At 35.9% G+C, this 72,089-nt stretch overlaps 1 protein-coding gene and 1 long non-coding RNA gene across 2 annotated transcripts; one reads left to right on the forward strand and one right to left on the reverse strand.

Annotated features, from left to right (window-relative positions):
* The first annotated feature begins 11,897 nt into the window (after positions 1-11,897).
* LOC114077217 (heavy metal-associated isoprenylated plant protein 2-like) lies at positions 11,898-12,608 on the forward strand. Its single transcript, XM_027916930.1, has 3 exons — positions 11,898-11,971; positions 12,051-12,129; positions 12,211-12,608. The coding sequence occupies exons 1-3, from the start codon at positions 11,960-11,962 to the stop codon at positions 12,390-12,392; spliced, it is 273 nt and encodes a 90-aa protein (XP_027772731.1). The 5' UTR covers positions 11,898-11,959; the 3' UTR covers positions 12,393-12,608.
* Positions 12,609-13,685: 1,077 nt separating this feature from the next.
* LOC114077304 lies at positions 13,686-22,665 on the reverse strand. The gene is made up of 3 exons (XR_003578476.1): positions 22,483-22,665; positions 15,752-15,907; positions 13,686-13,907 (listed from the first exon to the last, which is right to left on the reverse strand). It is a non-coding gene; the product is annotated as an uncharacterized LOC114077304 (long non-coding RNA).
* Between the last annotated feature and the right edge of the window lie 49,424 nt (positions 22,666-72,089).

The following is a 72,089-nucleotide window of genomic DNA, read 5'->3' on the forward strand; positions in this document are numbered from 1 at the left end:
GTTTATTCAGATACAAAGCCTTAGTTAAGAATATTGCATTATTAGTATATTAATGTTACATTTTCCATTAGTATATCAGTATTTTTAGTTATTTTGTATTACATAAATTCTGTCATAAAGTGTTATTAATGTAATCAGTTGGAAGTAGGCTTAATATCAGGTGGACTAAGGGTAAGTCACCCTTATAGTCCCAAAACTACGTACCCCCGTAGGATTAGTCCCCTCTGTGGGAACATATTTAGTAATCACGTTAGGCATGCCTTTATACCCTTGCCAAGGTATATTGGGTCCTTTTGATGTGGCGATACATCGGACTCCACAAATAACTCTCGTGGTTTATGTTGGTTAACAGTAGCTCCTACATTTAGATTCTAGTGCATTGACCAGGTTACTAGTTATATGTTAAGTATTAAATCAGTATGTTATAAACTTGGTCATTGCATTCAGTTTAGTTCATGTTCAGTATATTCAGTATATTCTTCATGTTAATCTGACACAAAAACTACTCTACATCTCATCATGATGAAGGTTTAGGTCCTCATATTCAAATCACGCATAGATCGGTTCCCAATCTCTAATTCAACCGCATCAGTGGTGAGTCCTCATTCTTCGAGGACGATTGACATGTCTTTTATGCAGTCGTTTTGTTTTTGCTTTAATTTTGCTAGAGTTAGTTGGGGCATGTCCGAGTCTCTCTAATAAGTAGAGACTTTTATTCAGATAGTTTTACAGTTAGTTTTTAGTTTGAGCTTGATCTTTCAGTTTTCATTTAACTTAGTTTTATATATATAGACTTAGAATGGATATCCCCCATCATTTCATTTTATGGTATGTTATAAGCTTTCGCCAGTATGTCTATTATTTAGAAAATCTATACGTATGCTTATGTTCCAGCAAAGTTAGCTTGGGGTCACTTGTGATCCTACGTCCCATGTTAACGTTCAGGGGGTAACCTCGAGGAGTGAGACTTCTGGTAATGTTGTGAAAGACAAGTTCAAAGGAAAATAGAAGAAAGTCCTACCTAAAAAGGAAAAAAAATCAAAATTTAACAACCGGAGAGCCAAGCTAAAAAATTTAAGGGTCCTTGTTTTGTTTTAGGAAAACATGGTCACGAGGCTTCCAAGTTCTATCAATAAAAAGGGTAGGACTCAAAGCAGGTTGGACAAAGAGATGTTCCGGCTCATCTTGATGAGGGTAATGAAGTGATTGTTGTTATAGTCATTGAGGCAAATGTGGTGGCTAACCAAATTTACTGGGTGCTAAACACAGGAGTTTCAAGGAATTTTTGTACCAATAAAGAGTTATTCCATGACTTTGAGGAGTCCACTTATGGAGAGTGATTTTACATGGGTAACTCCACTCATGTCGGATTTATGGGTAAAGGAATATTTTTAATTAAATGAACTTCTTGTTTATCCTTGAACAATGTTTTGTACGTCCCTTTCTCTCTAGAAACTTAGTTTCTGAAGCACTTCAATTGGCCTTACACTTCTTTGTGAAGTTGATAAAATAATTATTTCTCAAGGAGGAGACTTTGTTGGGAAGATATATGTTAGTGGAGGCTTATTTGTACTAAGCATTGTTCAAGAGATTGTCAATAATGCAAATATTTTAAATTCTGCTTCTATTATTGAGTCTATTAAATTATGACAAGATAGACTAGGTCATGTTAATATTACTTCTATTAAGACTCAGGAAAAATGGAATTAATTCCTATGATAAAAACTGATGAGTTTTCTTAATGTTCTTGGTGTACAACAAAAGTATTTCAAGAAACCTTCAAGTCTATTATTAGTAGAAAGATCGAATTACTTGAACTACTACACACCAATTCAACAGATTTCAAGAACACTATTAGCAAAGGCGGAAAAAAGTATAACATTACCTTTGTTGATACTTTTCTATAACACTAAGGTATGTCTTCTTAAGTATAACGATTAACCTTAAAGCATATTTTTGAAATTCACAGCAAAAGTGAAAAATCAATTAGAAGGAAAAATCAAGAGATTTAGATCTGATAGGGATGATGAATATAGTAATAAAACTCCAGAAGATTTTTGGGATAAAAATGGTATGATACATGAGGTTAGAGTTCCATATACTCTCCAAAAAAATAGTGTAGCTGAAGAAAAATATAGAACCCTTAAAGAAATGATAAATTATATTCTTTTAAGCTTTGGTCTATCTGACTATATGTGGGGAGAAGCAGTCTCTTCTGCAAGCTATATTCGTAATAGAGTCTCTCATAAGATGTTAGACAAGAACTCATATAAGTTGTGGAAATGGTTTCCTCCTAATTTGAAGTTTCTAAAAGCATGGGTTGTTCGGCTAGGGTTGTCTACCTAATTTTAAACGAGTAAATATTGGTTCTAAGACTTCTAATGCTATTTTTATTGGTTATGCTCAAACTAGTGTTGTATACATACTTATGTCTGTAAGTGATCATTCTATTTGTGAATCTAGAGAAGTAGAATTTTTTGAGCATATTTTTCCTTTGATAAATAATGTGTTGAGTGATGTGAAAAATAATGTTTCTAAATCTATGTATTTTAATTCTTATGTTGTACCTTCTTCTATGTTATTTCTAATGAGCATGAAAATTAATTTTGAAGGAGTAATCGACATAGAGTTGAGACTAGTTTTGATCCTTATTTTATCACTATTGTCTTGACTGAAAATTTTGATATTACTGTTTTAAATGACGAATTAGTATCTAGCTATTTAATAGAAGAAGGTCCTAATTATTATGATGAAGTAATGGGATCGGTAAATGTTATATTTTTTTAAAGAGGCTATAATCAAATTAAACTCTATAGTTTCTAATAACACTTTGGACTTGTACAATTTGCCTATAGGTTATAAGCCCATAAGTAGCAAGTGAATATTCAAGAAGTAATTGAGATCTAATGGTATAATTGATAATTATGAGGCTAAACTTATGATAATGGGTTTTTACCAAACGAAATGTGTTGATTACTTTGGTACATATTATCCAATGACTAAAATAGGGACCATTAGGACTCTTATTGCTTTAGTCGCTATTCATGATTTAGTTGTCCATCAAATGGATGTGAAAACAAAATTTCTAAATATTGATTTAAAGGAAGAGGTCTATATGACTCAACTTGAAGATTTTGTGATTCCACGAGAAGAAGATAAAATATTTATATTGAGAAAGTCTTTGTATGACTAAAAAAGGCACCTAGGGAGTGATATGAAAAATCATTATCAAATTAATGGATGATAACTTTGTTGTAAATTCATCTGGTACATGTGTTTATATGTAGATGACAGTTAATATTTAAAACTAATGCAAATATTATTAATGAGACCAAGAAATTTTTGTCTTTTAAATTTTAAATGAAAAGCCTTGGTGAAGGAAATGTAATTTTGGAAGTTAAAATCATACGAACTGCTAATGATTTATCTTTGTTTCAGTCTCTTTATGTTGAAAATATATTGAAAAAGTTTGATTTCCTTGATGTATTTGTATTGAGAACTCCTTATAATCCTATAATACACTTGACGAAGAATAAATAATCTAGTGTTTCTCAAACTAAATATTGTAAAATAATTGAAAGTGTACTATTTCATTATGTTTTAGTAGAGTAAGTGGATATACTCATAATTAATTAGTGAACCTGAAATTCTCTTCATCACTTGCTAATGTGTAACAACCCTAAAATGGATAAGATAAGAAATGCTTAATGTGTCAAGAATGCCTATGATTAGACCAGGGTTCACACGAATTGATGCGCGTAGAACCAGAACTCGGAACCCTAGCTACAGCCAAGACAACTAACTTTGGGAGTTATTTGAGCTTGGAAAGGTTGGGTCCAACTATGTAGGGCTCTCGAATACAAAGATTTACTTGAAGGAGTCTTTACCGGACTTAAAAAAGGAAAATCTTAGGTTTGGAGGGTCTAGGGGTAAAATGGTCTTTTTCCATGCTAAGGTCCATATCGTAATTACCCTAAATATATAATTAATTATTTAACTAATAAGGCGGAGGGGTATTTTGGGGAGAGAGGGCTGAAATTGGGCTCTTGAAGTGAAGTCTTGCTCCACCCAGTTCGAACCTAGGTGGAAGCATGAATTAAAGTGACTTTTTATTTAAGCTATTGAATTAATGTAATTAATTAATAATTATTATTCATTAGCTGATTCAAAATAAAATAAAAATCTTATTTTTTATTAAATAAACAAAACTTTATTGACTAAGTCCTAAAACTAGACTCATAATCCTCCTACAACTCCCACTCTCTCATGTTTATCTCTCCACTCTCACGCTCAATCTCTCATATTCTTTCTCACATTTTCTCTGCCAAAATAAGATACAAAAGCAGAAAAATAAACCAAGTTCTTCACACTTGAAGAACTCACATGAAATCACAAGAAAACAAACGTTAATCGCACACTACGCTAAGGGAGGTTGTCATTTGAGTGGAGTTGATATTGAGGAGGCTTAGACATGTTCTTGGGTGAAGTTTTTGGGCAGAAAGTCATGAGTTTAACGTCAAAAAGGTATGGGTTCCCTTCTCTCTTGGTCACTTTTCCAAGAGACCACTTAAGGTTCAGAATAATCATTCTGAAAACTAGGATTGTTCCCCGTTGCATGTCCGTGTCACTAGCTCCCGTTGAATTATAGGTTGGTTATGTTTGCTGGTAGAAAACTAGTGTTGAAACGAGTTTTCGTGATGATTATGTATTTATATGTACGTTTGGAATTATGTGACTTATGTTGATGTTTCCGAAAATGTAACTACATGTGTATATGTGTGTTGTCGTGGCTATTGTTCATGGTTTAGGACTTGAAATGGCATGATAGTTCCTTATATTTCATGTACACATTTGATGTAAATGTGATGTTCATATAAGTTGAAATGTGGGTGATTTGAGGGACAATGTCTTGGCTAAACGAATACATGAAGGCGCACCTAAAATGTACTAAATGCACTATGAAATTCCCTTAAGAATTAAGGTGTAACTTGATGAAAGGATGCTGAAAAATTAAAAGAAAATTTCCAGCTTCTGTTTATTAATTTGGGTTAGCAAAGAGGGTTCAAAATGTTGAAATAAATGAATTAAAACAAGTGAGGTCATGGAGGATTGAACCCGTGACTTCACCTTTTTAAAAACCATGAAAATAAAGAAGTAAAAAGAAATGTGGTGAAGGGGATTCGAACCATGGTATTGGCTGGAAAATGTAACTTAAAAGAAAAAATAAGAAATGAGAGGAGTAGGATTCGAACCCACCACCTCTCAATCAAATTTAAGGAAGAGTAAAAGAAAAAAAAATGTGAGGCGTGGGAATCGAACCCACGACCTCTAGGCAGTGAAGGAGAGTCAAAGGAAATGAAAGAAAAGAGATGTGAGGCATAGGAATCGAACCCACGACCTCCTAGGCAGATTTAAGGAGAAAATTAAAAGAAATTAAAGAGGGGTTGTGGGGGTTCGAACCCACAACCTCTCGGCAAAAGAAGAGAAATTTAAAGGCAATGAAAATAAAAAGTAAATGAGTTTGTGGGGTTTGATCCCACATCCTCTTAGTTCCATTAAGCGAAAAATGAAGAGAGAAATTAAGGGAAAAATAAATTGAAGGCATTGGGGCTCGAACTTGGGTCCCCAAGCTGTATGGATCAAACCAAAATGAATAAAAAATATAATTGTTGTTCAAGGAATTTGAAAATCGGATTCCCTTGATCAAATTCCGTATTGATAGATAAGTCATACGTGAATTAAATGTTCAAGAATAAGGTTGCCTACTGAAATCGAAATCAAGATCTTGGCATACATACCACATGCATAAGTCTTGTACCACATAATCTTAGGAAGATATAAATCATTTAAATTAACTATGAATGAAGCCTCACTGCTTGTATGTATAGACCCATAAGTCTAGCATACGTCTAAAAATAAGTGAACCTAAGATGTACGCAATGAAATGATGAAACCCTAGAAGACTTAAGAAAGAGTGTAAACATCCTAAATATCCAAGTGCATTGGCAAATGATGAAATGAACAATGAAATGATGAAATGAACAAAGAAATGATGAAATTAACAATGAAATGATGAAACCCTAGAAGGGTTAACTAAGAGTGTGAAACACACTAAATGGCCAAATGCATTGGCATATGATGAATTGAACATTCACGTAAAAAAGAGTGAGTAATTATGAAGAAAAAATGTGTTAATGTTAATGAATGTCGTGACAACCTTATATGAGGCTAATGTAAAAGACGAGAGCAATCTCAAATGAGCCTAGGTAAATGTTACCAAAACCCACTCACCTATGAGAGTGTAAAGTTAATGAAGAGACCAGTCTCTATGAACACTCTAATGAAAGTATTGAGATTAACACACTTAATACTAATGATGAGATGAGAAATCATCTATTGATCTATGATGGCCTCATACTAGAAGCCAGCTTTCATGACGTATGAGTTGAATGTAATGGAAATTTACCGGTAGACTAGCTATGAGAAGTGATGCCTTCTTTTGGGAAGGGTGGAGGTTCATGTAACTCTCATGAGATGAGACTGTCCAGCATGTCGGGTATGGGTCTTCTTATATCTCCTGATCTTTAAACCTATACTGCCAATATAGGGATTTGGCGGGGTTCAATTCCCATGTACGCTAGCATGTTTTGCGTCACTTTGGCCGGTGATTCCACCTCTTTTTGGTGTGGGGTTTCCTGACACTATATTTCATGATGCTCACATGATCTATGTCGGTTGAAGTTAAAGTTTCCAATGAATGAATGAATGAGGTCAGCCTCAAATGATGCACATAATGAAATGAATTTTACTAAAGGTGTTAGGGAAGGATGATCAAGAGGTGAGTTAGACTCAAGCAATGACATTAGGTCATTCTTGGTCATTGCACAACGAACCCGATGGAAGTCTTAAACTACATCCTAGGTATAGTTGGTTTTCACACTAGCCTATGAACGAAATGAAATGAAGTAGGTACGAATGAATGAAGCAGACTCCGTGTTTGCTAATGAAGACTCCCTAGTTGAGGTCCCATATGTTGAGCCCTCATTTTTGGAAAGTCTTAATGTCATGTCCATGATTCCAAGATCTCATGGCATATGAATAAATGATATGAACAACGTTATGTGTGATATGAATTATGATATGTGCTATGTGTACGCTGTTGTGAACTGTGTGCAAAATTTTAAGTATGATGGTGCATGTTACTCTCATGGAATAACTTTCCTAATCCAAATTTGGAAAGCTCATACACTTTCCTAATACAAATTTGGAAAGTTCACTCACTTTCCTAATCTCAATTTGGCAAGTCCACTGACTTGACCTGCTATAATCATGTTGCTAGGAAAGAGATATTCTTACTCATGCATGTCCTTGGTGTGTGCTTGAATATACCCATATTTAGTACAAGTGTGTACTAACCCTATACAACTCAACAACTTTATGTGCAGGCACAGGTGGACGCTAGAGCTGCAGTATCGACGCTGAGCTATCCGGACGTCGTGCATTCATCCGGAATTGGTAGGCCCTCATGCTTTCGAGGACGCTTGCCCATTTACATTCTAGCTTAGTTTTAGGATTGAGCTAGTAGAGTATGTTCCACTAGCGTTTTCTGTTCCATTTTGTTCAAACATTGTATTGGTGCCATTTTGGCAAGTACATCTTAATCGTTATAATAAACTGTTCCTTTCACTAGATGATATTAATGTTAGATGGTTGATGGTGAACAATTACGTATGTAGTAGAATGTTTAGTAAGCATTTTAAGAAACAAAAAGTTTCAAATTTTATGCTAAAATTAACCTAGATGAAGTAAGAATGACGTAAGTAGGCTTGTCTACGACCTCTGAGAGGTCAACGACGCTGATTTCGTCTTTGTGTCTAGATTCCGATTGTGACATAATGTATTTTGGGAGGTATAATGAATTGTTGTTTGCATTCTAATAAATTTCCTAATTTTTTAGATGATTTTTGTGATGCAAGCGGGGTAACATACAGTAATCAAGCTAGATCCACTAGCATGGATATGTGCTTAATTTTGTTGTAGGGATATTTTGTGGAAGTGTTCCAAACAAACCTGTATAGCACGTCCTACTATGGAATCTGAATTCATTCTTCTACAGTTGACAGGGCTAGAAGGTGACTGGCTAAGAAACCTTTTGGCGGATGTTCCTTTGTGGGGAAAACAAGATTCACCAATATTTGTTCATTGTGGCTCTCATGAAACAATTTGAAATTGCCAAAAATAGTGTCCAGGGTAGAATAAAAAGACATATTCGCATCAAATATGGCGCAGTTAATCAATTGTTGAAACTGGGTGTTATTTTCTTTAAATATGTAAGGTCTGAAACAAATTTGGTGGGTTCGGTGATCAAGCGCTTGGCAAGAAAAATAATCTTGGAAACCTCGAGGAGAATAGGGCTAAAACCCATTGATTGAGGTAGTGTGGCAGACCCATTGGGCCTCAATATACACAACATTTTCTATTCATATGGCATGTGGCAGAAATTTACAAGGTTGAGCTTATTTTTCTGTTAAGGATTATATACCCTTAAGGTGGTCTATTTGAGATACACCTGATGGTAGCACCTACGTAAGTTTAAGGGTGTGGTCGCCTTTTATGAAAGACTTGGGCCGTCGTTCGAGAGAACTCATAAGACCAGAGGTGTGTGTGCATGACCATAAAGCGCTTTATATCTAGGGGGTTGTTTAAATTTAAGGATATGGTATGTTTTATGGAGATCTAAATTTATATCCACTCAGTTTAAGAGTACTTCACTTTGTGGATATTGAGTTATTGCCTCATATTACTACGTGTCAATTCAAACCGATAGATATTGACACTTATGTACATGTTCCTTCCTTTGTCCAAAATTTGTCTTACCCTTCGTCTTTGCATTAGTGGAATGTGGTGATATTAATTCTCACTTATTCATTTATTGTAATGCAAAGAATACTAAGTAAAATATGTTACAAAGAGAACAAGTTTTTCGTCCCAAAACAAAACAAAAGTTTCTGTTCAATGTGATGTAATGACCTTTAATGTCATTAACATTCACATTGTTTTATCAAAATTAACTCTTGAGTCTACAATAACTTCTACAAAAGTTTCCTATATAAGTAGTGCCTTTTGTGAATACTAAGACAACCAACAAAAACCTCATTTCTTCCTATACTTAGAATATTTTTGGGCAACCTCCAAGTCACGAGTGCTCGTATTTGAGATTAACCATGAAATCTTGGGGGGAGACATGCTAAAATGGTTTGCATCGTAGTCTAGCCGAAATCACTTTCAAGGCAATGGTTCACTATGACACAGTTTTTGTGATAAGTTATTTACTAGTTTCTCTGTTTCAAAAAGAATGACCTCATTTCCTTTTTAGTCTGTTTAAAAAAGAATGACCTCTTTCATTTTTTTTGTAAGAACTTTCCACGAGTCATATTTAAGGCCATAAGGTTAAAGGACAATTTTGTACATTTGACATAACTTTTATTTAGGACCACATAATCAAAAGTCTTCTTTATTTTCTTAAACTTCATGTCAAGTCAAACTAGATTGTTCTTTGTAAAACAGAGTGAGTAATATAATATCAATATTGTAGTATTTTCTCCAACAGCTCCACCATCCGACCCCAATCCCTCACCCTCGATGGTTTAATTTATACTATATAATATTTTATGTATATTTTATCTAACACAAATAAATAGAAAAATTACTTCAATTTTTTTGAAAAATAATTTCCTTCATAACAAAAACCCCCGTAGTCTCCTTTTTTTTTTTTATTCCCCAAAGTCTTTAAAGACATCTATAATTTTTTAAATCGCTTTTACCTTAGCATCTATCCCGATTAAAAGCATTTGGAATCAATCAAATAATGGATAGTTTCTGGCCTATCTATGAAGTAGATCATTTGCTAAACGGAAAAGGACCTAAAATACCCTCGAAGTATTGAAAATGGTACACAATTACCCCACATCCACCTATTGGCCCCCAAATATCCTTCACATCCACCTTTGGGTCCAAATTTACCCCTTCATTAACGGACCAAAATTAAAATTAATTATATAATAATTTTTAATTACGTGACACTCATCCATTGGTTGTAATTTAATTATTTAAAATAATTTTAAACCCACCCATTTTAACTAAACCCGCCCCACTTGAACCAATTTTAAAAAAAACCATCTAATTAAAATACCCCAAAACCTTATTCCTCCAATTTTCACAACTTTCATCGACTCCATTGTCTTCTTCTTCTTCATGAAGAAAATGTCAGCTTCTTCTTCGATTTCTTCCCCTGAAAAACTTCAATCTCGTACATGTAATTGTGGATTTTTATCACAAAAAAATAGGCCCTTAGACTAAACTAGTTGTGTAAGCTGTATATCTTCATCGCTCTAGGGAATGACATCAAAAATTGAAATACGAAAAAGTACCAGCCAACGAGGGAGGAATTATTAATAATATAAACCTGCAGATATGACTGAGCCTTGAAGATTTTGAACTGCCTTGTTGCTCATCATGGCTTGCCAAACAGCTCTATCACAAGCTATGGAACAAACCAATCTCTACATGCAAATAAAAGAGACATGTATGTCTATGCAACTGACAAATGAAATGAAGCATGTATGTTCAATGTTCTTATTTAAAGTAGTAATAACTCAGTATGATGCGATTAGTAAAATTTTCATTGGAAATCACTAAAAGCTGAGCATCATACAAAGTAAGAGGAGTGCAATCTGATAACAACTGGTCAAATTACACACTTGAATTGAAGTTCTTCAATCAACTAAATGTACGAGATTGAAGTTCTTCAGGGGAAGAAATCAAAGAAGAAGCTGACATTTTCTTCGTGAAGAAGAAGAAGAAGACAATGGAGTCGATGAAAGTTGTGAAAATTGGAGGAATAAGGTTTTAGGGTATTTTAATTAGATGGTTTTTTTTAAATTGGGTCAAGTGGGGCGGTTTTAGTTAAAATGGGTGGGTTTAAAATTATTTTAAATAATTAAATTACAATCAATGGTTGAGTACCACGTAATTAAAAATTTTTATTTAATTATTTTTAATTTTGGTCCGTTAATGAAGGGGTAAATTTGGACCCAAAGGTGGATGTGACGGGTATTTGGGGGCCAATAGGTGGATGGAGGGTAATTGTGTACCATTTTCAATACTTCGAGGATATTTTAGGCTCTTTTCCGTTTGCTAAAAACAGAAAGCAGACCAAAAAAAAGGGGTAAGGATTGAAAATTAATTTGATTAAGGATTGACATTCCAAAAGCATTAATAAGTTTTAAGTGCTTTTTGAGTCAAATTCCAATTTCGAGCATTAAGCTCAAAATACGTTTATCAAGTCTCAAGCACACACAGAATCGGGATACTCTTTATGCTACGATTAAGGTTATATTTACCTTCTGAATGCCTATTGGGATTATTCCAATCATTCAAGTTACAGAAATGACTTATGAAGGTTAGTTTCATTTGTTTTGTTTTATTAAATTCATTTACATTTGATCCATATTCCGGAATATAGTTGTTATACATTAGCATTTGAAATCACATATATTTGAGATGGATGGGATTTAAAGTTGTCTTATAAATATATGTTTATACATTTCAAAACTAAATATTTTTAATTTAATACTGACGATAAATAGAAGTAAGAATTAGGTAAAATGAGCTTGTCACATTTCTTAATTGGTGTGGTTTGAGTTTAAGAAGCTCTCAAGAAAAGAATGGAATTTTGATGAATCTAATATTAGGTAACACCTACCCTAGTAAATTATAATAGTAGTATGATGTAACCTTCATTCCAAAGGCTTCTTAACGGGCCAACTAATTTATAGATTGATTCCTCTTGCTAGTATACATACTATAACTATTATTACAAAAGGCTTAAGGTTCATATATCTATCACTAAAAATTTCACAACATAACGTAATATAACATAACATTGTAGCTTTATTTCATGTCAGGACAGGTAACTACTACTCCAGTATCATAATTTTTGGAAGGTACGTACATATATAATTGTAATTGTAATTGATATATAATCGCAGAAGGTATGCATGGTGATGCGGGTTAATCTAGATTGCCCTTGTTGTAAGAAAATGAGAAGAATAATTCTGCGAATGAAAGGTAATTAAGTTAATAATAATAATAATTAATTAGGTTGATGGATCCAAATTAAATTAAACTGTATTATGTATATATGTGTAGAAATAGAGATGCACCTGATTGAGAAGCAAGAGAAGAGAATAAGCATAATGGGAAGGTTAGATCCGGCAGATACAGCCATAAGAATAAGGAAAAAAATGAACCGGAGAGTAGACATTTTGGACATTCAATTACCCCAACAACCTGACCCTGACCCTGACCAGATGCATCAGCAACCCACGTAAACTACCTTCGTTTCCCTAATATTCAAAAACTTTATGCTTTCTTTCTTTGTATATAATCAATTAATACCAAATTAATCTCATTTCTTTTAATTTCTCTTTTGATTACAAGCACCACAAACTTAATTCATGCTTAATTCTTTCTCTCGTCTTCCACAATTTAATCACTAATTTGAGTATTTCATATTAAAACAAATCTGGTCGCATATGACACCTGAAAAAGTTGGTCGCCTCGTCTCTATTCGCTAATAAAGACGAGTTCAAAAAACTGGTCGCTAAATTATTTTGTGATGAGAAAAGTAGGAATGGGCAAAAATCGAACCGAAAAAAATGTTATTGGGTTATTGGATTTTTAATGTGCTTATAAAAAAATTATTGGGTTATTGGTTCGGTATCGGTTTTTACTATTGGGTTATTAGGTAAACCGATAACTCAATAATACGGTAATAATTTTTTATTATATCTTTTCTAATTATTAAATATTAATAATTGAATATATAATTCGAGACTATAACTATATCAAATTATTAGTACTTTACCAACTTCACACTAAGCCGCTTTACTAGTTTTTACTCTTAATCAAAACCTAAACATTAAAGTGGAGGTTCACAATTGTAGCTATTTGATTTTAGTTTTAGTTATAGTCTTGGACTATTTTATTTTATTTTTAGTTTGTTATTGTAGGTTGTAGCACTTGTAAGTTTGTAAAGATCCGTAATTTTATTAACATAAAAAATTTCATACTAATTTTTGGTAGTAATATGTAATTATAGCCTCCACACTACATTTTATCTTATTGATATAATTTCTCATTATTTTTCTTGTTTCACTTTATCAAAACATTTAGAAAGAGAAAAGACATAATATTTTACGGACATTTTCTTATTGGGTACATCGAAAACTGAACCAATAATAATCAAAATTGATGAACAAAAAACTGAACCGACAACACATAAAACCGAACCGAACCGAAAGGTATAGTAGCTAAGTCCTTTTAAACACTACATTTCTGGTCACAAATAGACAATATATCAATGGCCTGGTCCTAGAAATAGCTTTTGAAGACGAACATCATTTCTAGTCCAAGATTATGCATTAGAGACGAGAAAGATATGTATTCCTAGATTGACCTTTAGAGACGAGCAATTATTTTTGTCTCTATTTTACCACCAATGCTCACACAACAATTAATATCAGAAGAATAAATTTTGTCAACAAATATCATATTATTGTATCTCGATAAAAAAAAATATATTTATACAGTATATACAGAGAGGGGAAGAGAGATAAAGAGTGTATGATCCAATAATTTTAGTTTCAGTGTTTGCTTAATAAAAGAGCATAACCAACACCTTAGATAAACTATCGTCTCAATTTTTTCATAACATTCGTAGGAAACTAATAATGAGCTCTTGCATCTTCCTCCAAACTTGTATCTTGACTGAAGGATGAACAAAAGCTTGGCACAAATTTAAAGTTTCATTATTCATCAAGTGTTCTCAGAAATATCAACAAAAGCTGCAAGAAAATAGAAAAATTCCATCAGAAATGAATTGGAAAGAAAATATAAAAAGCTGGAAGAAGATCTGGAATAAATAAAAATAGGGAAATATAAATAGAAAGAATAAGAACTGGCTAAATTTCTGTTGTGTGAAAACCTCTTCTAGAACTAATTGCCGAAGCATTCACAATGATTCAAATGAGAACAGATTATACTTTTAACATTCCACAACTTCATTTAGCAATAGATGTTATGGTTTCATCAATTTACAGTAGAAGAAAGAAGACCATTTATGATGTTTGATATTTCATTTTCCCCTTGTAACAGAGCAAGAACTACAAAATTTAACTTTATGGTGATAAAACTTGGCATTCTAAAGCCTGTAATCTTCTATAGCTCTGTTCCTAGATATATCTTCATCTGCCTCATTACTAGCTTCGTCTTAAGCAGTAAAGCCACTCATGGTGCGGAAAATAAAACAGAGGAAAAGTTGTGTCGTTGTTAATGTCAAAAAACTGTTAAAATGGAAATCATTAGTTAAAAAAATTAATGCATTATGTTCCAAATGTTGCATTATTATTTTTTTCAAAGGTGACGGCATCAGTCTCTCGACTCATTTTTTCATGTTGCCTCACCTCATAAGAATTTACAGTAGTAACGGAGCTACTAGTTGAGAGTCTAGTGCTCTTTGACGGAATCAGTGCAACTATAGAAACTATATACTACAACCAAAACTTGTACTATATGGACATGAGAAACAATAGACTTGTAAAGGCGATGAGAATATTCTAATAATTGTGTACACAAAGTAAGCTCCATGTATGCGCTTAAAGTTAATAACTTCAAACCAAAAGTAAGTCCAGATATTTCATCAACCAGTTTGGTGAAGTCTTGTCCGAATAATGGAGTAACACTCACCATATATTAGAAGAGACCAAAAAGAGTAAAGATGAACAAAAAAGTGAAGAAAGGGTAACGGTTTTCACTTTCAACATAAACATAAAATGACAAACACAGATCCTTGGTACTAACTGTGAGGAGAACATATTTAGTTCTAACTGTGATGAGAACGAGTTTCATGTCAGATATTCAATCTTATTGTGCTACAAAAACTCATCACGGATTATCCTTGATCAAATGAATTCACTTTATAAAATTGTGGTTGGAGGCTAACAGTTCCGGCAAATTGAGTCCTACTGATGGATTTTATAAAAATATTGTGCCTTAATTTTCATAATGATTCATCTACAAATAATGGCTTCTAATTCTTTGTAAAACTTAACTTATGTTGTTATAGTATTTGATTGATTTGACAGGTTGCTTGGCCTTGAAGGTCATTGTCTAAGATAAGCCGCACACTGAAAATAACATTAGTCTGATAGTTTTTTTTTGGATTGGTATACTGCAATTCATTTACTACCCACCATCCCAAGCTTATTGGGGTTACACTATATGAATGTTCACTAATCATGTTACCAATACTTAAGTCTTCAGCACAGTGTTTTGGAGAGTGGGAAGCTGAAGCTGGGAAAGAAATACAAAGTAAAGAAAAAAATGGTTTCAGTCATGTAATGAGAAGAACCTGTGAGGACTGCAAGGTTGGATACTGTTACTACTACTTCACCACTTCTCTTTTCCTTTTTAATTTATTGAAAACTATGAAAAACTATAAAGAGAGGACTGCAAAATTAGTTGGACTAAAAGATAACTAATTAGATTTTCTAATTGAGTCCTTTCTTTCTACCAACTAATTGTACCTTAGTTAAAATGTTTATTGTACCTAAGCTGGAAAGTTTAAGTAGAAAATGACTATATGCAATTAAAAAAAATAAATTAAAAGGTGAGGTATATTTTTACTTACTTGGTCAGCAGAAAAAATAGTCGTCATGCAGTAGAAATGGGCGATGTCTACATGTAATTGATCCAAATAACCAAATAAGTGATCTTAGAGGTACCCGCAAAATTTAAACCTTAAAATATATCCAGTGCATTGTAGACATTTCCATCCATAAGTGCACTGCAAGTAGATAAGCCCTTTTCAATGAGAAAATATGTATCATATGTTCTTGCTATATCATAAGAGGTGTCAACTTGTTGCCTCACAAGCCCTGATGAATGTTGTTTTGTCAATGAGAAAATATGTATGATACTTACTGGTATATCATAAGAGGTGTCAATTTGTCACCTGATAGTACTGAACTGAACAGGATCAATTCACCGCAAAAAGTTGAGGTACATTTCCATTATAGGCATTGTAATTCAAGAGAAAACATAAAATATTGTTCAATGTTTTCGTCCATCAAGAAGACTAGGAACATGATCAATTCACCTCAGAAAGTTGAGGTACATTTCCATTATAGGCATTGTAATTCAAGAGAAGACATAAAATATTGTTCAATGTTTTCGTCCATCACGAAGACTAGGACGCTGCGTAGGAAGTCCTAGTCGTTAGGAACTCTAATTTAGGAATCCTTTTGAGTTGTGTCATGGTGTATTACCAATTTTCTTTACCATCACATGAATATATTTAGATATGATAAATATTTATGTTATAGATTACTATTTACGACCTTTCTCTTCTTTTCATGGTAAAATCTAACCCTGCATCAAACTATGATTTTCACCGCTATATCATTCACTCGATGGACGATGAATTCCAAAGAATAGTTTGTATCAGATAAGAATAAATGTAGTCCTCTGCTCATCTTTCTGTCTCTTCTATAACAAGGACGAGATTTAAAAGTTGTTTGAAGAGAAATTGGCCTGAAGCGCCCGTTTTGCATTATCGAATTTTCAATGACTAGGTAGAGTTAAGAATTGAAGTCTACAAAGAAGTGTTTGCTCATCTCCATTACAGATGAGACAAGCAAACAGTTGTTTGTAGATTGTTATTATGCTGCAATGTTGAGAGCGGAACTTTTATACAAAGGTTCAACATCTCACAGCATACAAGATAATTTAAGACTACAGTGTAGATGATTAGAAGGAAAAACTAGAAGTAGTTGAATAAAGAAGTGGTGGCTTCTCTATGGGGGGTATGGTGTAGTATATTTCGAAAGCAAGAAAGTTGAAATAGTTCAAAGGTTCTACATAGAAACTCGCTTTTGTTTTTGTAAACGTAACGTATTTTCAGATACAACAGATTTCCAAAAAAAAAAAAAAAGATTTCTGCAAAAACATTGAAAACAGAACAGATTTGCAAAATATGACTTGTTTCAACTTATTGGGCCATTGCTTAACTTGATTAGTAGATGCAAGAGCTGAAGTGTTAATCTATATGTTCTCTTTCTCAATATCCATGGAGTTCCTTTGTGGTATTTTCATCCCTTGACTAGAAGACAAAATAGGCTTTTTTACGTCCTTGACCTCGACCTTTCCCAATAGAAACTGGGGAAAACAAATCCTATTTGCAATAATACATTAGCACAATGCTTTAGACAGCGAGAATAGGAAAGAAATGACAAGGGCTCGCAAAGAAGGTTAGATTGTGAAACATACAAAAATAGAGCGTAATACAAAATAAATTGCAAGTGCTCCTTTTTAACTATGGACTCGCTTTAAGGTAGAAAATCTACAGTGATGCAGCATAAAGCATACTGGTTCGATCTGTATAAATCTACTGTAGAACTCACATGGATGTAATGTATCCCTTTGCGAGCCTCACCTTCCCTCTTTTCATGTGGATGTGGAGACACTCAACATAAATATTGCAACTAGTTTTGCAACTTTTGCTCTTCTTTCTGCTCATTCCCCACAGTGAACATTTTTCTTAGAGATACAAATATATATTACTTTTAAAGTTATATGTATCAAAGACATCCTAACTGAATATGTTGAAGAATTTGATGAGGAGGAAGATAGCTATGATGATCTCGTCCACTTTTATCATCAAAAGTTGAGTTATGCAATCGAGCTAGCAATAGGAACTTGGTTCACAACAAGAAAACAACAATTAACATGACATAGCAAAAGAGTACATGTAGATAATAAAAGATTAAAATCTGGACTTTTGTTCAAAATGTAAATTTAACTCAAAGAAGTTACAAGAGGATAACAAACAATTTCTATCTTTTGTTGACACTGTGTTAAATTATTCTGTCTCTTCCAAACTTGAAGTGACATCGGATGAGAGTTTTAGTGGGAAAATGTACATTTTTATAAGTTATTCCTTTGTAAAAAATGTTGGATTTTATTTGCCCTAAATTTCTTACCATAAATAGGTTTTCTTTTAGGAAAAGGTTTTGGATTGACTAATCCTTTTCTTGTAGGAAAAGGTTTAGGACTCTATAAATAGAGGAATGTTTCTTCTAACTTAATCAACATTCACAATGTAGTCTTAATGACTTTGAGAGTTTTGGTTAGGGGGAGAATTTATGGGTCACAAGCTTGTTACGTTATCACTTGTGTGAACCTCCCATGTATTCCGAGTGATTTGGTTGAGGTTGTTTCTCTCTGTATTTTGTACTCTCCTATTTATAGTGGATTGCTCATCTGCTTTATGGACGTAGGTCGATTGACCGAATCACGTTAAATTTTGTGTCTTTTGGTATATTTCTCGTTGTCTTCTTGCTCGTGATCTTTCGAGGTTTGCTTTGCTAGCTTCCGCATTACACCTACTTATTTCCGGTCCTAACAAGTGGTATCAGAGCAAGATTCAATGACGGAGTCAAATTCAGTGGTTCGATAATCGATGATTGAACCGGAGTTAGAAAGAGGTGTTCATCTTGAAGGGTGTAGTTCTAGCCGCAACATTTTTTTTGACAGTAATGAAGAATTTTGTTGGAGAAATTGTATCAGAGAGGTTTTCTGTGTTGAGACATAAATTTTGCAAAGGAGATTATGGGGAGGAGAAGCAAGTTGTTGAAGATTAAGTGAAGAAGGTGAAAAAATTTATTTTGTCAGAAATTCAGGCCAAGGGGGAGATTTGTTAGGTTTTATTTGTCCTAAATTTCTAACCATATATAGGTTTTCTTTTTAGGAAAAGGTTTTGGATTGACTAATCCTTTGTCTAGTAGGAAAAGATTTAGGACTATATTAATAGAAACATGTTCCTTCAAACCTAATTAGCATTCACAATGTAGTCTTAAAGGGCTTTGAGAGTTTTGGTTAGGGGGAGAATTTGTGGGTCACAAGCTTGATACGTTATCACTTGTATGAACCTCCCATGTATTCCGAGTGAATTGGTTGAGGTTGTTTCTCTCTGTATTTTGTACTCTCATATTTACAGTGGATTGTTTATCTCCTTTGTGGACGTAGGTCGATTCACCAAACCACGTTAAATCTTTGTGTTTTTTGGTATATTTCTCGTTGTCTTCTTACTCGTGATCTTTTGAGGTTTATTTTGCTAGCTTCCGCATTTACACCTACTTATTTCCGGTCCTAACAAGTGGTATCAGAGCCAGATTCAATGATGGAGTCAGGTTTATTGGTTTGATAATCGATGATTGAACCAGGTAAGAAGGAGTGGTTCATCTTACGGGTGTACTTCTAGCCGCAACCTTTTTTGACAGTAATCAAGTTTTTGTTGGAGAAATTGTTTCAAAGAGGTTCTCTGTGTTGAGACATAAATTGTGTAAAGGAGATTATGGAGAGGAGAAGCAACTTGTTGAAGATTAAGTAAAGAAGGTGGACAAATTTATTTTGTCAGAAATTCAGGCCAAGGGGGAGATTTGGTGGGTTTTATTTGCCCTAAATTTCTTACCATAAATAGGGTGTAGTTCTAGCCGCAACCTTTTTTGACAGTAATCAAGTTTTTGTTGGAGAAATTGTTTCAGAGAGGTTCTCAGTGTTGAGACATAAATTGTGTAAAGGAGATTATGGAGAGGAGAAGCAAGTTGTTGAAGATTAAGTGAGAAGGTGGACAAATTTATTTTGTCAGAAATTCCGGCCAAGGGGGGGATTTGGTGGGTTTTATTTGCCCTAAATTTCTTACCATAAATAGGGTGTAGTTCTAGCCGCAACCTTTTTTGACAGTAATCAAGTTTTTGTTGGAGAAATTGTTTCAGAGAGGTTCTCAGTGTTGAGACATAAATTGTGTAAAGGAGATTATGGAGAGGAGAAGCAAGTTGTTGAAGATTAAGTGAGAAGGTGGACAAATTTATTTTGTCAGAAATTCCGGCCAAGGGGGGGATTTGGTGGGTTTTATTTGCCCTAAATTTCTTACCATAAATAGGGTGTAGTTCTAGCCGCAACCTTTTTTGACAGTAATCAAGTTTTTGTTGGAGAAATTGTTTCAGAGAGGTTCTCAGTGTTGAGACATAAATTGTGTAAAGGAGATTATGGAGAGGAGAAGCAAGTTGTTGAAGATTAAGTGAGAAGGTGGACAAATTTATTTTGTCAGAAATTCCGGCCAAGGGGGGGATTTGGTGGGTTTTATTTGCCCTAAATTTCTTACCATAAATAGGGTGTAGTTCTAGCCGCAACCTTTTTTGACAGTAATCAAGTTTTTGTTGGAGAAATTGTTTCAGAGAGGTTCTCAGTGTTGAGACATAAATTGTGTAAAGGAGATTATGGAGAGGAGAAGCAAGTTGTTGAAGATTAAGTGAGAAGGTGGACAAATTTATTTTGTCAGAAATTCCGGCCAAGGGGGGGATTTGGTGGGTTTTATTTGCCCTAAATTTCTTACCATAAATAGGGTGTAGTTCTAGCCGCAACCTTTTTTGACAGTAATCAAGTTTTTGTTGGAGAAATTGTTTCAGAGAGGTTCTCAGTGTTGAGACATAAATTGTGTAAAGGAGATTATGGAGAGGAGAAGCAAGTTGTTGAAGATTAAGTGAGAAGGTGGACAAATTTATTTTGTCAGAAATTCCGGCCAAGGGGGGGATTTGGTGGGTTTTATTTGCCCTAAATTTCTTACCATAAATAGGGTGTAGTTCTAGCCGCAACCTTTTTTGACAGTAATCAAGTTTTTGTTGGAGAAATTGTTTCAGAGAGGTTCTCAGTGTTGAGACATAAATTGTGTAAAGGAGATTATGGAGAGGAGAAGCAAGTTGTTGAAGATTAAGTGAGAAGGTGGACAAATTTATTTTGTCAGAAATTCCGGCCAAGGGGGGGATTTGGTGGGTTTTATTTGCCCTAAATTTCTTACCATAAATAGGGTGTAGTTCTAGCCGCAACCTTTTTTGACAGTAATCAAGTTTTTGTTGGAGAAATTGTTTCAGAGAGGTTCTCAGTGTTGAGACATAAATTGTGTAAAGGAGATTATGGAGAGGAGAAGCAAGTTGTTGAAGATTAAGTGAGAAGGTGGACAAATTTATTTTGTCAGAAATTCCGGCCAAGGGGGGGATTTGGTGGGTTTTATTTGCCCTAAATTTCTTACCATAAATAGGGTGTAGTTCTAGCCGCAACCTTTTTTGACAGTAATCAAGTTTTTGTTGGAGAAATTGTTTCAGAGAGGTTCTCAGTGTTGAGACATAAATTGTGTAAAGGAGATTATGGAGAGGAGAAGCAAGTTGTTGAAGATTAAGTGAGAAGGTGGACAAATTTATTTTGTCAGAAATTCAGGCCAAGGGGGAGATTTGTTGGGTTTTATTTGCCCTAAATTTCTTACCATAAATAGGGTGTAGTTCTAGCCGCAACCTTTTTTGACAGTAATCAAGTTTTTGTTGGAGAAATTGTTTCAAAGAGGTTCTCTGTGTTGAGACATAAATTTTGTAAAGGAGATTATGGAGAGGAGAAGCAACTTGTTGAAAATTAAGTAAAAAAGGTGGACAAATTTATTTTGTCAGAAATTCAAGCCAAGGGGGAGATTTGTTGGGTTTTATTTGCCCTAAATTTCTTACCATAAATAGGTTTCCTTTTAGGAAAAAGTTTTGGATTGACTAATCCTTTTCTTGTAGGAAAAGGTTTAGGACTCTATAAATAGAGGAATGTTCCTTCTAACTTAATCAGCATTCACAATGTAGTCTTAATGACTTTGAGAGTTTTTGTTAGGGGGAGAATTTATAGGTCACAAGCTTGATACGTTATCACTTGTGAGAACATCCCATGTATTCCGAGTGAATTGGTTGAGATTGTTTCTCTCTGTATTTTGTACTCTCATATTTATAGTGGATTGCTCATCTCCTTTGTGGACGTAGGTCGATTGACCGAACCACGTTAAATCTTTGTGTCTTTTGGTATATTTCTCATTGTCTTCTTACTCGTGATCTTTCAAGGTTTGCTTTGCTAGCTTCCGCGTTTACACCTACTTATTTTTTGTCCCAACATAAAACTCTACTAAGCCCTGTTACATAGACGGTCTCATATTCTGAAAAATTAGTGAACTTAATCAGACTAGTCTGCAAAATCTCCACATCTAAGACATAAAACTAGTATGTTAATCATGAAACAATAGTTTTTTGCAAATTCAATATGCACTCTAAAAAATTATGAATCTTCAAACACATAATGCACTCCAGAGAATCAATCAATTATTAGAAATCTCAACCCAACAATATTTTCATTGATTGTTCATAAGAATGAGACCAGATTATGAATCTTATAAACTATTAAATTATAGAAATTAGGAATAAGAAGAGGATTAACTTGAATAAAACAATAAAAGATGTCATCATTGGAATAAACAAAGCAACTACATAAGAGGATACCTACTCTGAGTTTAGGGTAGAGCTGCAATGGATATCCACAAAGCCAAACGTCTTGATGTCAGATATTTTCTCAATTAGATAAGTTGTTTTCAACCAAAAAAATACGCATAAATAAAAGAGAAAAAAGGAGCCAAGAAGACACCTGCGTTGAGATTATGGCAGAGATGAAGTGAAAGGAAGCAATCTCTCTCTCTCTCTCTCTCTCTCTCTATATATATATATATATATATATATATATATATATATATATATAAAGCTGAATCTCAGTTTGCTGATGTGACATACCTCAATGGCCAGTATTACTATTTATCTATTTTTCCATAATTTCAAATTTTATCATCTTTTTTCTATTAAAAATCTCTTAAAAAAATATTCTCCCCTCATTATGAGCATTTAAAGCATTTAAAACATTTAACCCTTCCTTCCAAATTAAGTTGTGTAATGGTTATAAAGGAATGTATCTACTCTTCTGTTTTTTCAATCAACCTTTACTTATTTTTATTTGTACATATAATGGCTTTTAATATGTATTAATATGTTAATTGATTTTGTGTCTTCCCATAGTCTATGTTTTTGTGCTATATATATAGATTGAGATTTCTTTTTTCTTTTTATGTTGTAACTTGCTTACTCTATTTTGCTTTTAATTAGATTGTTAATCTAGCATACTCTTTTTTTTCCGTATTAACCTGATATAGATGGTTTGATGATAAGAATTCTTTTTTTCATTTTTATGTTGTAGCTTGCTTACTCATTTTGCTCCTAATTAGATTGTTAATCTGACATATTCTTCTTCTTTTTCAGTGTTGATCATTACTGATATGAATGATTTGATGATACGGAATAAAATTTGAAGAGCGTGAAATGTAATATATTTCAAGAAAAGTTGCGAATTGATTAATCTGGCAATAATACTTATTGACTAAAAAAAATGTTATATACATTGGGATTTCTTTTTTCTTTTTATGTTGTAACTTTCTTACTCTATTTTGCTTTTAATTAGATTGTTTATCTAGCATATTCCTTTTTTTTACGGTATTGATCTTATATAGATCGTTGGATGATAAGGAATTTTTTTTCCTTTTTATGTTGTAGCTTGCTTACTCATTTGCTCCTAAATAGATTGTTAATCTGACATATTTTTTTTCTTTTTCAGTGTTGATCATTATTGATATGGATGAATTGATGATAAGTAATAAAATTCAAAGAATGTGAAATGCAATATATTTCAAGAAAAGTTGCGAATTGATTAATCTGGGTATAATTCTTATTGACTAAAAAATAGCTTATTACATATTTTTATAATAAAAAAATATGTAGACGTGTTGAAATCTATATATATAAAATAAAGTGAAACATAGACGAATTGATGTCATACTTTCTTGTAAGATTGCCATTATAATTTATCTTTATTTTTACTTTTTTTTTCAATTTTAAATAAATAATCAATCTATTAAATAAAAGGACTTATAAAGGCCTTGGATGTGTATATTAATATATGAGTAAATACATTTTAAATTAGTTTTTTGTCTTTTCGTAGTCTATTTTTTTGTGCTATACATAGATCATATGTGTATCCTTTCCTAATGTAGCTTTCTTAATCTATATACCTTGCTTTCAATTGGATTGTTAGCATGCCATATTTTTTTTCAGAGTTAGATTACACATAAAGACAATTTGATGATAAATGGTTAGGATTTACAAAATGTGGAATGTTATTACTTTCAAGAACATGACGAACTAATCAATTTGAATAAATTTTTTGTTGACAAAAAGGAATCTTGTTCCATGAATATTAGACTTTTCTACACATTCTTTTTAAAACTTTTTAAATTCTCAAATTACTTATGATTATAATTCGATGAATCATATAGTCAAAAGAAATTAAGTTAGCAGGTTCAAATCAGGTTGATTGAAGGTTCTTTATTGATTATCAAAAACTTTAAAATTGTTAAAGTATTGACAACTACCACATGTGAAAGGATTCAAAACTTTTCTTGAGAGGTAAAAAATTAAAGATGACAAAGTTTTATTTTACAACACATGCTAAGAAGAAAAAGACTCTACTGAAAATCATTCAAATTTTAGGTAATTATCCTTCATATATTATTAATTACGATATCTTTTACCGATTTCTCTTCGGATCCTACTAATTTAGTGTTACCAAATAATTACTTTCTTAGTGAAGCATAAATTAATTTCAGGTATTAACAATTTTATCTTTTTAAGCTACAAACATTTGTCATATAATATTTTTTTAAAAAAATAAATAATTATATAAAGCATAAGGTACAGTAATACTCATGGACAAAATAGTAGATGAACAGACACCCACAAAATAGCCATATGATAAAATTATTAATTTGTAATGTTGTAGTCAATAAAATATATTATTTTGTTGGAAATAGTTATTTATTTTGAAAAGAAGCAGAGAAGTAACGGTAAAAAGAAGGATGCGAAAAAGACAAGAATTAATGCGTTGTTTAGTGTGAAAATTGGGAATTTTATAAAGAATAATTATTTCAAAGTTATTAATCGTTTAAATTTTTTTTATGATCACAAATAAAAGTTGTTTTTTTAAATTATTATAAATAATTTAAAGTGAATAGGTGAAACATATTTTTATTGATTTTTAAAATTTTAAAATTCAACTTTAAAGTGAATTTACTAAAAGATAATTTTTTTACTGCCAACCTCATTTTCTTTCAGAATTTAACTCTCAAGAAAATAATATTTCATGAACAAAATGGTAACAGGGTGATGGATAAAAAAAGTCAACAAAAAAAGAGAGAAAAATAATTTTAAAATATGGAAAAAAGGAAGATAAAAACTATATAGCAAAACCCATTAAAGAGATACTGTGAAAAAAATCAAGTATTATTGTTTACTTTCACATGCTCAAGTAGAGTAAATATATTTTTATCCCATTGATGACATAAGATAATATAAGGGATCAATCTTTCTTCAAATTATATCACACTTTCAAATGATACAATTTAGTGGAAAGCAAATATTAACAATCGATTAGATTAAAATTTGAATTTTAATAAGTGATAACTATATAAAAAATTATCACCGCGCGAAGCGCGGTTAAGTTCACTAGTTTCAAGAGAAACCAGAGCAAGTTGCCAAGAGCTGACAGGAGTTTGTCTTGTTTTACTTCTGTATGAAACGTTTTGGCTCTTGGGTTATTGTTAAATAAAGTGTTAATTTTTTTTAATATCTAATGTTGAATTTGGCATAGGTATCTCCCGCTCAAGTTCTTCAAGTGCAATTTGGGACCCATTAGTAAATTCTTTGGGACCTGATCCTAATAAAATATATAATTAAGGATTCCTAATACATATACTTTTAGAGATCAGATTATTAGCTTTTCCCTAAATGACGGGCATAAATAAGGCTTTTTCATGTACTGAACCTACTAATAAGATAACATATAGTGTTGTGGCGCGGCGCATCGCGGCTAAAATATAGTATTGGACACTAGTCGCTTCTCAATAATGTATGGATCTAAAGTTTCATCCGTGGAATACTACAATGAGGAAAGCAAAATAAAAAGCAAACAAAAATATTTGTATTTGGATTTATGCGAATGCTTACAATCTTTATAGACTTCTTTGTGTGTGAAATACTTGCATATCACCACTGAAGATCAAGGATTCTCTATGTATTTGTCCGAATGTATGTGTGTATTCTGGTCTTATGAAGACCTCTTTATATAGACTTGAATTAGGATTTTAGGGGTATTTTAGTCCGAGCAATTTTAACCCCTGGCTTGAAGAACATGAGTTGGGCTCATCTTGTCAACTTAATAGACTAACCCAAATGTAATTTTGACTTGATTAAAATCATACAATTTTGACTTGATTTAAATCATATAATTTTGTCTTAAATCTTAATCTGACTTTATTAACCAGTAATTTGACTTGATTAACATATCATGAATTCAAGATTTAATCCAAATTTTGTATAGATTAATCAATAAAATTTAACTCTATACAAATGTTTCCTGCTTCGAGGCATGTTGCATTGTCCAACTTGTTGAACCTTTAAAGACAAGGATTGAAGGATTCATGAAATATATATATGTAATGACATGATTTCGTCGTTATGAAAGGAAATGAAGAAAGAATGGGGGCCAATTTTTTTTTTATAGTAACTTGGAATTCCCAATCTAGTCCAGATTTGGATGAAATCAGAGACATTAAGCTGTATGGAATTTAGTAATGAATGAGAGATCTAATTGTAATCATTATTACATTAGTGGATAGCTAAGACGATAAGGAACCCGTACCACCTTACGAAATCAAAGTCGATCTTTTCATGAATGGGTACGTTCTGCCTCCATCAAGGGCGCTAGATGTCACAACCAGAGTTAAGACCCCAAACGAGACCGGCGTCGTTGACCTCTTCGAAGTCGCAGACAAGCCTACATCCGTCATTGTTACTTCATCTAGGTTAATTTTAGAGAAAAATTTGAACTTTTTGTTACGTTACATTCATATAAGACATTCTACTTAAACTCATACACGTTCACAATCAACCATCTATTATTAAGATCATCAAATGAAAGAAATAGTTTAATACTGCATAAAGTGTATACTTGCCAAAATGACACCAATACAATGTCTGAAATAAAATGGGAAAGAAAAGCTAGTGGAACATACTCCACTAACTCAAACCTATATCAAAGCTAGAGTATAATGGGCAAGCGTCCTCGAAAGCATACTCGGTACACACTTGTACTATGTATGGGTATATACAAGCACACGCCAAGGACATGCGTGATTAAGAAGAGCTCTCTCCCAATGATATGAACTATGGAAAGTCAAGTTAGTGGACTTGCCAAATTTGGATTAGGAATGTCATGCCATGAGAGTAACATGCATTATCATACTTATCATTTTGCAAATAGCACACTTGTACTAAGTATGAGTATATGCAAGCACACACCAAGGACATGCATGATTAAGAAAATATCTGTCCTAATGATATGGACTATGGAAAGTCAAGTCAGTGGACTTGCCAAATTCGGATTAGGGAAGTCATGCTATGAGAGTAACATGCATCATCATACTTATCATTTTGCAAACAACACATAACGTATTACACATATCATATCACATAGTTCATATCATTCTTTCATATGCCACGAGACCTTGGAATCATGGCCTTGACATTATGCCTTTCCAAAATAAGGGCTCAATATATCGGACCTCAACTAGGGAGCCTTCTTTACCAAACAAAGAGTCTACTTCATTCATTCATAAGTACTTCATTCTTTCATATACTAGTGCAAACACCAGTCATACCTAGGATGTAGTTTAAGACTCTCATTGGGTTCACTGTGCAATGACAAAGAATAACCTAGTGTCATTAATTAAGTCTAGCTCACCTCTTGATTATCCTATCCTAACACCTTTGTTATCGTTCATTTCATTATGTGTACTCTTTGAGGCTGACCTCATTCTTTCTTTGGGAACTTTAACCTTAACCGACATAGATCATGTGAGCATCATGAAATCCAATGTGTAATCCCCACACCGAAAAGAGGTGAAATCACCGGCCAAAGTCAACCAAAACATGCTAGCGTATATAGGGAATTGAACCCTGCTAGATCCCTATATTGGCAGTATAGGTTCAAGGACTTGGAGATATAAGGATACTCATACCAGGCATGCCGGACAGTCTCATCTCATGAGAGTTACGTGAACCTCCGCCCTTCCCGAAGGAAGGCATCACCGCTCATAGATAGCCTATCAGTGCTCAGTATAAAGTTCAATTATATTCAACTCATACATCATGGAAGATGGCTTCTAGCATGAGGACATCATAGCTCATTATGGTTTCTCATCTCATAATTAGAATTAAGTATGCATTAACTTCAATACTTTCATTAGAGTGTTCATAGAGACTGATCTTTTCATTAGCTTTACACTCTCATAGGTGAGTATGTTGTGGTAGCATTTACTTAGGCTCATTTAAGATTGCTCTCATCTTTCCCATTAGCCTCTTATCATATTGTCACCTCATTCATTAACTTTAACACATTTGCTTTTCATAATTACTCACCCCTTCACGTGAATGTTCATATCATCATATGACAATGCACTTGGCCATTTAGCGTGTTTCACACTCTTACTTAACCCTTCTAGGGTTACATCACTTTATCACATACATCTTAGACTCACTTACTTTTAAACGTATGCTAGACCTATGAGTCCATACATACAAGCCATGAGGCTTCATTCATAGTTTGTCTAAGTGATTCATGTTTACCCAAGCTTTTGTGGTACAAGACTTATGCATCTTGTAGATATGCCAAGGTATTGATTCCGATCTTTAGAGGCAACATTCATTAAATATTTGTTTACGAATGACTTATGTGTCAATACGGAATCGGGCAAGGGAACCCAATTTCGAATCCCTACAACAACACTTAATCTTATTTTAAACTTGATAATTGCATTTTTCAGATTTGGGAGACCCTAGTATGATTCCCATCAACCCCATAATATTTCTTTCTTGTTCTCCTCTCCTTTTTTGTTATAAGGCAAGGAGGTTGTGGGTTCAATACCCCACAAGCTCATTGTTTTTCTTTTAATTTATATCTTAACTTTCTCATCTATCCAAGAGGTTGTGGGTTCAATCCCTACTCACCACATTTATTTTTCTTCTTTATTTTTTTCTCCTAACTCTCTCATCTATTCAAGCGGTTGTGGGTTCAATCCCCACTCATCACATTTATTTTTCTCCTTTATTTTAAGGCTTTATCTCTTAGTATTAGGACCTTAAGGTTTCGAGTTCTACCCTCAACGGCAGCATATACTTTTCTTCATTTTTACTAGAGAATAGCCGAAACTATACTCTATTAACATATCCCTTTAATTCACTTTCTTTGCATTTAGCTTAGGCGTTTTGGCTTAGAGTTTTACATAAACTTTTAACCAATTCGTTAAGGAATTTACTTTTATTTTCTTGTTCATGAACATCACGATTTCATCATCATATGTTAATAACACAACAAATGCATAGAACCTAATTCACCACTTTCTTGAAAACAATCTGTAATATGCTTCTCATGATAATTAGAATTATTGTGTCCATAAAACATACATACAGTCGGACACACATAAAATGATCCTACGCTTTCCGGAAACATCACATTCACACAATTAAAAACGTTCCTAAGATTGTCTACCAGCAATCATACCAACGCAAACATCACTTTTCTGAGGATCTAATGACAGGGGCATAGAACGGGGACAACCTTAGTTTTTTGATTGGAATACGTACTGAACCTTGGGGAACTTTTCCGAAAGGGACCAAGAGAGAAGAAAACATATACCTTTTCAGCCTTTACAACCAGCCACAACCACACGTTTCCACCTGCACACAAACCTTTCTTCCAAGCTTTGATTCTTGTTCCCAGGTGAAGTTCTTTACGTGATTTATTAAATAACTTAGGCGTACAATTTTTTTCTTTTGTTTTTGATGAATGCCGCCTAGAAATCTTAAGAATCAGTAAGCTTTTTTTTATTTTTTCTGTTTTTGAATTGTAAAATATAGCTGAAAAACGTTTTTAGAAGAGATAATGAATTAAGAGTGCACATTGAGTAAACTCCTAGTGGAGGTCGTGTACCTCTTTCCTTGGGAGTTTGTTGTTGACTTATTCAACACAATTTAAATGATAAAATCAGATTATAATCTATATATTAAGTTACTTAAATGCCCCTCCTTATTTTTATTCTTTAGTGAATGAACATTAATGTGCAAAGAACAGAATACTTCATCACTAATTATCGTTGCATAGGATTAGGTAAAGTAGTTTAGACTTAGTCAAATAGGACTCTTTCAAACTTTGAAAATATGATTTAATTAGTTTAATGAAATGACCATAATGCCCTCAGAAAATTAGATTATAAACCTCAATTTAATCCACTTAAATGTTGCTGCCGTCTGGGTTCGAACCTGTGACGTCCCCATCGCGAATATAGAGGTCCCTCCGGGTCGACTCGACCAAACCGCCCCATTAATTAATTAATTAATAATAATAACTTGATTTTACTTTTTCTTAAATCATCATTTAAATATTAATTAAATTAATTCACCAATATAAATAATCAAGTTAAATCATTGCTCCCACCTAGGTTCGTAAGGTTCGTACCCGGGTGGAGCAAGATTCTACTCAATGGGCAATTTTAGCCCTTTTTACCCAAAATGCCCCTCCACCTTATTAATTAAATAATTAATTACATATTTAGGGTAATTACGATACTAATCTTATCCTTAAAAAGGACCATTTTACCCCTACCAAACTTAAGATTTCCCCTTTTTAAGTCCGGTAAAGATTGACCCGAGTAAATCTTCATATTCGGGAGCCCTACATGGATGGACCCAACCTATACTAGATCAAATAACTCCCCAAGTTAGTTGGGTTGGATGTCGAAAGGGTTCAGAGGTTTGGTTCTACGTGCATTAATCCGTGTGAACCAGGTCTAATCGTAGGCATTTCTAGACACATTAAGCATTACTTAGCATATCCATTTCTAGGGTTGTTACAGTAGAGTAGGATTTTGACCATAGTAGCGGTGTCATTGTAGCGGGATGGGTTTGTTGTAGCAGGCCATACACAACTTCAAGTTTCTAATAAACCCCTAAATGACCATATTTGATACTTTTTGAATTATAGGGCGAAGGAGGCAACCCTAGACGTGTCCTTGACAGTTTTTCACCATTCTTGAGGCTAAAGGTAAGAATTGACACACCGAATTCATTTTTTGATCCGCAAAACCTATTTTCTTGTTATTATCGATGAGAAAGGGTTTTGATCTAAGAATTATGGTGGAAAAAGCGATAATTTGGGTATTAGGATCTTGGGTTGGTATAGGGTTATTGGTTTGGCTATAATTCGAATAATTAGACCTTTGATTGTTGATCCTTATACATAATTTTTGTTGACCAAGAACAAGAAAAAAAAATCCGGAAAGGGAAGGGAAAATTCAAGTGTATTAGGGGGTTCAAGATTGGAATCGAGGTAGGTGATTGTTGTGATTTCATGTTGGTGTAATATATATTTGTAATTGCTTCGTTATAATGCACGCATGTATGCGAATGTTTCATTATTGATTACCATAATCGTGATTGAGGATAATTGAATAATTGTATACCATAAATCACCTCTTGTATGATCTAGATGATGTAATTGTGATTGTTATTGTGGTACGTGAATGGGAATCAGATTGTCATGTTCGGACAAGCTAACTTGGATCGAATTACCACGTTCCAGCATAAATATTGGATTGGGTTGCAACCTTCCCACAAAAAAGTGTATTGGATTGCCACATTCTGGCAAGTTAACATTTTGGGTTTGGCTTTCATTAGAGGACCATTGAATTGGGTTCCATGGGAGGACTATTTAATTGTATTTGTATTGACATGTGATGATTACGTTCATATATAACGATGATTGATATTAAAAAACTATTTGTTGCTCTAAAATGAGTTTATTATATATTGTTGAGAATGGTGAAACAGTTTGTTGATATAAATTATAATGATATTGTACATGTTTGGTATATGCTTAATTTAATTATGTTATGGTTATACATGTTTCACTTAGTGGGATAGCCGCGTGATCCTACCATTACATGGTGGTTATGTGCTGATCCTGCACTTGCTCTTAATTTTGTTGAGTACATGGCATATTCTGGCATTATTGACAGACCCCATTTAAAAGCTTAGTGACCGTTCTGAATTTAAGGGTTAGCTAGTTCTTCCGGGGTTTCCTTGAGTTCTCTTGGGTTTAAGTCCACTCTTTTAAGACTCAGACTATTTGTTAAGGTGTTGTTTAGTTTTGGGGTTGTACCCTTTGTTTTTGGGCTTGTCGTTTGTAGAGTTTTGGTGCAATTAGTTTCAGGTTCTAGGGGTTGTATTTTCACATTTGTGTTACTTCATTTGTTTAGTTTCTTAATAAATAATTTAGTTATTTAAAACTGCTTTTGTATCTTTAATTGCTTTAGTTTTGGTTTCGTTGCTTAGTTTTGGTTGTAGTAGTGATTCTCCCACCAAAGAGTGTGCGTGGGTGTAATCACAATGATTTGGGTCATGACAAGTTGATATCATACTTAGGTTCTTTGATCTCATTGTGCCAAAATGAGTCTTGTGGAGTCTTGTGGAGTGGTACAATGACGTCTGTACTTTTCTTCTAGAGGCTGTAGGACTTTAGGAAAAACCAACTTCTTTCTACTCCTTCATTCTATTACTTGAATCCAATTGGTATCTGGGTGATACAAATAAGTATCTTTCTTTCTTTTGTCTATGGCACGAACTAGAGCAACAGAACTGGTAACACCATCACTAGAAAGAGAGGATATGCATAGACTACCAACAATTGAATAGGGTTACCATAAGAAACAAATAACCATTGCTTTGGATAGATGACATTTTTTACCAATTGCAAGGTGCATCTGTTTTCTCTAAGATTGAGTTAAGGTCTAGTTACCAACAGTTAAACATTGAGGTGATTATGAATTGGTTCAACCAAGTTCTATGATTGAAATTAGCAGTTTTGTGGGGCTCTCTAGCTACTATTTTTGATTGTGGTATAATCTGATTCCAATTGTTATCTCAACGAAGTGAACTAGATGGAACACAAGCAAGTTAATTTGAACTAAGAGGGTTCCAATTGAATCTGGCCTTAGGGACCGTATAAAGCATGACTGATGGTCGTTTATGGAACAAAATAATTAAATAAAAATTTTGACTTTATCTTGGAACGATGAATGTGTGATTCTAGTTGTCTGATATTAACTATGAATGTAAAGGGTGTATTACTTGAATGCTTTGATATGATTAGGTGCCCAATATTTCATGACTTAATGTGATATGTGGAATGTATTGGTCTAAATGTTGAAAGTGGTCCAGTTGTACCCGTTTAATTGTTGTGGGACTTATTGTAAAAGGGAAATCATCATGAAATTAGGCGCAATGGGATAGATAAATTACGATTTGGTATGTAAGAGAGAAATCTTGATATGTGTTGCAACCATAATATTGTGAACGTTTGGGTGTATCCTGGGAACAAGTGAGTTGTAACGGTTAATGTAATATAAGGGAAATTGTGGAACGTGTGTTGTTTAGATTGACTCGAGGTAACTAATGATTGTCCTAGATTTGGGGATTATTCTAAAAATTCTAAGTATATTTGGGACCATGGTGAAATTAGGGATGATTGGAAAACCCCAGGAATTTTTTTGGCCTGGGTTTTGAACCTGTCAGAGCCACTACAGTGGGATTTATTTTGCTAGAGCAGGACGAGGAGAGGCAGTTTCTTGCCCGTTTTCCCTATTTTCCTAGTCATAATTAACGACCCAAACTTTACCTTAGTGTTCAACAATCAAATATAATTTATGAGGTGTGTTAAAATTGTGGAAAATCTTGACATATGAGGGTTGGATGTAGTGATCATAAGTGCTAAAATTGTTGTGACTAGACGACTAATGTGTTGTTGATCCGAGGTTTACTTATTCGTACATTTCAGTTCAATTGCCTTGGGATTTGATGTATTCTGTGATATACTTGATGCCCTCATCCATGTTTCTACCATAGTTGCGGAGTTAGTCATAGTCACCCACATGTATCGTGTTATCCTGTTGTGTGGTGGGTTCTCAGATTTATGTTGATTTGGTTATGATGGATATGACTGACTCAATATAATCTTAAGCATGACTTGGTTGTTCCCCTATTATATGGGGCGTAATTGTGATGCCAAAATGGTAACTCTAGAGATCCTTCGTAGAGAAAGATCAGAGTGGGAAAGGGTGTACAAGCCTAAGCTAGCTAAGATCATATCCTTCATTCGGGGTAAGAAACTGTTAGGGCAGGATTGTTTGGCATAATTGGCTCATATTCAGGATGTTGATGTCAAATCCGCGTCTATTGAGTCTATTCTTGTGGTGTTAGAATTGATATAACTTAAAATCTCAAATCCCAGGGCTTCTTCATAAAGGTTTCATCCGCCCTAGTATTTTCTCGTGAAGTGCTCCTTTCTTGTTGTTATGAAGAATGAGGGTAGTATGAGGAATCATGATTTTATCTTAAGCCGTAAAGGAATGGATTAATACCTAAATGACAAGCTTATGGATAAAGAAAGTCCCATTGAGTATACTTAGGTGAATGCAATTAAATGTTTTAGAAAGTGCATACAAAAAATTGTGTTAGTCCATCGAATTTGACTGTATACCTGAGTTTGAGGGTTATGTCGATGAAAATGATGACTTGTAGCGATAGTCAGGGATGACGGTATATAATGGTAATAAGATTAATAGTAGATGGAGATGACATTCAACTATATAATAAGAGATGGCATAACTCAGTAAGAGATGGCAGAACCCCACTTGAATAGAATTTAAAAGAGCTAGAGTCATAATGAAGAAAAATAGTGGGATGAGTGTAGCCTTTAGAGAGAGGCGAGAGTAAGGATATCATATTAACTGCAAAGGCTAAAGATATATATTTAGATGCATAAATAATTGAGTTCAATGACATGTATTTTATTTCATGACAATGTGTCTATGGTAATAGGGTCACAAGTTTGTCAAATTGGTCAAAAATTGTTTAAAAAGAACTTTTAGAAAGAAGTGTACAAACATTAGCTTGAGTGTGATGATAAGTGCTTTTTTTGAGTTTAGTAATAAGTACGATTGAATCTTAGCAAAGTATATTGTGAGATTGATGGGTATGCGATCAATGATAAGCAAGGATCCATGAATTCATAAAAATCCTCCATGCATAAGCTAATGTTGATAGATATGGAGATTGTGTTAGACGGTTGAATTTACAATTCAGATTTTCCATTGGAAGTCTACATTCGTGGTGATATATTTTTTCAAGGTATGAATTTTCAAGGTGTGAAATGGTCACTTGTATCAAGTATTGAGCATTTGAAAAGATATACTTGGGTTGAGTTTTAGTTGATAAGTGTTGATTGAGATTAAGGATAGTCACTCCACTCCATAGATAGTGCACACAGATTCTTCTTTCATTTTCTAAGAGGTGGAATAGAATAACCCGGTTGAAGCGTAATGATCATACGTCTGTAATGCATTGTATATCCCACAATAGGTCCCATTCTTCTACTCTTTCCCGGAGTTAGGTTCTTTACGCAAAGAAGCCAGGCGAAAAGCGCACATGAAGATTCTAAATAATATGTGAAAATCGAATCATCGACAAGATGTTTATCAAAAGAGATTTTGAAGTATCTTAGAAAGGTTTTCATTTAAAAAGTATTGGTTTAAAAGTGAGGTCAACGGTCAGAGTGGTTATGATGGTTGTTATTGTAACGACTGAGGAGCACCCCCTAGAAGTTATGTGGCGTACTTGACCTCTCGGAGGTCTTGTACAAGCATTTAGCATTCATTCCCAACATATATGTGAAAGTAGTGCGTAGTCAAAACTTTTCACAATAATAGTCAAAAACTTTATAAAACATAAAAAGGAACTAAGTCTCAACATAATCCATCTTAGAAAACAGTCAATACATAGGGTCACGACCCTTACAACAATTTGAAAAGAAACTCATAGTCTATTACAAAGTATTTTAGAAAAGGAAATTAAAACATAATCCATGTCTTCGATTATATGAGGATATACCAATCTTGAGAGAAATCTACTTCCCAAGCTTCAACTTCTAGAAAATCCGTACTTGCCACCTACACTTGTGGACATAGAGAAACATATCAAATTAGTACATTGAATGCACTGTGTAAGGTGAACATTCAAGAAAACCATGCAAAAAGGGACATTTACTTTATACTTTAATTGTATTTTGATATAAACCTTCATCATGAAAGTTTAATAGACATAATACAAGTCAAAAATAACATATAAGACATATTCAATAATAAACAAGTAAGCCTTTTCATCAATTTAGATCCCCTAACTAAGGTTACTCTAAGACTCACTAGAGTAATATACCCATACACCCTCTTCAACAAAGCCTAAATCATCCTCAAAGCTACCCTAGATAAGACCTTTCTATTTATGTTCTTTAACTAATTTAACATTATTCAATTTAGCCATTAACAAACAGCATAATCAATTAGGGGACTTCACATAATTGTCTTGGAAGACGTAGGGAACTTATTCTAGCATCTTCAAAGTCTACTCGTGCAATGTGTGGATAGCATCCAATTCCACTGCCTACACATTTTAGAACCTATCTAATACTAGAGTGTACATCCCACATGATGAGAATAAGCATTAACCTACATAGACCACATTAGATAGGTATGGAATTTGGTGTCATAAAGACCGCGTACCGTGGAAGGTGTTCTACTTGCCAAGGGTAGAACTATGACACATCCCATGTTGGCACATGGTTAATGGATATCAAGGGCTTCTTTGTACTCAAGTAGAGCTACTACCACAAGCATATCCACTCGGTGCTTTGCCTTTGTTCTCATAATGTCATTTCATTCGCATATGTGTATTAGAGAAGGTACCATCACTAAGCTCTACCAACTCATAATTCCATTTCCAAGAATATGTCCCCTAGCTCTTCCAATCAAGGTATGTTAGGATAGCTATTATGACTTTCTTAAAGATGGTCACACGCCGTTCCGACCAACCTATCTCTAAGTCCATCATTCCACTCAAGAAGGAGGTACCATATAGGTAAATTCTTTTAAGGCTTCTTATTAACCTTCTTTTTCATATTCAAGTTTTCACATTCCTAACCTTCTTTTCTTATTAAGGATTCCACATTCTCTTATGGTTCTAGACTCATCAAGAAGGGGAACCATGCTTAGGTCTACCGGTTCAAGAAATACTCTAGAACACCTCATTTTATCATTCAAGGAAGGGAACAAATTTTAGGTATACGAATACTAGACTTTCATTCATACACTCATTCAATAAAACTTAAGTATCAAATAGGGAAAACTAGTCTACTAACACAAGAGACAACATCATTCTATAAAGGTTCTGCCTAGTCCTTCATCATCATATATCAACAACTAGAGAGTAAGTACATTCAATTATATCACTATAGCACCCATACAAGATCATATAGACATCACATAAGCACCTTCTGTTTGTACCTTCACATGTACCATATCATGATAATACCATAATTCACATAATGATGATGACAATGTCATGCTCACAACATTTATAACAACTAAACACCGCCCCCATAAGTAGACCATAACAATCAATCACAATTCAATATCAATTTTATACTAATCAAAGGAATTAGAACTCACCACCTTCCAATAGATACAATCACCATTCCTCAGCCTTTCCAACAAATTCACACAATAAGAGGTCTTACCAATAACAATGTAGATAAAACTAGGCCAACGGTTCAGGCATATCAATGATCCAACAAAACACAATATAGATATAAATACTACAAGGCAAGCTATGAATATTTTCAACAATGATCAACATATAATTCAATAGCCCCTAACAATCTAAACATGAATTCAACACAATTAGATCATGATCAATTCACCCACTTTAGAGTCAAAATTCAGAATACAAGATATAAATGAGTTCATGGAGTTATTTTTTATACTAATACCAATAATTAACATTTATCAGTTCATAAAAAGTCAATTTAAACCTTTTCATGCAAGAAGCCATGCTTAGAATTCAAAAATAGATTTTTAAGGTTTTTGAATATCTTTGAAAAGCCTTTGGAAGTGGATCCTAGAATGGAAGAAAAGACAATGATGAAATCACCATACCTTAATAGTATAAATCAAAGGAGATTGATGGAGAACCACTGAAAGTTCTTCAATCCTAGCTCCAACTTGAGTTCAAGCTTCAATGGAGTCTATAGAGAATTCTATTTGGACTTGGGGTTTTGATTTGGAAAAGTTAGGTCTAATTTAGGTCTAGGTGTTTAAACTAACTTAATATACATTATAAAACTTAAATTAACCGTCTATGTCTTAAGTAGGACATGGGGTCAATTTCCAAAATTACCCCTCACTTGGTCGAAACCCTGCAGAAAATTGCAGGTCTCAAACGATGGTTACAATGAGGGGGCATCACTTGACCTACCGACCATCCTGCTTGTCTGTGGTTTTGTTCAGAGACTCCTCACTTTGGTAATAGGCTCCAATAACTAAGTGTGGAATTATTCCCCCTTTTTAAGGGGCGTCGAATGACCTACTATTCGTCATTTAGGGTCGTGGATTGGACTTCTTTGGCCGCTTCATCGCCAAGTTTGGGTCCTTAAATAGGGTGGTCCTTTTGGCAGTCTTACCTGTACTTTTTGACCCCAAATAGGCTTATCTAGATGTTACATCCCCGTCCCATAATTTTAGACACAAAAAAACACATAAACATGCAAGGACACACACACAAGACTAGTTTCCGAACGTATTGGTCGTTCTTCAATGTTTGACTTCCAAACTCTTCAAACTACATTCTAATACTATTATTCATCATTTTAACACCTTATTAACTCATAAAACACATGATAGGCTCTATTTTATCCTATTTCATTTTGAGGGTTGCAAGAATCTCCCCCACTTGGACAAGATTTATCCTCAAATGACACTAAAACACTTTCAAGAGATAAAAACTCAAGACTAGAAGCTAATAACCATACCACAACATCCACAATATACATAGCTTTGAGGAAGTTCCACTCCACATAATCAAGAGACTCAAAACACAACAAGAAAGTAGGAACAACATTTACAACTTAACATGGAATAAGACTCTACATTTTTCATTTCACATAGGAGGAACTTCCTTCTCTACATGTTATCATGCTCATTACATTATTTCTAAGCACATTATGCCCATTTCCCATAAAACACAATTATGCAACACTTCCAAAAAGTTTTTTGTCAAACATGCTAATAAGTCACTCATGCAACAATTAGGCAATTCATGATAGATGCATAAAAACATGAGAGACAAAATCATTTAAGTTAATTTTACCATATAAACATACATTCATGGAAACATACCGAAAATAGTAAGGGAAACATGAAACTCATTTTTCATAAGAGAATCTCAATTCATGAACATGCTACCAGAAAGTTCTAACTCTCAAGCTTGAATAGAATATAGTAGAAGAGACAAAATCCATCAACCCAACTATTCACCATACTCTCCCCCACTTAGAAGGAACCCATCAACTCTATCATGAACAACACAAAAAGGGAAAACTATAACTTACCGACACCTTCAACCGGGTTCATTTTCTTATTAGCTTGGAGAAAATAAAAGAGAATATTCTTTTGTTCACTAACATCCAGACCATTAGGAGAAGCTTTCTTGGACTCTCTTCCTTTATCCCCCAAGGTAGGAAAATTTCTCACCTTGTGATCATTCTTTCCACAACGACAGCACCCACTAGTACCGGCTAGACACTTCCCAAAATGCTTCTTTCACAAGTAGACCAAGTAGACTTAAAATTGTGAGAATCACCACTCCTCTCAATGCTAACCTTAGGAGTATTAAGGACATATTGGTTTGGAGCTCTCTTCTTAAACCTAGGTTAATTTTTCCCATCGGTTCTTTTTCTCTTAAAACCTCTACCCCTCCTTTCAAGCTTAGATTCTTCAATGGATTGATCATACACCACAAGCCTAAATAGAGTCATGTCATTATGGAGCATCGCCGTATGACACTCTTCCTTCACAAGGTCGGCAACACCGGTCACAAACCTACTCATCTGATATCTAGGATTAGACACTAAATATGGGGCTTACTTATAAAATAGGGTAAATTTAAAGGAATACTCCTCTACACTCATGTTACCTTGACTATGATATATGAACTCCTCAACCTTAACTTCTTTCTTCTCACAGGAAAAGTACTTTCCTAAGAATTCTTCCTTAAACTCTTCCCATTTTATGGGACCCGATTCAACTGATATATTGTCTTTCCATTGTGTGTACCACACTTTAGCAACCTCCCTCAATTGGTTAGAAGATAACTCTGCCTTATCCTTAGAAGTAACCCCCATAGCACTAAACACCTTATAAATCCCATCAAGAAACTCTTTGGGATCCTCTCCAGCCTTAGATACAAGAAAAGTAGGAGGATTCATCCTTACAAAGTCTATCAACCTAGAGGTCATAGTAATCTCAAGATCATTCATCCTAGGCCCTACATATCGATTCGCTTGATCCGTCATGGCTCAGGCTAGAGTAAGAAAATCTTCTCTAAATTTATCATTAGTCATGTCCGGGGGAACCACCAGAACCTCTTTCCCTCAATTAGCTATAGGGACTTGTTCAAGTTGATGAACTTGACCACCTTGAGGAACTTGTCACCTTGGGGAGGAACTCCCTCATTCACCGCTACCTCATCCACTCATATTATGGGCGTCCTTCTTGTATTCGTATCCTATAAACACAATATAAGATATTAGGAAAAGATACTTCTAACCTCAACTCTTTGGCACGACACAAGAGTAACAAAGAAAATGAAAATTCTATCATCCTATTGCCTCTCACTCATAGATGTATCGCAACTCATCACTGATGAACAAGACTCTAATAGACGTGGTTTTATGAGACTTTGAATCCTAAAGATTACTTTACAACATTATGCTCTGATACAAAGTTTGGAACGACCGGAGAGAACCCCCTAGAAGTTACAAAGCGTACTCCACCTCTCGGAGGTGTTGTACGAGCCTCTTAGCATTTATTCATCACATAAATATGAAAAGTAATGCGGTATTAAAACTTTTCAAAATAATAGACAAACTTTTTTATAAAACATAAGAAAGAACTAAGTCTCAACATAAGTCATCTTAGACAAGTCAATATCATAGGGTAACGACCCTTACATCAATTTGAAAAAAAACTCATAATATATTACAAAAACTTTTAGAAAAGGAAATCAAACACAATCCATGTCCTCGAACATATGAGGACATACCAATCTTATGAGAAATCTACTTTCCAATCTTCAACTTCTAGAAAATCCTCACTTGCCACCTACACTTGTAGACCTAAACAAAAATATGAAATTAGCACATTGAATGTACTGAGTATGATGAACATGCAAGAAAACCATACAAAAAGGGACATTTATTTTAAGATATACTTTCATGCTATTTTGATAGAAACCTTCATCATGACAGTTTAATAGACATAATACAAGTCAACAATAACATATAAGACATATTCCATAATCAACAAGTAATCGTTTTCATCACTTAAGATCCCCTACCTAAGGTTACTCTAAGATTCACTTGAGTAAGACATGTAGAGACCACCCATACACCCACTTCAAGCAAATCTAAGTAATCCTCAAAGCTACCCCTAGATAAGAACCTTTATATTTAAGTTCTTTAACTAAGTTAACATTATTCAATTTGTACAGTAAGAGACAACTTAATCAATTAGGGGACTTCACATAATGGTCTTCGAAGACCTAGAGAACTCATTCTAGCATCTTTTAAGCCTACTCGTGCAATGTGAGATAGCGTCCCATTCCACTACCTACATGTTGTAGAACCTATCCAATACAAGAGCATGCATCCTACATGATGAGAATAGGCATTAACCGACATAGACCACACTAGCTAGGTACGAAATGTTGTGTCATAAAGACCCCACACTGTGGAAGGTGTTGAACTTGAAAAGGGTAGAACTCGGACATATCTCATGTTTTCACATAGTTAAGGGATATCCAGGGCTTCTTTGTACTCTAGTATCATCTCAAGTAGATCTACTACACAAGATACAACATCATTCTATAAAGTCTCTGCCTAGTCCTTCATCATCATATATCTATAATTAGAGAAGTACATTCAGTCATATAATTATAGAACCCATACAAGATCATTTAAGCATCACATAATCATCTTCACCTTATACATTCACATGTACCATATCATGATAATACCATCATTCGCATAAATGTCGACAAGGGCATGTTCATAATATTTATAACAACTAAACACCGCCACCGTAAGTGGACCATACCAATGAATCACATATCTTTTCTATACTGAACAAATAAATTAGCTAAACTCACCACATTCCAATATCAATAATCACCATTCTTTAGCCTTTCCAATAAATTCAAACAACAAGAGGTCTTACCAATAACAATGTACTTAAGACTAGTCCAACAATTCATTTGATTCAGTGATCCAACAAAACACAATATAGATGTAAATTCTATAACGCAAGCTATGAATAATTTTAACAATGATCACCATATAATTCAATAGACCATAACAACCTAAAAATGAATTCAACACCATTAGATCATGATCAATTCACCCACTTTAGAGCCAAAATGAGGAATTCAAGGAATACAAGGTTTCATGGAGTTTTTTTTATCTTTAAACCACCAATTAACACTTACCAATTCATAAAACAACAATTTAAACCTTTTCATGCTAGAAGCCATGCTTAGAATTCAAAAATAGAATTTTAAGGTTTTTGAAGATCTTTGAAAAGCCATTGGAATTTGACTCCTTGAATGGAAGAAGAGACAAAGATGAAATCACCATACCTTAATAGTTAAAATCACATGAAATATATGGATAAACCACTGAAAATTCTTCAATCCTAGCTTCAACTTGAGTTCAAGCTTCAATGGAGTCTTGAGTGAATTCTATTTGGACATGGGGTTTTGATTTGGAAGAGTGAGGTCGAATTCAGGTCTAGGTGTTTAAAATAACTTAACATACATTAAAATACTTAAAATAACCGTATAGGACTTAATTAGGATGTGGGGTCAATTTTCTAAATCACCCCTCACTTGGCCGAGACCCTACAGAAAATTATATGTCTCAAATGACGCTTGCAATAGAGGGGCATCACTTGACCTATGGACAATCTTGCTGGTCTGTGGTTTTTGTTAGAGACTCATAATTTGGGGGATATGATACCAAAACTAGGTGTGGAGCCATGCCCCCTTTTGACGGTGTGTCAAATGACCTATTGTCTGTCGATTAGGGTCGTGGATTGGACTACTTTTGCAGCTTTATGGCCAATGTTTGGGTCCTTGAATAGGGTGGTCCATGGGCATTCGTATTCGGATTTTTTGACCCTAAATATTCTCATCTATATTATAGATCCCCCTCCCATAATTTTAGATGCATAAACATGTAAGGGCACACTAGCACACACACAAGACTAGTTTTCGAATGTCTTGGTCGTTCTTCAACGTTTTACTTCCAAACTCTTCAAACCGATTTCTAATGCTATTATTCATAATTTTAACACCTTATCAACTCATAAAACACATGAAAGGCTATATTTTATCCTATTTCATTTTGAGGGTTGCAACAATTATTATTGATGGCTTTAGTCGACGGATATGAAAATTATATTGAGTCAAGTGAGTGAAATTAGCTGGTATTAACTCTTCGAAGGATAAAATTTCGTGTTATTTGATAAATTATTATGTGACCATCTATTTTATTTTTGTACATGCTTGCGTATATTTTCATTTTGTGGATGGGTCTTGAGTGGTGGATCAGATGTACAGATCATACGACACTCGCTTGGTTGAAAGGGAAGATTTGGAAGATTTTATTATCTAAAATGACATAGTTGGTTTTGTTTTGGAGTGGTTAAAGTATTTTAGTGGTTCTACATGTAGCACCTTGCGTATGCGAATTTACAGTAGATTTACCCTGCATTTTTACGGTTGGCCGACAATCTTGATTTTCAACTTGTCATGGAGGTCATGTATCGGTTATGTGTGGTTCAATGTGGGGAACATTGAATCCAATTCTATTGTTCTTAATATGTAATCTAAAATTACTAAATCTATCATTTTGATAATGTCGTTGGATGGTTTCTTGGTTTGTATGTTTGGAATTTCTAATGAGTATCCGATGTCTAAAGATTGAAACTTTTGTAACTTAAGCGTATGGAAATTTATTGTGTGTGATGGAGATATTGATAAGAACTATGATTGTTTGAGTGTCATGAGCGTGTGGTTTTTGGTTTAGGTTACCTCTAATTGTGAATTTTATTACATGATTGGATAGCTAAGACGATAAAAAACCCGTACCACTTTACAAAATCAAATTCGGGCAAGTAAAACTCCCAAAAATGATCTTGTAGTGAATGGGTACATTCTGCCTCCATCAAGGCTACTGGAGCGGGATTCTGGTCGCTGTAGCGGGATGGGTCTGCTATAGTGAGCCAAACAGAACTTAAAGGCGCTAATAAACCCCTAAACAATCTTATTTGGTATTTTCCAACTTTTAGGACCATGGAGGCGACCCTAGATGAGTTCTTGATAATTTTTTCACCATTCTTGAGGCTAAAGGTAAGGTTTTAACACCCCAAATCCCTTTTTCAATCTGTAAAACCTATTTTCTTGGGTTATTATCTATGGGGAAGGGTTTTGATCTAAGAATTATGGTGGAAAAAGCCCTAATTAGGGTGTTAGGATCTTGGTTTGGTTTAGAAATATTGGATTTGTTATGACCTTTGATTATTAATTCTTGAGTATATAAATTGTTATAGGCCAAGAACAAGCAGAAAAAATCCGAAAAGGGAAGAGATGATTCAAGTGCCTGCGGGGATTCAATCTTGGAATCTAGGTAGGTGATGGTTGTGATTTCATGTTGGTGTGATATATATTTGTAATTACTTCATTATAATGAACGTATGTATGCAAATATTGCTTTATTAATAACCCTAATTATAATTAAGGATAATAGAATAATTGTATGTCATGAATCAACTCTTGTTGTATGATCTTGATGGTGTAGTTGTGATTGTGGTATGTGAATGGGGATCAAATTTATATGATTTGGAAAGTTAACTTGGGATTAGATTGCCACGTTCCGACAAAAATATTAGATCAGGTTTCCATGTTCCAGCACAACTATGGGATTGGTTGCCATGTTCTGACATAAAAATGGAATCGGATTGCCACGTTTTGGCAAGCTAACATTTAAGATTTGGGTTCCATGAGAGGACCACTAAATTGGGTTGTGTGAGAGGACCATTGGATTGTGTTTTGTATCTTCATGTGATGATTACTTTCATAATGATAATGATATTGAAAGACTATTTGTTAAGCCAAAATGATTTAATTGTATATTGTTGAGAATTATGAAATTGTTCGTTGATGTGAATTATGATGATATTGTATATTTTTGGTATATGATTTTTTATAATGTTGTGGTTACGCATATACGTTTCACTTAGTTGGATAGCCACATTATCATACTAGTACACGGTGGTTGTGTACTAATTATGCACTTGCTCTTAATTTTGATAAGTACAAGGGATCTTTTTCGGCTATTGACATACCTCGTTTAGAAGCCCAGTGACCATTTTGAATTTGAGGGTGAGCTAGTTCTTCCGGTCAGTCTTGAGTTCTCTTGGGCTTAAATCCACTCTTTTCAGACTCAGACTATTTGTTAAGGTGTTGCTTAGTTTTGGGGTTGTACCTTTTGTTCTTGGCTTGTCTTTAGTAGAATTTTGGTACAATAAGTTTCAGGTTCTAGGGGTTGTATTTTCGCATTCGTGTTAGTTCATTTGTTTATTTTCTTAATAAATAATTTAGTTATTTAAAAGTGCTTTTGTATCTTTTATTGCTTTAGTTGTGGTTTAGTTGGTTAGTTTGGGTTGTACTAGTGATTCTCCCATGGATGGTTCATGTGGGTTCCAATCATGACTGTATGTATATATATGCAATCACAACTATATGTACACACACACACACATACATACACACTTACATACATACATATATATATATATATATATATATGTATGTATGTATGTATGTATGTATATATACATATGTGTGTGCGTGTGTGTGTGTGTGGGGGGGGGGTTGTGTGTGGAGTCATTCAAAACTTTCCATATTTGATTCAAATGAAATTTTTCATAACTTGATTCCCATGGAATCTTCCATAACTTGATTCCTTTTGAAACTTACCGTAATTTGGTTCTTAGGAAAATTTACCAGAATTTTGTTTGAAATATAGTTTTTTCATAATTTATAGGAACACAATTTATTATACTTTTAATTTCTCTAAATACACATGCTCTTATAATGGTTGATTGTCAACTTGAGGGACGCCAAATCCTAATTTTTGTCACATTTTTTAGCACAACATACTTTTGGTAGAAAAATCATAATATGTTGTAGGAACGTCGAAATAATGATTTGTTTGATGTTCCAGAAACTAGACTCTGAAAGCTATGACATATTCGAAATTCAAAACAAAAACCCTTATTAATTTATGGAAATTAATTTTGTAAGTTTTCTATAAGATCTATCTTTTTTATAGGTCTATGCAGTCTCAGCAAAACGTCTCTATCTTGGCGTAAAAGATTTTGAATGACAAACAACTTGATTTTATAGAAACTAGACACCAGATTTTACAACATATCCAAAAATCAAAGTAAAAATCTTCGTGGATTCAGGAGAATTAATTTTTAAAGTTGCTGTTCAATTCTGTCATTATTGTTTTTGTAGATTTGTGGAGTCTCCCCAAAACGTTTGTATCTTGGGTCAAAACGTTTGTATTTCATACGAATGGAACAAAGTTGATTTCTTATAGTTAGTGGTCAAGTTAAGTTTGGACAACATTCATGAGTTTACACCGAGGAGCCGAATATTTATTTCCGTAGTAATTAAGAATTTTGTCATCATTTACATGGAGAAAAATCAAAAACCTATTAAGTCAATATGACCATATTTATTATGACGATCACGAGAACAGATGAAACAATTCTTACCATGCCGAATTGAATCTTTGAGCAATTGACATCATGAGACAAATCACTTTTCCTTTTTGTTTGTAGGATTATGATGGATCGAAAACAACCTCAACATAATATCATAAAAATGAGGGGTAATACAATAATTGACGAGGAACCACTTGACACATCTTTTTTTTAGTTGCGATTTTGAGGACAAATCATACTTCGTGTAATATTTTAGCAATTGTGGATTTGGTGGAGATGAGCCACACTTCGTGCATCTTCTTTTGTAGTTGTGGCTTTGACAACGAACTACACGTGGTGCGTTTTATTTTGTATTTGCGGTTACACATGATGCATCTACTTTTGTAGTTTCAACTTTGATAATGAACCATACTTGGTGCCTTTTCTTTTGCAATTGCGGCTTTAGCAACGAACCACTCTTAGTACAACTTCTACAATAGTGGCTTTGATGACGAATCATATACGGATCATGTTCTTTTAGATTTTTTGGTTTTGATGACAAACCACATTGTCACGAGTAGGGAGATCCCCTTATATGTAACCGGCTTCATCGTCCTTGGATAGGACAAAGACTCTCCTCTTAGCATTCATCATAACATTCCATAGGTTTAAAAGTGCAGAAAACTAAAACTTTTATATATTGAGGTTTACATAGACTTTTTGCATAGTAATTATGGAGTTTACTTAGACTCCTCGCATAGGAAGCTTACATAGGCTTATCGTTTAGACAATAGACATAACATATAAGAATTTCGGCTAATATATCATCTAACATTTAAACCAACTAAGATGAGTAAAATATTCACGCATATCCCTCAATCCGAATATAATGACTGCCACTAAGGGCTTACAACAACATGTTCAACAATAAGAAACAAATTTCATTTAGACTATATCAAATTCGACTAAGCTAGATAGAAGGCCCCATCCTCGATTATTAAGGAATCACCAATCAACTTGGCAATAGAGTCCAAGTTTCCTTTTAATTAGCCTTAATACCTCAAACCTCAATGTCTTGAACCTACATTGTTTGGGAAAAGCGAAAGAAATATGGGTTAGTATATCCACTTGTACTAAGTATGGAAACATATGCACATATAACATTGAAATCATGCTTAAAGGGACATTTATTTTAATATCATGCTAAATCACTTTCAAAATTCCTTCATGCACAATTAGGGACACAAATAAGCCATTAGGCACAACCTTACTCAATACAAGTTCATATCCAACATAAGACCAATATCATCAACATAAGGTCATATCACATTTATAGTATACGTCAATATCATATAACCAAAGAAACTCCAACATCATAAAAGAGCATGTACAAGAGCTCATATCATAATATCATACAAGTCACTTATTCACAACCCTTTCTCAAGCCTACAAGTTCAATGTCTATATGAAGTCCCATAATCCCACATAGTCAAGCAAACAAGGAAAGAGATCATAAATAATACCTAACTTCATTTAACATAGCATCATGAGTAATCGTCATCATATATAACAATATAAACCAATAACATGTTCATAAGTGAAACTAACATCACATAGAGTCATCAACATGTAAAGTCCAAACTCTTATATCATTAAAGTCATAAGAGCATAAAAATATCCTACTAGTATTTCCCTTAAGGACAACTAGTCCAATGCATAGGTAGATTCCCATACCCCTACCTACACTGAGAAGAACCCTTTAAGTCATCCTAGTTAGAGTTCACATTATTACATTCATTTTTACCTTTGAGAACAATTGCCTTAACCGACATAGACCATGTGAGGTAAACATGGAATCCGGTGTCATGAAACCCTACACTTGTGAAAGTGGTCTACTTTCCTATGTAGGACCAAAATAGTAACATTGCATTCTAGGTGGATCCACTAGCTAGTCTTCCTGTGGAGGAAACATAGTTAAGGAACAAGGAGATATGTCTTGAAACCTCTACATAGCCATTAAAATTTGGAGCCCTCATCTCATGAGAATATTTGGTGAATCTCCCTCCTAGGGAAAGTCAACACCTCTCATTGTCAAGTTCACTCGGTGCTAAGCTAAAGTCCCTTTTTAAAATACCATTAAGTCATTCTTTAATAATCATAGATAAATTTAGGTTATAGGAGACTAACCCCCTTGTATAGCATATCATTTAGCTCATTAGGTGTAAGGTAAGAACTTTCTTTCATTAAACAACCATCATTAGTGAGATCAATGATATACCAGGATATCCGAGTACAGTTTGACGCTTAAAAACAAGGAACTAATACTAAAATCGAGTGCATTTGGTATGATTTGATTTGTTTGTTAATGATGTAGTAATAATGATACTATCACATCCGTGGAGCACCCCCTAGAAGTAACATGGCGTACTTGACCTCTCGAAGGTCTTATACAAGCCCATAGTTATCATTCATCGCATTGACATAGTAAATTTAGCGAAAAATTTAAAAATTTTCATGGAACATCAATATAGAAACATAACTTTATATATATATATAAGTCATAATGCATATTTAGACCCTAAGTCTCTTTTCCATCTTAGACTCAACAACCTTAGAATACATTAGGGACACGATCTTTAAAACATAAGACATAACTATAAAATCTTTAAACATTTTACATTAAGACATGAGTAGGGAATCCAAGGAACTTAAGGACCCCTTTCCTTGAGCTTGGGAATCACATATGAATCTCCTCAATCATACACATTCTTTAAGCATCGATAAACTAAACTTTGTGCAAAAGGTAGAGAAGAATGTGATTAGTACAAAAATGCACTAAGGATGGCAACCATTCAAATATATGCATTTGAAAGGGACATTTTCTTGAAATCATACTTTATGCCTTTTTGAGTAAATCCTTATGAAACCGTTAAACAATAGAATTTATATCATTCATATGCTTCATATAATCATATTCAAAGGCCAAACATCACATAAGATCACATATATAATTTATGACATTTTTCAAGCCTCCTTACAGTAAGCTATTCCTACTTAACAGTGAACATTTCTTGCTTTTATTCATTAACCTCTTAAGTAACCCTCTAGTGATACTTGGTGCAATATATAACCTTAAGGCCACAAGGAAACATACATATAACCTACCTAATCTAACAAATATCATCATATAAGCATAATATATCAAATACATGTTTAGGTCAAGGCCTTAGGAACATTATAGTAAGCTACATAAAGTCGCACATCTATTTACTTTGTTGCATATTCATCATTATTAGACATTTTTCAGGACACCAATCTTAGTCTACTAGTGCAATGAAAATATAGAGCCGCATAACCACATACATTCTTAGTAAACCCTTTATGAGACCACAAACCTTAACATTCAATTCATACATCAACAAATAAGCGAAGGCAACTTCATTCATGTTAATACAAGACCTTCATCATATAGTCATTTAGACCAACATAGTACATATAAGGATAGGACCACATCATATAGACTCATACCATGCACATCTTCATAACAAGCAGACGAATACTACAAAGTCATGCATATGGACATAGACATAATCATGTGTATTAGGTCACCTTCCTAGGACTTCCTAAGGAGCTACTTGTGCAATGTCTAGATGGGTTAATTACTTCTACCTATCCTATGTAACTTACATTAACTCTTCCTTGTTAGAATCCTGTTCATTTACTTCCTTTGTCAATTTTACTTTGGGGAAACTATAGCCTTAACCGACACTAAGACCATGGGTGCTAAATGTGAAATTTGGTGTCATCCCCTTACACAAAAAAGAGGGTATATTACTTTCCAAGGTAAGACATGAGTAACATACTAGCATCTTAGGTGATATCACTTGCTAGATCTTATGTGACAAGTATAGTTATAGAACTTGGGGGTACATGTGAAAACCCTTTCTATGCCAAGATTAGGCATTGTAGTTATTCATTTATGGAAACATCATTCTAACACCCTTTTGGGTCATGAGGCTATCCACCCTATGTGGTTTATGGTGACCTTCCTTCCTACCATAGGAAGGACACACACGCATATTCAAGTTCACTCGATGTTAAGCTAAGTTACCTTTATTAAAAGGTCATTATTACATTTACTTTATAAAATATAGGCTTAGGAGAGTCATCCCCTCAATATGCTTAGCTCATAGGTGATAGATGAAAGTTCATCAACCTAAATCATGTGAGAAGATCCTTTCACATGGACATAAAATATGTATTAGCACTATCTAGTTTACACTTGAGCACCTTTCAAGGCTTCTCTATTGACTAGATCATCATTTATGTGTGTGTGTATACATATATGTGATCAAACCTTTCACACAACACCTTAAGTCACACATGTTCATACATCATATTCATAGACATAGAAACCAAAACTTGAATTATACTATCACTATACACATGTTCAATGCATATGGAAAGTCCCATAAACTTGTCCATACAAGTACACCTATCAAGCAATCCTATCTAAGGAAACACATATCATTCTTTCATAAACGTCATCTTAACATGCTTAGTAGTAGACGCTAGTGAATATGAGAACTACCTTTCATTTAGACACCATGACCTATACTACTTTTCATGTTAATACAAGACCTTCATCATATAGTCATTTAGACCAACATAGTACATATAAGGATAAGACCACATCATATAGATTCATAACATGCACATCTTCATAACAAGTAGACGAATACTACAAAGTCATGCATATGGACATAGACATAATCATGTGTATTACATCACCTTCTTAGGACTTCCTAAGGAGCTACTTGTGCAATGTATATATGCGTTCATTACTTCTACCTATCCTAAGTAACTTACCTTATGTCTTCCTTGTTAGAATCCTGTTCATTTACTTCCCTTGTCCATTTTACTTTGGGGAAACTATAGCCTTAACCGACACTAAGACCATGGGTGCTAAATGTGAAATTTGGTGTCATCCCCTCACACGAAAAATAGGGTATATTACTTTCCAAGGTAAGACATGAGTAACATACTAGTATCTTAGGTGGTATCACTTGCTAGATCCTATGTGACAAGTATAGTTATAGAGCTTGGGGGTACATGTGAAAACCCTTTCTATGCCAAGATTAGGCATTGTAGTTATTCATTTATGGAAACATATTTCTAACACCCTTTTGGGTCATGAGGCTATCCACCCCATGATGTTTATGGTGACCTACCTTCCTACCATAGGAAGGACACACACTCATATTCAAGTTCACTCGGTGTTAAGATAAGTTACTGTATTAAAAGGTCATTATTACATTTACTTTATAAAATATAGGCTTAGGAGAGTCATCCCCTCATATGCTTAGCTCATAGGTCATAGATTTAAGATCATCAACCTAAATCATGTGAGAAGATCCTTTCACATGGACATAAAATATGCAATAGCACTATCTAGTTAACACTTGAGCACTCCTTTCAAGGCTCCTCTATTGACTAGATCACCATTTATGTGTGTGTGTATACATATATGTGAGTAAACCTTTCACACAACACCTTAAGTCACACATGTTCATACATCATATTCATAAATATAGAAACCAAAACTTGAATTATCCTATCACTGTACACATGTGCAATGCATATGCAAAGTCCCATAAACTTGTCCATACAAGTACACCTATCAAGCCATCCTATCTAAGGAAACACATATCATTCTTTCATAAACATCATCTTAACATGCATAGTAGTAGACGCTAGTGAATATGAGAACTACCTTTCATTTAGACACCATGACCTATACTACTTGTAACATGCATGTAAAGTGAGTGTGTGTGTACATTGGTCAACATGATCACATAATGTCTATCAACAACACATTGATGAAGCCACCCCTCTTAGATGATAATTCTCCGTCAAGCATAGACAACACAACAAACAATAACATATAGGAGACAAACCAACTTCATATTACACTTAAGACTCCTAACTTGTGCTATTCATGTATTGACATAGGGGTACATAGGAAAGAAACTATTAACCATTTTAGACTTATAATTGGCAGCACCTGTACTTTACCCTAATATATATACACATGCTTATATAACAACCACACACCTAGATCACAACTAGAATAGGAAAGTAGGCATAAACTTCTCATAGTATCATTATAAGCACATGCTCATATGTTTAGCAATTTTCCTTCAAGGACATGGTCAACACATATATAATGGCAATAAAGTAAACACCTCTACCATAAGTGGACCATACCACACAATGCCATCCGAGGCTTCATTAACTACATTAATATAGAAAAGTAGAGGGATGAGACATTCTTACCAATTCATCAATCTTTCATCATTATTGATCAATACACCTTGTTTATAAAAAATTCATATATAGGATACTATCTAAACATATAATTAATCATACATGAAGCAAGTATAAGCTACAATAAGGTCATACTACAACTAAAATACATTAACTTACCAGGAGTTAGAAGGACATAGACCTTTAACCAATTTCACTTGCATCGATTATAGGTCATATTTCATTAACATTATCAACCTAGTTCAGTGGATAAATATATACTTAGCATATCAAAATCATGCTTAAATCCCTAAAAGATCATGATACCAATAATGGCAATAAACTATCAATTTAATAGTGAGTAGAGAGAGTATGATACGTTAACAATTCCTCAAATTAGTGATCATCAATCATATGCTAAGGATTATTATATGCTAGGCAGTAGCTCAATAGATATTTACTAAGAAGAAATCAAGATTCATCTAACCACAATTAGAGATCACATCACATACATAGCCTTTTTACTTCATAGACTAAAAGATCCTATATCAATTCATGAAAGACTTTATTTAATTTAATCATCAAGGATTTATACCCACAATTATTCCATAATATCAACTTATGGAAGTAGGTACAATGATCATCACCCATTGGAATTCAACATTAATTCATAAAAAGACCAACATTACAGTGAATCATGGAAAACTAGACTAAGCATGTTCAAATCTTCATACATTGATCCAAATGGATTATTCATCATAAATTCAACATAGATTCACTTAAATAACAGTATATATAACAAATTCAATGTAATAGAATCACAATTCAATCCATAACAAGTCAAGATCACAAAGCCCATGCAAGGACTAAATCGATTTAGGGAAGGAACATGGGTTTATCATGCAATTAGATTAAAATCACGTTCAAACAAATATATTAACACCAAGTAATTATGATTTAAACATTAAAATGTTTTGATAAATAACCCATGGCTAGATTGAAGAAGAAGAGATTTGATCGTGAAACTTTCTTTGAAAACATTGAGATTAACTCTCCAAGTGAAAGATTACTTAGAGATTAAGGATACCCATACCTTTGTCTAGTTGAAAACCTATAAAATAAGGTGATTAATATATGGAAATCCAAGCTTTAATCTGTTCATGAGCTTCACCAACAATGGTGGTTTCTAGGGAGAATATTTTGGAGGGAAAGGTTTAATTCGTGTAGAGGGATTAGAAATGGGAAGTTCACGTGGTTGATACAATATATACACCCAAAAGTAGATAAATAAACCTATTAGAGTTAGGTTAGTAAGTAGGGTGAATTTCCCATTAACCCCTTAAATAAAACAGATGCAAGGCAGCAGTTACATGCTACCATTGAAGGACCCAATCGACTGGCCGTCCTTTGGCTTCCGTCGATTGGTTCTTGGACAATTTTTTGGTTGAGACTGCCCAAGATAAGTATGAATCAACGAGACCTCACCTACAGGCCGTTTGTCAACCAACTGGCCATTGTTTGGTCCGTTGATTGACACTGCCATGACAGTGTCTTGACCAGCCTTAGGTCCTTCTTGTGGGGCCTTTTAGGGGGCCCTTTAGAAGTCTTAACCGAACGTTTCCAACGTAAATACAAACCTTAACAAGTTTTATACCTCCCACACGAGTTTCACCCAAAAAAATCACGTAACTCATCCAAACACGCTAGGCCCCATGAAGACACACATGGAGTGTCTTAAGGGCTATCTTTCAAACGCCTTGGACGTTCTTGGTCGTTTGACCTCCAAACTTCTCATACTACATATACCATATTAAAAAACATAATTATAAATCATTTTAATATTTCATAATATCATGACATACAATATATAAACACGTATAGACACATGAGGCACATAGGTGACTAGTCGTCGAATGTTATGGTTGTCCCTTGACGTTCGACTTCCAAATAACCTCAAATTTTTCACAGTGCCTCTAAACCATATTATAAGTCATTATAGGACCTTATAACCTTAATACAAACATGTTATGATATAGACACCCTAACTCATTTTGGGGTCTTACAATATCCCCACTAGGGAACATTCGTCCTCGAATGACACTTAGGGCTCTTTAATCACAACAAGGATTTCAATGCATCATAGAGCGGTTCATAACATTTATAACATCATCAAAATAATTTTAGCACTCAATGCACACAAGCAAGCAAAACCATTAATCACTCATTCATTAATGCATCAAACACATAGTCTCTTATCATGTTCATAGGAGGAACATCCTTCTCCTAATCATTGCATGGTCATTAAACTTCAATTCATTAAGACATCATTTTGCAACTATTCTTTAAGTCACACTTAGGCAGATTTCATCAACACTCAAGAAGCAATTTAGGCACTCAAACTTCAATGGACATATACTTGACTTAATTGAATCAACAAAGATCTTAATTGGTTAGATCTAGTGTCATGAAGGTCATAATCAACCATACCATGCTTAGTGGTGTCCATGGAGGAATGTCTTTCTCCTCCACACACATACATGTATCATCAATTCACACCTAACCAAAGTATAAGGCCAATTTCCTATTAAAATGAGAAATTCTCAACTTTTAAACCAAGGCATGCTCATGTTTCCTTCCCACTGAAGTCTAAATAGTATATTACACGAAGTACATCACAACAATTTAGGAAGTAATTTCACAAAATTTAAATTTCTAACATAGTACTCACCTTCACAATAAGCATCATTTGAGAAATATAATACAAATGATAGGCACACATATGAACACTTAGCTAAACATGCTTTCACTTTTCAAGAGTGACCCTACAATCATACTTCTCAAACCATACAAGTGCATAATTTTCAAGAGACTCAACATATTTCATTTTAAAGAGACTCAACTTTCATTATAGGGCTAAACATAACCTCACAAGTGACTCTTACCATGTTTTTCATCTTGCCTCATGAATTCAAATGCACAACTAGCATATCATGATGTAATTTAACATGAGAAAACAAGGATTTTATCAAACATTTTCTTTCATGCACTTTGGAATCTTTACAATATCTTTAAGGTAATGTCAATCAATGCATATGAAACATATAAGGTCATGCAATTCATACTTTATGCAAAACTTTTATTCATGAACAAGCTTACTAAAAATTCAATAGATTAAAGTTCAAGTAAGAATAGAAGGACAAGGTACAATTTATCTAACCTTACTACTCAATCACCATCCCCCACTTAGGTAAACCCTATTTTAAGAGTAACTTAACCCAAACTTAAGACGATCTTAACCAAACAACCTTCATTTTCATCACTAAAAAGTTAGTACAACTTTAGAAGGATTTACTGTAAGTTAACATAGGAACACCAAGGTATACAAAACCTTATCACCTAGTCTATTTATCCCAAACTATCAGGTTAGGTCATGTCATTCAGCCACATAAGGTTTTAATACAATACAATAAACACCAAGGTCATACATAATTAGGGGAAATAATAGAGGAGACTTACTCTTAAGGACTCTTTCTTTTCTTTCAACATTAAAGTAAGGTAACTTCTAGGTCAACTAAACTACATCATCACCCTACAAAAACAAGAATACTACCCCCGATTCTAGGGGAAACATCAATTCCACAACATCAAGGGACTCACAATAGAATAAAAAGTTAAAAACAATTCTACAACTCATCATGCCATATGACTCTCATTCTTTGTTCCAAATAGCAAAGATCCTTTTTACATTCATTATCATGTTCATATGCATCAATTCTTTACGCATTTCAACAAACTCCAATTAAAGAACAATTTAGTTGGTTTCCTAAAAATATTATAGTAAGCTGCCTAGCTTTACAGTGAACATGATTTAACATTTAAAAATGCAACACTTAGGCAATTGATGGGAAAAGCATGACAATATGAGATACAAAACTGTACTAACTCATCCCACATAAGCATGCATACTATCATCACACCTAGGGTCAGGTCTATGCAAATGACTCCAATACATACTAGATAACTTATCAAGGACTACACGTATACTAAGGGAAACATTGAACACCTTTAAGTACATAATCTTAGAGTAGCATGCTTCCATAGGTAGTCACTAAGCATTTCAACTTCAAATCGATTCATAAGCCTACCATCATGCAAAACCATATAGCACCACATTAATCCAAAAGAAACTCATGTCAACCATAATAACTTCTAACATGATTCATCTATATCATGACATATCACATCATCAAAGCATGACAAAATTGACCCTCACACATACTCATTCAAACCATAAAACCAAGATAAGCATTTAAACTCACCTTTTCTCCCTCAAGCATAGAGAACAATCTCATCCAAGCAATCACATCTAAAAGACCACCGAACACGAAAACATAAGAGAGAGATCTTATAACATTAAGTTCTATGGCACGATGTGAGAATGATGAAGAAGGGAAATTCTATCTTCCTATAGCCTCTCATACCATTTGATGTGTCGCGACTCACCACCTATGGTACAAGACTCTACTAGACGTGGAAATATGAGACTTCTTTGACCCTAAACCACTTTTAAAAATCGTGCTCTGATACCACGTTTGTCACATCCGGGGAGCACCCCCTAGATATAACATGGCGTACTTGACCTCTTGGAAGTCTTATACAAGCCCATACTTATCATTCATCAGATTGAAGTAGTAAATTTTTGAGGAAAATTTAACACTTTTCATGGCATATTATATGCTAGAAACTTAATTTCATATATATATAAAATATAAGTCATAATACATATTTATACGCTAAGTCTCTTTGTCATCTTACACTCAACAACCTTAGAATAAATTAGGGACACAACTGATATACCGTGGTTTCACGGTATTATTAATACTTTTTCCTTAAGTTTAGTGTGTCCAAAAGCCATTTTATGCTAATTTTTATATAAGTTTCTCCTTATTTGCAGGAAATCTCTCCAAAGATGAATGCGGAGGTTTTTGAGCGAAGAAATGTAGAAGAGATCACCTATGGAGCTTGTGAAGGTCCGGCATGCTCGTGATGGTCCGTAGGTGGCAGCGTAGTGCAGCTGCTGAAGGAAGATGGGGAAGTCTGACCAAGTGTGGGGTTACGGAAAGCGTGACAGACCGTCTTATCCATGACGGTCCGTCTTGCAGGTTCGTCATAAAGTTCAGAGAAGTAGTCCCAATACCCATATTCCAAGAGTTCAAGTGTTTTGGAATGGAGACCCTCGACAGACCGTTGTGCCTCTGACGATCCGTCATACCTGCCGTCGAGGGTAATGAAGAGAGCAGCAGAAGAAATTGCACAAGTATGGGACGACGGAGTCCATGACAATCCGTCGTGACCACGATAATCCGTCGCGAGGTCCGTCGGCCCAGCCGCGTTTTGACAGATTTCTAGCAAATAGAGTCCTTATGTAATTAGGTTTTTATTTTTTTTATAAATAGTTCGAAAAACCTCGTTTTTGAGGTTAGACTTTGGATTATTTGGTTAGGCCCTTGATTATTGTTAGACCCTTGATTATTTTTAGACTCTTTGTTAGAATCTTTGTTCTTCAATTAATTTCAGCAATTGATTGTTGGTGATTTTTGTTGATTAATCAAGCGAACTTTCGGATTTTNATGCTTAATATGAGGTAAATATAAGGGTTAGGAAAGCAACACACGTAGCCGGACCAAGGTGCGGAGTGAAATTTTCTAGATGCCGGACCAAGGATTTAGAAATACATAACTTATCACTTTGCATGCATGATATTAGGAAAGAATTGTTATAGTTAGACTTATCAAGTTATGAACCTGTGGGGAACACGTAAACCCTAGTTACTTTCATTAATTGATTAAACTCCAACATTTCAAGCTGGTAAGTGTCTCTTTCAATTTAGCTAGTTATTTTCATTTATTTAGAAATAGAAAACCCCCCTTTTATCATTATTGCTTTCCAAGGAAGTAATTGACTAAACAATAGTAATAATAGATTGAAGATAAGTCTAAACTATTTTCCTCGTGGGAACGATGCCAACCTCACTAGTTGGGTTATTTACTTGACACGACCGCTTTACTTATTATTTGAGATGTAAGTTTGAGCGTATCAAATTTTGGCGCGCTGCCGGGGAAAGTAGCTTTTAGATTAACTTATACTTATTACTATAGCTTAGTTGATATTTTGTTGATTTTACTTTGTTTTATTGTTTTTGATTCGTGCAGAACCACCCTCCTTGTATGCCAAATACATGGAGAGTAAGAGAACCCTTGTTTCCCTACGATCATGAATTAGAGCGTACACTACGTATCATGAATCGAAACTTGGGAATTAATGATGATGATCCAAAACAGAACATCCCAGCTCCGGTTGATGTTCATGGTCAGTTGTTACCCGATGCCCCGTGTGAACACCAATAGAGGGGAAAAAATCCCGCTCCACGGCCCAAGCATACTACAAAGGCTATGCTAACATAGCAGACTCCGATGGGCCACTTGTCTTGCCTCCTCTACCACCAGGCCACACCTTTGTGGTAACTAGTAGCATGATGCAAATGCTCACTGCCAGAGGTTTGTTTTCAGGGCTACCTTCTGAGGATCCACATGCCCATATAGCTAAGGTAAGGGCAGTGTGTAAAAGCTGTGTAGGGAGGCCTGACTTGGACATGGATGTAATATGGCTGAGAGTGTTTCCTCTCTCACTGACGGGAGAGGCTTTATATGGTTCACTGAGCTCCCGTACAACTCAATTTTCACTTGGAACCAACTAAGGGACGTTTTCTTAGCGCGCTACTACCCGGTCTCAAAGAAACTAAACCACAAAGACAGAGTGAACAACTTTGTGGCACTACCAGGAGAATCAGTTAGTAGTTCTTAAGATAGATTCACCTCGTTTTTGAGAAGCGTCCCAAATCACCGTATAGATGAGTCACTGAAGGAATACTTCTATCGGGGCCAGGATGATAATAATAAAGCGGTGTTGGACACTATAGCAGGTGGATCTTATGGGGAGTGTCCTTATGCTGAGATTGCTAAAAAATAAGAGAAAATCTCCAGGAATAATAAAGCTTGGAGTAGTAGGAAATCATATACCGGGAGAAATACCTTCGCAGTGCAGTTCACTCACAACCCAGCCACAGATGAGATTCTTGATGAAATGGCTCAGAAAAGAACTGAGCTTGGGTTGGTAGTAAAACATATCACTAGGGGTGCAGAAAAGATAAATGTAGTTAACTACTTGCCTAAACCACCACCACCTAATGATGAATGATATTATGCGGAGGATTCCTATGCAGTAAATGAGCAGACGGGGGGTTTTCGAACGAGTGCCCAAGGCTCTAATCAGGAGAATTTGCGGCAAGGTCAAGGGAACCAAGGTCGGAACTATGGTAACTATAACCACGAGGGTCATTATGTTCGAGATGGAAACTACAACCGGGACAACAACTTAACCAGGGGTAACTACGGTAACACAAATGTTAGGAATGGGCCCTATGTCCCTCCTCAAAATTGTGATGTTACTCCTAGCGATGGTGGAGATAGTATGCCGCGAGTTGAGGATATGTTGCACAAAATGATGACGAGGTTCGATGCTAGTGATGAGCACATTAAAGAGTTAAGGAGTGATTTAGCGGGTATTGGGCAAAAATTCGATACACATGCAATATCGATTAAGCAGATCGAGTTGCCAATTGCCCAATTATCTGCGACAGTTTGAAAAATGATGCGCACTGTATAACAATCACTACTCGGGGTGGTAAGCAAACCATTGACCCACCTATGCCGTCTAATGAGAAAAAGGTGAGAAAGGATGATGATAAGGTGGTAAAGGGTAGTGGTGAAGCAGAAGAGAGCACTGGAAAAGATGCAGAAGTCTCTATGAAGGTTATTCCCATGCCTAGACCACTACCACCCTTCCCTCAGATATTAGTGAAAAAGAGCGAGGATGGTAAATATCGGCGTTTTATAACAATGCTGAAGCAACTTTCTATCAATGTCCCTTTGGTGGAAGCTCTAGAACAAATGCCTGGTTATGCCAAGTTTATGAAAGATCTGGTTACAGAGAAAAGATCGATCACTTTCGAGGATGATGATAGAATGCCGCATTGTAGTGCTATTGCTACAAGATCTCTCGTACAAAAGAAAGAAGATCCGGATGCGTTCACTATTCCTTGTACAGTCGGGTCATTACATTTTTCGAAAGCATTACGTGATCTGGGGGCAAGCATAAATCTCATGCGCCTCTCGATTTACAAGAAGTTGGGTTTGGGTGACCCAAAACCCACTGCGATGCGGCTACTGATGGCTAATCGAACAGTGAAAAGGCCTATAAGGATACTCCATGATGTGCTAGTAAAAGCGGATTCATTCATATTTCCGGCAGATTTTGTTATTCTTGATTGTGAAGTAGATTTTGAAGTGCCTATTATTCTTGGGAGGCCATTCCTTGCTACAGGTAGAGCCTTAGTTTATATGGAAAAAGGGCAGATGAAATTTCGGTTGAACAATGAAGAAGCGACCTTCAACATTTGTAGGACCATGAGGCAGAGTGGTGAGCTCCAATCGGTATCCGCCATATCCCACAAATAAAAGATGAAGAAGGAGAATGAACAAAAAAGTGCAAAACAAGAGTTTATGGTTGGGGATTTGGTACTTTTAGACAGTTCTGGATTGCCTTGTCTTCCGGGCAAGCTCAAGTCCAAACAGACTGGACCTTACTTGATTACCCAAGTATTCCCTCATGGAGCAGTTGAGTTAAGAACCAAGGAGGGAGTGCGGTTTAAGGTGAATAGAGAACGAATAAAACTCTATTTTGGGGCATACTGCATCGGTGAATGAAGTGATAGAGGCATACCATCTTGATGAAGGCTGAGTAATCAAGTGTCCTCAAACGTGTCGCGACGTTAAATCAGGCGCTTGTAGGGAGGCAACCCAATACTTATAGTTTTTTCTTTCTAGTAACGGTAGCATTTTCTACTAGTGGGTTTTAAAGTTGCAGGCACATCACCAGGAAATTTTGCAGAAAATTACTCTGCAGCAGTCACTGACGGATACAGCGACAGACCGTTGCATGAATCCGTCATGCCAGGTACGTCTTTCTGTTATTTTCAAACTAGGGCACACGCAACGGAACAAACGAGGAATCGTCACAACCGAGACGGACTATCGTCAGGGATTCGTCGAGTCTTTAATGAAGCGTACCCGACCCGACCCGGATGGGGGTTTTGAAAAATTCATCATTTAAAACCCCTACCCCTTCATTTCACCTTATTCTTTCACTCTTTCTCCCATTTCCCTCCCTTTTCAACTATCAAAGCTCTCTCTTACAACCGATCTTTTCCCCCCAAATTCTCCAAATTCCTAAAAGTCATCATCTAGTAGTCGGAGCTGCTGCTGTGGGTGTCTTCTAGATCACCAAGTACCTTTCCCTCTTGTTTTTCTCAAATTCTCAGGTATGTGTCTGTAATTTCTACTCATTTATATTGCATTTTTGTTTATCAATTAGTAGTAGCCTAGTTCTTCTTGATATGTTCATTCTTTATCAAATTTTTTTTGACCTGGGTTAAAAAAAATCCTCGAAATTGTCGTGTTGAAACCCTAGAAATAGGTGCTTTAGCATTGCTAGTTTACTAGGTATTTGGGTTAGACAAATGTAGGTCAAAACACTACCAATTCGATTTGGGTAATAGGGGATGAATGGGGCATCTCCAGTTCTGTCACTGAGTTACAAAACGAGACCCCGATGACGGACCGTCGTACCCACGACGGACCGTCATTGGGTCCGTTCCAACCGCCCTAACACCCCACTGTCCAAATTTCTCCAAGTGTCAACCAACGGCCACATGTGACGAACCGTCGTTCCCACGACGGTCCGTCCTGCACAACCGTTCTGGTTGTCAGAGACCCTATTCCTATGGGTCTCTCACTTTTTCTAAGTGTCCTCCAACGGACACATGTGACGGACCGTCATTCCTACGACGGTCCGTCCTGCACAACCGTTCTGGTTGTCAGAGACCCTATTCCTATGGGTCTCTCACTTTTTCTAAGTGTCCTCCAACGGACACATGTGACGGACCGTCATTCCTACGACGGTCCGTCCTGCACAACCGTTCTGGTTGTCAGAGACCCTATTCCTATGGGTCTCTCACTTTTTCTAAGTGTCCTCCAACGGACACATGTGACGGACCGTCATTCCTACGACGGTCCGTCCTGCACAACCGTTCTGGTTGTCAGAGACCCTATTCCTATGGGTCTCTCACTTTTTCTAAGTGTCCTCCAACGGACACATGTGACGGACCGTCATTCCTACGACGGTCCGTCCTGCACAACCGTTCTGGTTGTCAGAGACCCTATTCCTATGGGTCTCTCACTTTTTCTAAGTGTCCTCCAACGGACACATGTGACGGACCGTCATTCCTACGACGGTCCGTCCTGCACAACCGTTCTGGTTGTCAGAGACCCTATTCCTATGGGTCTCTCACTTTTTCTAAGTGTCCTCCAACGGACACATGTGACGGACCGTCATTCCTACGACGGTCCGTCCTGCACAACCGTTCTGGTTGTCAGAGACCCTATTCCTATGGGTCTCTCACTTTTTCTAAGTGTCCTCCAACGGACACATGTGACGGACCGTCATTCCTACGACGGTCCGTCCTGCACAACCGTTCTGGTTGTCAGAGACCCTATTCCTATGGGTCTCTCACTTTTTCTAAGTGTCCTCCAACGGACACATGTGACGGACCGTCATTCCTACGACGGTCCGTCCTGCACAACCGTTCTGGTTGTCAGAGACCCTATTCCTATGGGTCTCTCACTTTTTCTAAGTGTCCTCCAACGGACACATGTGACGGACCGTCATTCCTACGACGGTCCGTCCTGCACAACCGTTCTGGTTGTCAGAGACCCTATTCCTATGGGTCTCTCACTTTTTCTAAGTGTCCTCCAACGGACACATGTGACGGACCGTCATTCCTACGACGGTCCGTCCTGCACAACCGTTCTGGTTGTCAGAGACCCTATTCCTATGGGTCTCTCACTTTTTCTAAGTGTCCTCCAACGGACACATGTGACGGACCGTCATTCCTACGACGGTCCGTCCTGCACAACCGTTCTGGTTGTCAGAGACCCTATTCCTATGGGTCTCTCACTTTTTCTAAGTGTCCTCCAACGGACACATGTGACGGACCGTCATTCCTACGACGGTCCGTCCTGCACAACCGTTCTGGTTGTCAGAGACCCTATTCCTATGGGTCTCTCACTTTTTCTAAGTGTCCTCCAACGGACACATGTGACGGACCGTCATTCCTACGACGGTCCGTCCTGCACAACCGTTCTGGTTGTCAGAGACCCTATTCCTATGGGTCTCTCACTTTTTCTAAGTGTCCTCCAACGGACACATGTGACGGACCGTCATTCCTACGACGGTCCGTCCTGCACAACCGTTCTGGTTGTCAGAGACCCTATTCCTATGGGTCTCTCACTTTTTCTAAGTGTCCTCCAACGGACACATGTGACGGACCGTCATTCCTACGACGGTCCGTCCTGCACAACCGTTCTGGTTGTCAGAGACCCTATTCCTATGGGTCTCTCACTTTTTCTAAGTGTCCTCCAACGGACACATGTGACGGACCGTCATTCCTACGACGGTCCGTCCTGCACAACCGTTCTGGTTGTCAGAGACCCTATTCCTATGGGTCTCTCACTTTTTCTAAGTGTCCTCCAACGGACACATGTGACGGACCGTCATTCCTACGACGGTCCGTCCTGCACAACCGTTCTGGTTGTCAGAGACCCTATTCCTATGGGTCTCTCACTTTTTCTAAGTGTCCTCCAACGGACACATGTGACGGACCGTCATTCCTACGACGGTCCGTCCTGCACAACCGTTCTGGTTGTCAGAGACCCTATTCCTATGGGTCTCTCACTTTTTCTAAGTGTCCTCCAACGGACACATGTGACGGACCGTCATTCCTACGACGGTCCGTCCTGCACAACCGTTCTGGTTGTCAGAGACCCTGTTCCTAAGGGTCTCTCTCTATTTTTCTAAGTGTCCTCAAATGGACAAGTACGACAGACCGTCAGACCCACGACGGTCCCACCTGCATGACCGTTATGATGGTCATAGATCCCTCTCCTAAGGGTCTCCATATTTTTTTTCAAGTGTCCTCTGACGGACACCTACGACGGACCGTTGTACCTGTGACGGTCCGTCCTGCACATACCGTCATACTTGTCAGAGACTCTCCTTTTGGGTTCTCCATATAAATACAGTCGAAGTAAGACACGACGGACCCCATGACGATTCGTTGTACTCACGACCAGCCGTCACCTAGTCCGTTGTGTTTCACTGTTACTATAGCAATGTCATTTTATTTTAATTTTTTTATTTATTTTGTGTGGTCTTGCTTGTCTTGTTTGCTCCTTCTAGTACTAATATTGATCCTTTACAGGTACTATCTACTATGGCACCAAAACAAGATCGAGTCTATGCACGCGGGCGATCGAAGTCTGTCGCCCCATCTGCCCGCCTGGTCATTAGCTTTGATGATGAGCGTGACCCCGAGTACGTGCCCCCAGGCATTTCCACCCCATCCTGTGCTGCACGTGCTGCCAGAGCAACACCCAAAAAGGTGACGTCCGGCGTAGTCACTGCTTCCAAGTCTGATGAGGAGCGCACACTGACCGAAACACCTTTTGGGTCAGCCACTAATGAAGAAGGAGAGTCTGGCTCCTTAGGAGTTTTGTGGTTGGAGGAAGCCTCCGGATCTGCTGAGTTTCCGCACCCGCCACCACTGCAGCGTCGGTCTCGTCTGATGAGGCTGACAGTTCGGAATCCACACCCGGTTCACCATCTTGTGCTCTCACCCCGGTTACTGGCCAGCCCAACCGATTGTGTGTCGACGGGCAGTTTCAAGTCTATTCTGATGCAAAGTTCCTGAATGACAAAGGAGTTATGACTCGGACACTTACATTGGAGGGCCGGGTCCTTACGGGAAATCTCCCGACGATGCCTGAGATCCACAATCTCTTCACCATACATCGACTGGAGTGGACAGCACGTCCGTTGGGACGTTATAGTGAAGAGCTGGTCCGAGAGTTCTATGCATCCTACGTAGCGACTCTCTGATCACATATTGATAGGCGGGTTGCCCCCGCCAAACAGGCCCCACTGGAGCATGTCCGAGTACGTGGTGTTCAAGTTGATATCTCCCTGCCTGCCATCCGCCGGTTTCTATACGGCGAGGATATTGATGCTAATCGGACCCTTCTCACTGCCGAGTTTGACTATCGATAGCAGATTGTTAAAGATGGCCAATTCCTGCGTGAGCAATCACTGAGAGATACCACCAAGAGGTGGATGTCCCTGCACTTGTCCGTTGATGGAGAGGGTGCCGACTGGTTAACCGAGCCGAAGTGGGTCATCAAGAAGGCCAACCTGACTTTCGCGGCGAAGTTTTTGTGGTTGATTGTACGCCACTGCCTTTCCCCCACAGACGCTGATAATATCTTCACATGGGATCGAGCAGTACAGATGGTGGCGATGATAGCCGGGTTTGAGGTGGATTTTGCATGGCTTCTATAGGCGGTCATGCACGAGAGGGCTTTTAAGGTCACAACTACTTACCCTTTCCCGTGCATGATATTTTCTCTATGCAGGTCCGCAGGTGTGCCTATATGGCACGTTGATCAACTCAAGACCCCTCTGGGCACTGTTGATATCGGCCTCATCAGGGATGAGGCCAATGATTTGGCTCCACGCAGAGGGCCCCGTCCAGAGTTTCCTCCAATTGTTGACAATTTGGCTGATACGGTAGCACAAGCCTGCATGGCTACGCAGGCGGCTTCCACTGACACTACCCCGATCGAGTCTATCCCGGGTAGTAGCACTGCCTCGAGCTCCTCTCGCTCATTCCCTTTACCCGCTCTGGTCCCTCTTGCTAGGGTCCAGAAATAAGAGGCACAAATGGCTACACTTCTGCATCATATCAAGCCTTGGATGCAGAGGTCTATTGCCGAGGTAGAAGAGCGCTTTGAGCGGAGAATGGTCCAGCACACAGAGCGAAAGATCGCTGAGGTTCATCAGTGCTTGGACGCTTTTGAGTTACGGGTGCTAGCCCGTCCAGCCCCTCCGGTGGATGTGTCGACCCTTCAGGCTGCGGTCGACAGTCTTCGCGCAGATATTGATATGATCATAGAGGCTAGGTTGCCTGTGTCTGAAGCCCCTTCTGCAGAGCCTGCTGAAGACACAATGATGGCATCCCTATTCGCCACTTAAGAGATTCCACCACCTCCCCCTTGAGAGCATGCCAAGAGGCGTAGGGGTCGAGAGGAGGATGAAGCTCGAGCACGGAAGAAGGAGCGCCATGAGATGGAGGCTGCTTGGAGAGCCTCGCTTGCTGAAGAGGAGGCGCGTCAGATGAGAGCAGGAGAGTTAGCTGCTGGGGCGTCTTGCGCCAGAACTGTGGAGATAGCGGGAGGCACTGCTGATAGTGCTGTTGATACTGAGGACACCACTGAGGGTGTCCAGATTACAGAGGTAGTGGGTTCCGGGGAACCGGACCCACCAGCTTGCTTATCGTCGGCGCTTTGCGCCCCAGGTTTGCTTCACCTACCACTCTAGTATTTCAAATTTTTTATGCGTTAGGGACAATTGCATGTCTTTTTGTTGGGGGTGGGGTAAATGGAAAGTGAGTGCTAGGGTGAAGTCTGAGTAGCCCAATTCACTATCCTCTTTTGGGGTTTTCTTGCCTGTGTTCTTTTTTCCCAAGAGACTGATTACTTTTTCTGTTGAACCGGCATGTCTATATCTTGTGTACATAGTTTAATTCTGGAGCATGATGGCTAAAATGATATCCTGATAAAATGGAAAATGACGCATGACTAGGCATAGTAATTGATAAATGTGTGGGTCTAAGCATGACATTAGAGGTACACCAATGCATGACCCTAAGTCTAAAATTCGAACTAGGTGTCTGATAATCTGGTAGAGTGATGAGATGTCAAGTGAGTGTGAGGAAGATTTGAATAGTCCACTATTTGTACTGAGCTAGAACTTGCCTGGTTAGTCCTGCTAAAAGTAAGCTGTAACAGACAATTAGGAAAGGATCATAGGCCCTTATTCAATGTAGCCCATTTTTAACCTTAATAAAAGAAAACCAAACGAAATTTATCCTTCTTTGATCCAAATGATTTGAGCTTAAATTAGACCTTTCTTTTTTACCCCAACTGAGCTTTTCTGGGAATAATGTGTTGGCCCTGGTCCCTCCTTGGACATGTGCACCTCAGCTTATGCCAAAAGCATAAGTTGAGGGTGGCTAATGCAGTAAACAACCTTTTTATGGACCTGACCCAACTTTGGGTATTGTGTACTTTGACTCATGGCAAAGCCATGAGTTGAGGGTGGCTATTATGAGGAATGCTCTGGAAAGTGAGGTTAAAAAAAAAAAGAGAGAGAAAGAACAAAAGTAAAGTGACTCAAGAATTAGTTGAAACAAAATTAAAAAAAAAAATAAAATCACAAGAAATACAAGCAAGAAAATAAGAGAGTCACTTACACAAATGACGAAAAAAGGGAAAATAGCAAGGTGAAAGAATATGGGAAACTGGGCAAAATAAAATGATAGAAAATGGTATGTTTAGACGATAGGTCAAGGAGGGCAAAAAGTCACTAAAGTATACCTAAATATACCCTACCTGACCCTGAGCCGGTGTTACAAGCTAAGAAAGTCCTATCGTGATCCTAAGGGTTGTATAGTGAACTTAAAGCAGTGAAAATAAGGGCAAGCTTATGGCAATAGGTATGAATGAGTGTGAATTTGTTCTGAGAGTGAGTGTTGAAAAGTAATCCTTATACTCAAACTGAAATCATTGTGTGAAAAATGAGGATTTTGTTTTAAAGTGAGGACACTAGTTGCAATACCGGAATTGTTAGCACCTCGGTGAGAAATTGAAGAGGATAGGTGTTAGTGCATGGTGAGTCTGTGTCATGGTCTGATTTCACATAATTCAAGCCTAATAGTGATAGCATTCATAAATATGATGAGATTAATCGGGATTGACAGCCAAATAATTGCAAAGGATAAAACATGGATACTATTGTACAAAGATTTCGTATTAAGTCATAGTGCGTCACTTGAGGACAAACAACGAATTTCAGTTGAGGGTGTTGATATACCGTGGTTTCACGGTATGACTAATACTTTTTCCTTAAGTTTAGTGTGTCCAAAAGCCTTTTTGTGCTAATTTTTATATAAGTTTCTCCTTATTTGCAGGAAATCTATCCAAAGATGAATGCGGAGGTTTTTGAGCGAAGAAATGCAGAAGAGATCACCTACGGAGCTTGTGACGGTCCGTCATGCTCGTGACGGTCCGTAGGTGGCAGCGTAGTGCAGCTGCTGAAGGAAGATGGGGAAGTCTGACCAAGTGTGGGGTTACGAAAAGCGTGACGGACCATTGTATCCATGAAGGTCAGTCCTGCAGGTTCGTCATAAAGTTAAGAGAAGTAGTCCTAGTACCCAAATTCCAAGAGTTCAAGTGTTTTGGAACGGAGACCCTCGACGGACCGTTGTGTCTCTGACGATCCGCCATACCTGCCGTCGAGGGTAATGAAGAGAGCAGTAGAAGAAATTGCACAAGTATGGGACGACGGAGTCCATGACGGCCCGTCGTGAACACGACGACCCGTCGCGAGGTCCGATGACCCAGCCGCGTTTTGACAGATTTCCAGCAAATAGAGTCCTTATGTAATAAGGTTTTTATTTTTTTTATAAATAGTTCGAAAAACCTCATTTTTTAGGTTAGACTCTGGATTATTTGGTTAGGCCCTTGATTATTGTTAGACCCTTGATTATTTTTAGACTCTTTGTTAGACTCTTTGTTCTTCAATTAATTTCAGCAATTGATTGTTGGTGATTTTTGTTGATTAATCAAGCGAACTTTCGGATTTTACTCTTTCTCATTGAAGTAAGTGCATGAATTCTTATATCATATATTTGAATATTGTGATTATGACTATGGGTAACTAAACTCCATAACTAGGGTTGTGGGAACCATAGGCGAATAATGAGGTAAAATCTAACTAAAATAACAATTCTAGAATAGTGTCTTGCATGTATTGATAATTCTTTCGCTTAGAAGTCTTTTTAACGGATGGCCAACGTTAGAACTCGCCTTAATGCTACTTGCCGGACCAAGGAGGTAGATAATAGGAAAAGAATTATCAACATAGATTTAGTGTATACTATCTAATAGGCTAGTATTGATTGGTACGAGGTAATAACTTAGTCAAATATCGAATACGATGCTTAATATGAGGTAAATATAAGGGTTAGGATAGCAACACACGTAGCCGGACCAAGGTGCGGAGTGAAATTTTCTAGATGCCGGACCACGGATTTAGAAATACATAACTTATCACTTTACATGCAAGATTCTAGGAAAGAATTGTTATAGTTAGACTAATCAAGTTATGAACCTGTGGGGAACACGTAAACCGTAGTTACTTTCATTAATTGATTAAACTCCAACATTTGAAGATGTTAAGTGTCTCTTTCAATTTCGCTAGTTATTTTCATTAATTTAGAAATAGAAAACTTCCATTTTATCATTTTTGCTTCCCAAGGAAGTAATTGACTGAACAATAGTAATAATAGATTGAAGTTAAGTCTAAACTATTTTTCTCGTGGGAACGATCCGAACCTCACTAGTTGGGTTATTTACTTGACACGACCACTTTACTTCTTATTTGAGAAGTAAGTTTGAGCGTGTCAACCAACCCTAAATCATAAGACATAACTATACATTCTTTAAACATTTTAAAATACAACATGAGTAGGAAATCCTTGGATCTTAAGGACCCCTTTCCTTGAGCTTGGGAATCACATATAAAATCCTCAGTCATAGAAATCCTTTAATCATCTATAACCTACACTTTGTGTAAAAAGTAGAGAAGAATGAGATTAGTAAAAGAATGCACTAAGTATGACAACCATGCATTTATAAGGGACATTTTCTTGAAATCATACTTCATGAATTTTTGAGTAAATCTTTATAAAACCTTTAAACAATAGCATTTATATCACTAATACACTTCATATAAACACATTCAAAGTCCAAACATCACATATAGAATTTATGAAATTTTTGAAGCCACTTTACAGTAAGCTATTCCTACTTAACATTGAACATTTCTTGCTTTTATTCATTTATCTCTTAAGTAACCCTCTAGTGATACTTGGTGCAATATATAACCTTAAGGCCACAAGGAAACATACATATAACCTACCTAATCTAACACATATCATCATATAAGCATAATATATCAAATACATGTTTAGATCAAGGCCATAGGAACATTATAGTAAGATACATCAAGTCACACATATATTTACTTAGTTGCATATTCATCATTATTAGACCTTTTTCATGACACCAATCTTATTCTACTAGTGCAATGAAAATATAGAGCCACATAACCACATACATTCTTAGTAAACCCTTTATGAGACCACAAACCTTAACATTCAATTCATACATCAACAAATAAGCGAAGGCAACTTCATTCATGTTAATACAAGACCTTCATCATATAGTCATTTAGACCAACATAGTACATATAAGGATAGGACCACATCATATAGACTCATACCATGCACATCTTCATAACAAGCAGACGAATA

Source organism: Solanum pennellii, chromosome 5 (genome assembly GCF_001406875.1).
Source record: "Solanum pennellii chromosome 5, SPENNV200".
Taxonomy (NCBI): domain Eukaryota; kingdom Viridiplantae; phylum Streptophyta; class Magnoliopsida; order Solanales; family Solanaceae; genus Solanum; species Solanum pennellii.

Excerpts from the sequence above, each read along its gene's own strand:
- LOC114077217 (XM_027916930.1), top strand. Across the intron at positions 12,130-12,210 it reads AATAATTCTGCGAATGAAAG|AAATAGAGATGCACCTGATT; the intron begins GTAATTAAGTTA and ends ATATATGTGTAG.